The following is a 72,089-nucleotide window of genomic DNA, read 5'->3' on the forward strand; positions in this document are numbered from 1 at the left end:
TGGGTACCTTGTTATAGGTTGTTGTTTGTTTAGGCTACTAAAGATGTTTTATGGTTGTAAATCTGTTGAAATACTGAATTGGGGTCAAGTTTTGGGTCTGAGATATAGGGAGAAGTCGTAACTTGAGGATTAGGTAAGAACACTTGAGTTTCCAGGTAATGTTGGGTTTCTAGCGACCTAGGGCGATCGCACTAGGTTGTGGCGCAACCGCGCTAGGGTCCCAGAACCTTAGGAATTGGGTTTTGATTTTGGGTTTCAAGGTTTGAGGAGCGACCACGCTAGTACCCCAGAAAGCCCAAACGTTTTGGGGGCGCGACTGCGCCAGGTGCCCTGAAAGGTGGTTTTTCTGTTTTTAAGACTAGGGCTTGGGGAGTTTGAAAACCCGTTTGGTGGCCCACTTGGGAGCTCAGGGGTCGTTTCTAACATCCCAGCAACTGGGGAATAGTAATCTTAAGTATTAGTTCTAGGGTGAGGCTCGGGATTTGGAATTAATCCCTAATAAAAGTATGTTTATGTTGTGACTAGATTATCGCAAGGCTCAGGATCAGGATCGTACTTGAGGTCGTGTCGTCTATCGCACAAAACTCAAGGTAAGAAAATTGCACATTTGTTGAAATTAGGGCTTAAGTTCCTGTAACTGAACATGGCTATAACTCTATCTTGGATTGTTTGTTTGTTTGAGTGTGAATAAATGTGCTTTACATAGTTAAGTTATGTATGTAATGTATGTCTGTTTATATCTGGAAGTGTGGTACGCACTGGTACGGCCCTATGGCCGCTTGAAAAGAGACTGGAGCGTGAGTTATGCCTGTTCGGCTCTATATCGCTCTGAACGAGGCAAGTGTGGTGCGCACTTGGGTGGCCCTATGGCCACATAAATGGATTGAATATTGTTGAGCGTTGTTTATAATTATTAAGCAAGCTGATTATAATTGTAAGTTGTTGATTGTTGTATGCTTAATTGAGTTTTCTTGCTGGGTCTTGGCTCACTGGTGCTACGTGGTGCAGGTAAGGGCAAGGGGAAGCTGGACCAGCAATGAGTTGGAGAGCTTCAAGGGCGGCGTGTACATAGGCAACCTGCTCGACCGCCACGGTCGAGACTTCTTTTGGAGATCTAGGGTTTATTGGTTTTGCTGCTTAGGATGACTGTCATGTACTTTGTTTATTTTCCCTTGTATCAATTATAAACTTCTTTTTTTTTTTTTGGATCCCGTGTGTATATCAAATCCTTTAATGAAAAGCAACAATCGTTTGACCAAAAAATTTATACCAAATGACTCGCTTAATGAGTCCAGCACAATTTCAACACATTGTGTAACTGTCCTAATATAGTAGGGCGTTATATGATATATGCTCTATGTTATGTCTATTTGCTGTAAATTGTTTGGGTTTGCTGTATATATAGGATATAATCAATGAAATATAGCATGGAGAAATATGGAGAGAGAAAAAAACATGCTCTTATTCAATCTCCGCTGGCTAGGCTTGTCGCTCCACAGATGGTCGAAAAGTGATCAATCTCAGTGAGTCTATCAAAGCCTGCTGAGATTGTCTACCAGGCAAAAACCACCGAGATAGACCAGCCCAATCAATCTCAACACTAAAATTCTCGACGGGTCTAACCCGTCGAGAAAGGGCAATTTTTAGTAGTGATTATTCATATTTTCCTAAAAGTTTACAAAAAGTTCGATGTGATTATAATAAAACTATTATGTAAAAGAAATTGGGGTATGCATGAGTAAAAATATACGATTCACTATGGTAGTGTACAAAAGCGTGCACCATATTTTTTTTATATAATTTTTAATATTTGACTATATCGTAAAGTAGGATTATTTTTACCCAACTCAATATGATTTTTTTAGGGTAGAACTAAATATGTTTAATGTTTCTAAGTTATTATTATTATTATTATTATTATTATTATTATTATTATTATTATTATCCTACTTGAGAATATACAAAAAAAAAAAAATTATACATTAGATGAGAAAATTAATAAATAATAATGTAGAGGGGTGGAGAAAAATATCTTTTTTTATTATTTATTCTAAGGATAATTTTAAGAGATGTGAGGAAAGAAATTTTTATAATTTTAAATTTTATAAGGAGTTTAATTAGAAATTAGGTAAGAAGAGAGAAACATTGTCTGCCTTTAAGTATTATCTTGTATTAAAAAATGTAACTTTCCCAAAATATCAATAAAGGAATAAAAATTACTCAAAAAAAAAAATAAATGAATAAAAATAAGGGGCTTAGTGCAAAATGGCCTTTAATGGTGTGTGAAAGTAAGTAAATGTCCATACTTTCAATTTTGTAGTAAAATAGTCTAACCACCTTCAATATTACCAAATATGTCATTTATCAAATGACATTGATACTATTACATTCTAATTATTTTAATATTATGGTATATTTGTATTAGTTTTGTTCAATTAGTTTTTATTTTAAAGTTATTTTGATTTTTTTTCATTTTTTATGGGTTGTTGGTATATCATTTTTCAACTAGTGTATATGTTTTTTGTGAGATAGTATATCAAAGTTGGATGGTTAATATTATATAAAGATTACATTTTTTTTTAACTATTGTTAACATGGTATATGCATTATTTATGCTATAATATATCAAATTTCGTTATTGTTATTTTATATCAATTGATTTTGTTTGGCTTTTTTTTTTTTAAATATGGTATATAAGTAAACTAGCATGGTATATTAATTTGATATATCATGCTATTAAACATATATAGCATATGTACCATAGTATTTTATATACCATAAGAAAAAAAATCAATATACTATAATAATAAAACTATACAAACTATAATTTTTTTTACAAAAGTGAAATTGGTATATTATTACTCAAACAAAAGTATATACCATGCTAACAAAACTATATACTACCATTAAAATGAATATATTATACTAATAAAATTATACATCACCATTATATATAACAAGATATAAACTAAATATCATCTAAAAAAAATTATATATCATACCATAAAAAACATATATACTGAGTTGGAAAATGTTGACTGTCTTTTTTGCTATAAACTAATTGAAAGAACTTAAAGAAAATATCGTAAGAAGATAGATTTTACGTGGTTCAGGTTATTAGTTAACCCTAGTCCACAAGTCTATTGTATTAGGATTTGGGGAAGCATGAAGGTTTCAAGCTTTTATGGGGTTCAGACAGCTCTTGGCAATGTTCTGAATAAAAAAGTTTCGGATCTTACAATGGATGCCCTAGCCCTATTTATAGTTGCCAAGGACAATTAATTCCCTTAACGGGGATTTATTGTCGAACATTCTCCATTAATTGGGGTCTAAATGTTAGTTAACACACATTCTCGTAATAAAAGCGATGGTGGGCCAGTGTGTATCACACGGGGCCCATCTTCGAGGTTGCAGCCCACAAACTTTTAGGGAGACACGATCCTCACAGTGTCAGGGGCTCACTGCACGTTTTCCCACATCAAGCAGCGAATTGGGACATGCTGCTTGTCGCCTGTACAGACTCGACACAATGACTTGAAGAAACGGTAGCCTTGTCAGACGGTTCCTTGTGGTCCAAAATCGTTGTGCATGACACCTAGCGCTTCCCTCCAGGCCCTGAGGACAACTCGTCCAGGCCTGGAAGACTAAATGAGCATGAAATCGGGAAGACTATGATAATGGTCCTCGGGACATAACACACTTGAAGATATTCATCTCTAGAAACGGATCACAACATACTCGGAAGGCTTACCTTCTAAGGAGCTCTGGGCTTTATTAACTCACATGGAGCTTAATTACTTCTTTAATGATTGTCAAGTGTCAACTGGTGAAAACACGAACAATAGAAAACAATATACCAACACTTAAAAAATGAAAAAAAAAAAATTACTCAAAAAAGATATATAACATGTTAACAAAATTATATATCACTATTAAAATGTATATATAATGCTAACAAAATTATATACATACAATGCTAACAAAATTATATACCGCCATTATATATAAAAAATTAAATATCATCTACAAAAAATTGATATACCATACCACAAAAAACATATGTACTAAGTTGGAAAATAATATACCAACAACACTTAAAAAACTATACTAAAAAATGTATATATCATAAAAATTATAGACCGCCATTAAAATATATATACCATGCGAACAAAATTATATACCATCATTACATATAACAAGATAGAACATAAATATTATCTAAAAAAACAATGAAATGTCATACAACAAAATACATATAGTGAGTTGAAAAATAATATACCAACAAAACTTACAAAATTATTACTCAAAAATGTATATATTATGCTAACAAAATTATATACTACCATTAAAATATATATACCATCATACAAAATTATATACTACCATTATGTATAACAAGATAAAAACTAAATATCATGGAAAAAAATGATATACAATACCACAAAAAACATACACTAGTTGACAAAAAAAAAAAAAAACCAACCCATAAAAAATGAAAAAAAAGAATCAATATAACTTTAAAATAAAAATTAGTTGAACAAAACTAATATACATATATCACTATATTAAAGTCATACGCTTCTAAATAAATGATAGAAAATAAAAAATTGGAAAAATAAATATATATAATAAAATTCAAATTTTGAAAAAATATTATTTTTCTCTAAACATTTATTAATTATTATCCTAAAAAAAAGAGGTCATTTGTTATGGATATCATTTTAATCATATGTAAATGAGAGAGAGATATAATAATGACAATCAAGGCCGGCCCTGAGCTAAGGAGGGCTAGACCCATGCCTAGGGCCCCCTTAGCCCAATGGCCCATTTTTTTAACATTTCTTTTAAAAATACCATAAATTTTTAGAAAGTTTTTACGAAAAGGGCCCCTAATCCCCAATTTTTCCTAGGGCCCTAAACTCTTCATGCGGCCACAATTTAAGTAAGAGGAAATTACATTTTATATGGGATTTTTAATATGGTGTGCAAAAATATCGCTTTTCTTCAAAAAAAAAAAAAAAAAAGTTAATCTATGGCTTTTTATAAGAATTTTCACTTTTATGGGTTTATTTTCCCATATTTTTGTATAAAAGTTATTTTACGTCATAGTTTTACTCTTAATCAAGTTTTATTAATTTGGAAGGGTATTTTTGTAATTTGATTATTATTTTTTAGCTTATTTGTTTTTTATATTATTTTTATATTACTAATTTTAAATTAAATTTTTCTTTGGTTGTTTTGCAAATAAAAAATAAAAAATTGTAATATGAATTGTGTTTAAAATTATTTTTTATTTATTATAAATATTTTTTTCCTTTTTTTTGGATTGTATGTTTCTTTTTTCAAATCATGGGTAGGTAACCAGTTACTTGATTGATCTTTGACAGTTATGTAAAAAAAATCATAGAGCTAGGTTAAATAACTGTACCAGGAGGGGTAACCAATTATCTTGAGAGGAGTAACTCTCTGCCATAAGAGGGGTAACCAGTTACCATAAGAGAGGTGACGGGTTATTCATATTAAATATGAAAAGAAACATCAAATTTGAAGTAAAAGGATGAAGAACATTAAAAAATGAAGAAGAAGTAACTATGATTTTAGTAACATAGGTAACCAGTTAGCATAAAGAACCCAGAAATATACACACACATTAGAAATATACACACAAAAAACGTGAAGGTAACCAATTACCCCTCGAAATATACACACAAAGAATGAGAAGATAACCAGTTACCACAGATCTGAAGATAAAAAAAAAGATCCACCCCATTTCCCCTCTCTCCCATCTTCTTCATATAATTTTTTTTCTAGATTTGAATGTTCACATCAGGGTAACTGGTTACACATTCACGTTTTCATATTTTTATTAGTTTTTTTTCCAAATTTTGGTGTTCCTATAAGGATTACATTAAAAATAAAATGCTGAAAAAATTGATTTGAGTTTTTTTACATATAGTGGAAAAAACTATAAAAAATTACAATAATAAATAAAAAATAGTTAAATAATTATGTAATGTTAAAATGTGTGGAAAAAAAAAGAAAAAAATGGAATGAGAAAATAATAAGTACAAAAAATGAAGAAAAAAGAAGGAAAAAAAACTTAAGAAAGAAAACTTAAAAAAATATGAAAAAAAAAACAACAGAAATGATTAAGGAAAAAAATAGATGAATGAATAAAAATGAAAAGAAGAAGAAACAAATTAATGAGAAAATGGAAAGAAAATAAACATGAATTAAAAAATTGGTAGAAAAAAAAAAAATTTAAAAAAAGAAGAAGAAAAGCTCATATGTGTGAAAAAGGAAAAAAAAAAGAAAAAAATGGAAGGAGAAAATAATAAATACAAAAATGAAGAAAAAATAAAAATAAAAAAAGAAAGAAAACTGAAAAAATATGGAAAAAAAAACAATACAAATAAAAGAAAAAAAATAGATAAATGAATAAAAATGAGACGAAGAAGAAGAAGAATGGAAAAATGGAAATAAAGAAAAAAAGATTTTTCGAAAAAATTGGTAGAAAAAAAAATAGAAGAAAAAATACATAAGGAAAAAAAGAAAGAAAAAAATACTGAAAAAATAATTAAAAAATAAAGGGAAAAAAAACATTGAAAAAATATAATAAAATTACCTTCAAAATCAAATAAAACATAACTATGATAAAAAAAAATGTGGCATTTTCATATTTTAATTAGCTACTAATTGTGTTTCTCATACTTTAATTTTTTCTTTAATAAATTTTCCCATACAAATTAAGAAAAGTATAATTCTCATATTTTTGCAAAATAATGGTATAAAAGCCATATTTTTTAAAAATTCCATTTAAGTAATCAACATAAAAGTTCTCTACAATTTATAAAAACCGGAGATTAGCTTAGGGAAATTTGAGAAATGATGCATTAAATGGGGTCCTATAACAAAATCATTCTAGCCACTCTATACATGTCATACTGGTCCTATTGTTTCCCTTCGTTCCCAAAATACCTCAGGCATTTGTTTCACACGGTCTCTCTGTATTCTCTCGGTCTCTCTCTCACTTTCTCAGTCCCGAAGGAAAAAAAACCCTCAAACCCAATTTAATTTGTCAGAACCCAAGAAAATTGGAGAAGCATTGTCTTCCACGACCACGACCAAGCATCTATGGCTCAGATATTGTCGAAGTTGACGATCGGAGAAGGCAAAGGAGAAGAACATCGAGCAAACGGACCAAGCTTTGAGGAAACAACCCCAAAGAAAGCGAAGGTGAGGGATTTCCTTTTTAATCTGTAATATGTGTATGTGCCTGGTTTTTTTGTTGATTATTGTTCATAGGATAGATCGGGGATGGGGTATGAAGAAATCTGGGTTTATTTTCAAGATTTTTATTCACCTCGATAGAAATCAATAGGCCTCGATAGTAACTGTTAGATTATGACCTCGATAGGCATTGATAGGCTCGATATGTCTCGATAGAATAAGGCATATTGCTAATTTAACACATACATCGATAGGCCTCGATAAAATAAGACATATTGTTGATTTAGCACATACCTCGATAAAGGTAGATATATTATGATTTTGCATTGCCTCGATAGAACTATGCATTTTCTGATTTTACATGGGTCTCGATAGGCCTCGATAGAGGTAGATATATTATGATTTTGCATTGTCTCAATATGCCTCGATAGGCCTCAATAGAACTATGCATTTTCTTATTTTACATGGGTCTCGATAAGCCTCGATAGAGGTAGATATATTATGATTTTGCATTGTCTCAATATGCCTCGATAGGCCTCGATAGAACTATGCATTTTCTGATTTTACATGGGCCTCGATAGTCCTCGATATGCCTCGAGGTAATTTCAGATTTTGCATATGCCTCGATAGACCTCGACATGCCTCAATAGGCCTCGATAGTAATGGTCAGCATCAATATTGTGTGCTACCTCGATAGGCCTCAACAGACCTCGATAGTGTATATGATGTTTGATTTTTTTAAACCTCGATGGGCCTCGACATGCCTTGATGGTCCTCGATAGTTACCAGATTGTTTAAAATTGTATTTTTAACATTTTTTTTCAGATGTCTGATTTGATTGTGCCATTGGAGAAGCACTTTCCTGGTCGTGTCACCTATAGGGGTAGTACTTACTTGGAAACCCTTATAGAGTAGTTTAAGAGGCACGAGCTAATTGAATGGGCATAGGCATGCCCATTGGGACAGTTCTTCAAGGCTAAGCTGTAACGACCCCAAATTCAGTATTAAGGCTTAAGGGCCTGGAGTAGTGTGCCTGGAGGGCATAATGGGATTCTGTGTGTGTCTTTTATGAGTTTAATGCATGAATATGATTTAATGCACGTTATATGACTATTTGATTAATTGTGATGCATGACTATGTGAATTAGTATGCATGTAGACCTGATTGGGCATATTTGTAATTTGGCCATGTTGGGCCTGACTATGTTGATACCTGTGATCTATGACTCAAGACGATCCTAGAATGAGCGGGTTAGCGAAAAGTCAAAGCGGGAACCTGTACCCGGCTTGGGTTAAGCCTGGGGAGTTTAATTGAGAATCTGGGACTATATTTGATGATTAATCGGGTATTGGGTAGCGAGCGGGAATTATTAGGAACACTTGAGGAATTAGTGGGAATTTGGGTTATATGACTAAAATGCCCCTTTATGGACATAAAGGTTTAGAATTAGTAAGGGAGGGCATTTTGGTCATTAGGCTTGCAAGAGATAAAATAAAGAAGGTCTTTACACTTAGTGGATTTAGTAGAGAAAAGTTATAGGCTGAAAAGAAAGAAAGAAATAAGAGAAAAGAAAAGAGAGGGAAAGCTGAAGGGTTTGGCTTTGAAGATTCGGTTTGTGGCTCTCCCAACCATTTCCCTTGATTTTTCTTGAGGTTAAGCTCAGTGGAAAGCTAGGGTTAGCTGAGCATCAAGGATCCTAAGCTAGGCTTGAGGATTGGCAAGGGATTAGCAAGATCACACCAGAGATTTGAGGTAAGTTCTTGAGGTTTTCGGTTTTAGGGTTTTGCTGGTTTTGAGCTGTGTTTTTGAGCTAAATGGATGGGGTTTTTGGGGAAAACAGGTCAAGGTTGTAAAGGTGCAAGCCAAGGAGGTCTAGGGTTCAGTTCAAGGTCGAAATTCCACCCACGGTATGATTTCTAAAACCCTATCCTTGTTGTTTGAGTGATTTTTCTGGTTTTTGGGTTCATTGAGTTAGATTTTGAATTGTGGGTTGCTTGAGCTTTGGATTGAGTTCATGGGGTGCTTGGGATGAGTGTGAGGTGTGGTTATATGTGTTTTTGTGTTTGGAAAAGGTTTGGGCAAGATGGGAGTTGAAATGGTAGGAGAAAATCGCAAAATGCGATTTTGGGCTAGGTCTGGCTGCAACTAGCGCTACAGCGCTAGTCAGGGGGCGCTGTAGCGCTAGCCCCTGTTCTGGTGAGGGTGGTTCTGCTTGTAGCGCTACAGCGCCCTCTTTTGAGCGCTGTAGCGCTGCACTGTTCACAGAGGGGATTTTTGGGCTTTTGTGAAGGGATTTTGACCTAGAGTTCGAGGCTTGATTCCGCCACTTTGTTTTGGGGATCTAGGAATTCTCGGGGGCTCGGGATTAGTCCCGAGGCTAGGTTTTGGACTTAAGGATTGGTGATGACTTTGACTTGTGGATTTTTCTTAGGTAAGCGCTAGGGCTCGGGTAAGATCGTGCTCAAGGAGTCAGGTTGATCAAGTCTACTGAATCTAAAGGTAAGAAAACCGTAACACCCGAGATTAGGGCATAGGCCCACTGTGTGATTGCAGGGCACGGCCCTAGATTGTATTGTGTGCAAATGTGTAATCTTAGATGAACTATTGTATGTTTGAGTGGTTATTTCTGAATGTACTATATGTGTGATTGTAATGGAATGAACGGCTAAGGCCGAGAGCGGCGTAGGCCGGGTACGGCAGTGGGGCCGGAAGAAACGCTCAGCACATGGGATGCTATAGCCAGGGTGGGACCCAAGGGATACATGAGTTATCCTACGGTGATGACCGAGACCCCAAGCTTTGGTAAGGCCTCTGGGGCGGCATGGCCGTGCTTGTTTAAATTGATGAGTTTCTTATTTATCAGTGAATTATGCCAGTGATATTATTTGCATATGTTATGTTCTATTTGGGTTTTCTTGCTGGGCTTCGGCTCATGGGTGCTCCGTGTGGCAGGTAAAAGCAAGGAGTCAGTCAACCGGCCATGAGTATGGAGAGCATGGGGGCGGCGCGTACATGTTCGGCCTGCCCGACTGCTTTGGTTGGGGGCATTTTGTAAATGGCTGTATTAATCCATTCTTTTGAAAGTTAACCTGGTGTAAATCTATTTTTGAGTTGTAAATATTTTGTAAACCTTATTTTGGGATCTCAGATGTTTTATACTTACGTTTTCAATGAAGTTAAACATTTTAAAAGAGTACAGCCTTAAATTCTGATTTATCCACACTTTTGGTTTTAGAAACCACTTAGAGTCAGTCAAAAGCACGATTTCTATTTTAAACTCACTTAGTAACGGCTCTAAGGTAGTAGGGCGTTACATAAGCCTTTTAGTTTTTCTGGGGTTCTACTGCATCAGCTTATGTTGCAGAAGGTGGAAAGCAAGAAGGCTAAAAAGGGCTTGTTCTACTTGGGCAACATTCTTTGCAGATTTGGGATTGCAGAGTTTTCCCTAGTCACCGGGCTGAATTTTGGGAACACCCCGTCCCCAGACGAGTTGAGAGAGCATCTTTCAAGTGATCGGATCATCCAGGAATACTTTAATGGTGATTCGAAGGTTAGTTTCGGTCAGTTGGAAGATGCTTTGAAGGCCTTGACAAACCCAGAAGATGCATTTAATCTGGGTTTGTGCTATTTGATAGAGGGGGTATTGAATGCCCCAGAGAAGACAACGACGATATGGGGTGATTCCTTGAAGATGGTTGATATAACGCCCTAAACTCCAGGGACCATTACGGTGTGCCTTGTAAACAGTGCTAAACTCGCTAATTGAGTCATTTGGCCAAAATCGTGTAACTAAGTATGATTAGCGGTTCAGGGATTAAAAATTTTGGTTAAGATATAACGTTTCATTATAACGTTTATGATATACATTGGGATCCCAGAATATAATTTAAAGGTCTATTACAAGAAAATATTTACAACAGGCCGATCTAAGCGGCAAAACAGGGTTTAACCCTAGTTCCCCTTCAAACCTCGGCCGTGGTGGTCGAGCAGCTGCATATGTACACATCGTCACCTAAGCTCTCCAACTCAAGGATGGTCCAGCTTTCTTTTGCCTTTACCTGCACCACATAGCACCCGTGAGCCGAAGCCCAGCAAGAAAAATCAATATGCTCATGAACAGTCATAACATGCCATCAAATCATAAGGCACACGCCTAGCAAATATAGCCCTATTCAAGCAGGCAAATGAGTTCATGTAATGTTGAGTATAACACATCAACCGATGATCGTAATAATCATCCAGGGCTTTTAGCCCCAAGTAGAAGAGTGACAGTTGTAATAGTCACTAAGGTGGGATCCGTTCCCAATAGCCATGTGACGATAGGGTCACCGGGGCTTTATAGATAAGTGAACCTTTCACTAGCTTAAACAGGATAGGTGCATGATGACTAGTCACCAACATAACCTTCCTCATGACTATAGAGTCATAACCATGGAACACTGTTCCCTAGCCATGTGACAAGCATTCACCTAGGCCTTAGGCCCTAGCTCTGAGTAACTAGCTTAGACTGGTCAAGCTCTTATAAAATTCATCGACCTTAGGGTCGGTCCAGCATTAATGCCTTAGGGTCATTCAACGCTGATATCGATTAGATCTAATCTTCATTCGGCCCTGCGTTCATGACGCTATGTCATTCTCGGCTCTTAGGTCTGTGATACTCGACCAGTGCCGACCCTGACTAGTCAGTGCCATACACAAGTAAGCAATGCTACCAAACATATATCATATGTCAAATATTTGAATACAGGGCATTTAGCATGCTTACTCAATAATTACTAGCACAATTAGGATCATGCATAAACACAGAGGCTCAAGCTCTGAACAATCTCATATTCAATATACATAGCATGTCCTAATCACATGTTTCTCGTGCATCACATGCATCATATTTAATCACTTGACATGCCTCAACAATAACCATACATGCCACATTTAAACATCCAACATGCATCAAGAATGACCATGCATGTCATATATACACAGGGTGCAGTTTTCTTACCTTTGGTCCAAGCACAGGTTACCAATAAATGAGCCACAAGCACAATCCCAATTCCGAGCCTCTAGTGATAACCTAGTCACAACCACAAATGGTGATCCAATGAGTTCAAGTTCTAAAACTGTAATGCCCTACTCCCTTAGAGCCGTCACCAAGTGTGGTTAAAATTGTGCCTCAACTCGCTAATCGAGGTTTTAAATCAAAAACGTGTAACTAAGCCATAATTAAAAGAAAACATTAGAGAAAGTAGATTTCATTGCTAATCATAAAGGTTTACTCTTGGGATCCCAAAACAAAGTTTAGAAAATATTTACAACACAAAACTGATCAGAGTCGACTAGACGACAAAACCTAAGTTCCCTTACAAACATCTCCCAAAATCCCCTAGCTGTGGCAGCCAGGCTGGCCGGACATGTACACGCCGCCTCACGCCAGCTGTGCTCATGGTTAGTTGTTCTTCTCTTTACCCTTACCTGCACCACAGAGCATCTGTGAGCCGAAGCCCAGCAAGAAAACCCAAAACAGATAACATATGCAAAATACAAGTCAAACATATAAACAGGCCACCAATGGCTAAACGCATACGGCCTAGCCGCCCAGGCGTTTACCAAGCCCTAGGTTCGCGAACCACGCCGTGAGGATATCCCAGGTATCCTTTTAGGGACTCGCCCTGGAAACTCGCACCCCTCGTGCTCAACGCTGCTCCCGGCCCTTTGCCGTTCTCGGCCTTGCACTCAACGTGTCTGACGCCGTTCCCGGCCCCACGCCGTTCCCGGTCTACACTGTTCCCGGCTCTTGCCGATCACACATATAATATCAAACACCATATAGCAACAAGCACAGAATTCAAACATAAACAGATAAAGAGCCATGCTCTGCAATACCAACATATATATATATAGGGCTCGGCCTTGCATATCACTTCCGTTCAATACAATGGGCTCAGCCCTGCACACGAGCTCTATGGAAACAGGGGTTTCCTTACCTGAGTTCCGAGCTTCCTGAGCACCAATGCCCCGAGCACAGTCCGCTAACGCGAGCCTTGCCGAAACCCTAGTCACAACACATAACAATATCCGAACATCAAATTCCAACCCAACAAATAACCTCGAACCGTAACCCTAACCTCCGGGATCTTGAATTCTATCACTCCGAGTGATAAAATCCATCCTGAGCCTTCCCCTTAAAGTTCCCAAGTCAAAAATATCATTAAATTCCTCACTGACACTAAGGGCCGCGGCCCCACCCCCTAGAGCCGCGGCTAGCCTCAAAACAGAGGCTAGCTCTCCACTGACCAACACGCGGGCCGCGGCGCGCCCGAATTCCTTCAGCCTCCCACGGCTGTGCGCGCATGCGGGCCGCGGCACTAACAGCAAACCCAGAATTTCCATCAACTTTTCATCCCTTCTTCAAGCCAATTATCACCAATACCAAACTAAGACTCCTAGATATTCAACACAGTTACTCCAGCACAGAAACAACATCAAAACCTCATCAAAGCATGCTCCAAAACTTAGCTAAAACACCCAAAGATTAAGCAAGCTTAACTACATGCAAACCTCTAAACCAGCAGAAAATTAAAGACTAGACCTTAGTGTTTAAAGCTTACCTTGCTGAGCTTAATCCCAGAATTTTGATCCTCAATCCCAAAGCTTCAAGCCCCTAGAGTCTCCCATCAGAATCCCCTTCAATTTTCCAAGCAATTCCTTTAAGTTTCTTCAAGTTTAGCCTTAGAGAGGGTGAAAGAGAGAGACAAAAAGCTATTTCTCAGTTCCAAGGAAGATATGAGTCGGTTTCCCTCAGTTTCTGTACAGTTCCATTTCATTTATTTGTTTTATATGACTTAAGTCTAAAGGTTACCTCAAGGCTCGGGGTACCAAAACGTCCCCGAGGGAAAAAATGGTAAATTCCCCAAATATTCCCGCCTAGACACTCTATCCTCAAATATATCTCCAAATATTTATTTCTATGTCCCGATAATCCCATAACTCAGCTAATACCAGAATTACCCCTCGACTCACCCCGAGTCCGAATCTCAACCCCGTTGTGACTCCCTGGCTAACTGCTCCCCAGGACTGTCTCGGATCGTGCTGTACAGACATATCACACATATACAACATATATTTTATTTATCGCATTTAACTCAATTAACATGCATCATAATCATATATACACATAGATTCACATATAAGCATATCTAAACCACTTATTGCCCTCCAGGCACACTAATCAAGGCCCTAAGCCTGATTAGCAAATTCGGGTCGTTACAAAAACCAATCCCAGAACCAAAACCTAGCCTCCAAGACATCAAACCCCACCAATCCGAGTAGTAGGAATGATCCCGAGGCCTAAAACCAAGTTCCCGAAGTCAAAACACTCAAACGGGCTCAACACCTTGCCTGAGCCGCGACCCCCAGCCATTTCTGGAGCAAGGGCCGCGGCGCCCCATACCCAGGGCCATGGCGCCCAGCAAGGCCGAAATGCCTCCACCTACTTCTTCGAGCTAGGGCCGCGGCCCCCAACCCAGAACCAGCCATAACCCCGATTTTAACCTTTTAAAACCTCCCAAAAACATACCTAAACACCTCCAAACTCAAAAATCAAAGTTCCCAAACATTTCCATGATCCAAAACCCATAAAACCCAAGCTTCAATTCACTCAAAAACTCATCAAAACACAAAGTCCAATTCAAGCTTAAGAACTTAAAACTTGAATTACCTCCAATTGAGTTGTTTCCAACTAAATCCTTCGACTAATCAGCTTCTAATCTTCCCTAGGATCGCTATGCCTCGATCCTCGCTTGAATTCGAGTCCTAGAACTCAAGTTACCTTCGAAAATACGATCGGGAGACGAAAATGGAACTTAGAGGGAGAGGGAACGTACAGAACGTTCTTTTTATTCTTTTAAAAGGTTACTTCAAGCTTAAGTAGTCTCAACCAAATCCTAATGCTTGGGGTCCCGAAAACACTCCCGGGGACAAAATAGTCAAAATCTCCAGAATTTCCCCTGATCTTACTAACTCCCAATTTATCACCAAATATTAATTCCCATTACCCAATAACCCGGTCATGCTCTAAATACCCCTTGACTCACTCATAGTCAAGAATAATTCCCGTTGTGACTTTCCCATTAGCTCACCTCCTCGGATCATCTTGTGCTGGGTAACCCTGCATAACCAAATAATAATAAAGCACCACACACATATCACATATATGCCAAATATGCATGAAATGGCCAAAATATGAAAATCACCCAATTACTCATAAATGAGTTCACATGCATATTTAATACACCTAAACATGCATATTATTATTTAATAATACAATAAATCAATTATGGCCCTCCCGGCCTCCTAATCAAGGTCTTAATCCTTATTAGGAAATTTTGGGCATTACAGTTGAGGACCTTGACTAATTTTTCAAGTATCCATGGGGGAAGTTGTCCTTCAAGAAGGTTACTAGAGGAGTTCACAAGGACATGCAGAAGAAATTGAAGCATTATGAGGAGAAGAAGAAAGAGGGTTCGAGCAAAAAATAGAAGGAGTCGAAATATAGTTTCTATGGCTATGCCCCCGCACTTCTATACTGGGCTTTTGAGGCCATGCCAGCTATCGGTAGTAAGTTCGATGAGAATAGTGGGAACCAGATTCCCAGGATGCTTAGCTGGGCTACGAAGACCGATATCACTCTTTCGACAAATGAGTTGGTTCCTATATTCACCAAGCGTCGAGTAAGTTCCACTTTATTTGTTATATGTCACAAATTAATTGATTAACGGTTTATTTTATTAAAGTTTTTCTGACATGTTATTCGACCATGTAGTTAGTGGTATTTTCCATGTTGAAGCCACGTCTCGGTGAGGTAGTCTACTACAATAGCCTCCCAAACGTTGATTCCAAGTTATTCCCTGAGTTGGAATCAATTGTAGTGGAGGCTAGGACTGCAACGGAGGAAGTAGTGCCTGAGAAGGAGGCAGAGAAGCTGACAGAGGTTGCAAAGGAAGCTTCCATTTTTTACGAGGATGTCTCGAGGGTTGAGGAGGGCACTTCATAGGCCTGTGCACCTTCCTCTAATCAGGTTTCCCAGCCTGATTATGAGCAGTTGATGCAGAGACTCAAGAGGGTTGAGGAGGGCCATGCAACCTTACTTCAGAATCAGACTACGATCATGACTAAGTTGGCACAACTGATTTCAGTGGTCTCAGGTCGATCCACCCACTTAAAATCAGATACAGAGTCTGATATCTTGCCTGAGGACTACGAGCCCGGTGATCCACCCTCCACTCCACAGGCCCAGACATCTTTAGTTGCCACTGACGCCGATAGTCCCAATGTACGAGTACTACAACATGAGGAGGCAGCTGGCCTTGAAGTTTTCAGGAAGAAACGCAGGCCCAAGTGTTTTGATGACTTCATCGACCCAACGAAGAGGATGAGAGTAGATAAATAGGGGCTAGATACTAAACCTTTGAGGAAGTGTGACCTGCAGCAAGAGAAGAGCTTCCATAAGTGGATCATCGTGAAGATCGACAACAAGAGAGATTCGAACGTCCATACTGGGACGCACAGTGTGGCATGGTTCTTGCAGTTGAACACAATCCAGACTTGGCTTTGGGATTCGGTATGTAAATTACATTTATGTTTTCAATTCAATCTTAAAATATATTGATGGTACTAACGAATTTTAATGTTTTTCAGTATATTGATGCCGCTCTGCACATGCTACGCCGCCGGCGCTACTTTTATCATGCCGTATTTCGACAGGATACTACGATCATGAATACCACCTTCCCCCAAGTGTACCTAGGTCGTTGGAATCATTTTAGAGAGACTGGCACTAAGTATACATGGGACGACGATGTGCTGAAAATGCTTAAGGGCGATGATAATCAATTCCTCGTATCCTGGCAAAATGTGAGTGAAGTATATTTTTCCTTGCACGTCGAGAAAGTCGCACATTGGATCGCCATTGAAGTCTCCATTCCAACATGGTGCATCAACATTTATGATTCCAACCATAGCGTGCTTAGTCCGACTCTATTGGAGGAAGTGATCAAGCCTTGGTGCTTATTGTTGCCTTCGTTGTTGTGGTGTTCTGGCATGTTTAACGACCATGATGACCTCCAGACATATCCTGATCAGAAAGCAAAGCCTTTTTCATATTGTCGTATTTCTCCTGAGGAGTGTCCTCGGACTAAGACAAGGTATTCCCCTATTTAATTAGTGTTTTGTGAAATCTGAATATTAAAGTTATTTTTATCTTGTATTGACACAAAATCGATTATATGCAGTGGGGATTGTAGTCTATTTGCCATCAAATATATCGAGCATTTGGTTTCCAGGCTACTACTCGATACCGTTATTGATGAGAACAGCATTTCAGAACCAAGTGGTGTGTGGACCTAATCTATCCGAATTTGTCACTGTGATGCTCTTTACATTTTCTTGATACACCTCTTGTATAGTATAGTATATAGTTAGTTTTGTATATTTTTTTATCAAACATTATTTTTTGAAAAAGTTATTAAATAAAAAACTACTAAATTCACATAATGTGTCTGCCTCAACAAAACTTGATGGGTCAAACGAACTGCCTCGATAAGCCTCGATAGGTAAAAAATAATACTAACCAAATATGCCTCTATAGACATCGATAGGACTCGATTGGCCTCGATAGGTAAAATAATGCTTAAACAAATCTGCCTCGATAAGGTCATAATAATACATAATGATTTCTGCCTCGATAGGCCTCGATATGGTCATAATAATACATAACGATATTTGCCTCGATAGGACTCGATTTGCCTTGATAGGGTCGTAATAATACATAATGATATATGCCTCGATAGGCCTCAATAGGACTCGATTGACCTCAATAGGGTCATAATAATACATAATGATATATGCCTTGATAGGACTCGATTTGGCTCGATGGGTCCAGATAAAGGCCTATCGAGGCAGACTCACTATTGTGTCGAGGCCAATCAAGGCATGTCGAATCCTATCAAGGCAGACAGGAAAATTTTTGTAAAGAGCTATTTATTTATATCAAAACCAACAAAGTATTAGGAGAGGTACCTGAATATAATAAATGCAGCAAAATCAATTGAATAATTACAAAACACAAATTTTTAAAGCCTAGTCTTACATGACTTCCAATTGTGCCCACTACCACCACATCTGCTACACTTACGTGGCTTGACGATCTTTTCCCTGCGTGAAGCATAACTATTTGTCTTTCGCCTACCCACTTTCTGGTTCCCTGGCCTTCCTACATGGATTTTTTTCAACGGGAACGCCGACAACCATATCTCTGATGTGATCAGAGATTACCCATTCACCCTCGTTCCCAACAGGGTAAATAGTTTCCTCATAAGTGTCCCTCAATGCCTCGATTCTATAGTAAGGGGAACACAATGAGTAAATGCTTATGCTTCTTTTTCTGGCTGTAGCAAAAGCATGTACACAGGGTATCCCAGTGTTTTGGAACATGCAACAAGAGCATGATTTTGTGGCCAAGTTCACCTCACCATCACCATTACCATCGACCACAAGAAATTCATGATGACCAAGGACTTGGACATCCAGGAAAATTGCTTTCTCACCTATTTGCTTCACATCATTTTCCATCTCAAGTGATAACACGGTTGTTGCTTTTGCAACTCTTTCACATCGATCGGCAAACCAAGATTGAAGAGTGAATCTTATGAATTCAAGAAAAGTGGCAACTGGAAAGCTCCTTGCCTCCTTGGTTTTATTTTTAAAGCTTTTTGCATAGTTACTTGTCATGATATTGTATCGGTTACCAGGAAAATAAGTGCTACTCCACCTTTCAAAACCAATTCCCTCAAGATATTGAGCAATGGGTGAATCAATTACCTTAATCTTGTCAAAGAACTTGTGAAATTTCGTTCTTCTAAACGCGTACGCTGCACAACCCTTGATGTCTTGACAGTGGTCAGTTTTGAATTTTTCCACCACATTCATACAAATGTGGTGGTAACATGCACCGTGATAGGCATCTGGGAACACAAGCTCCAAAGCATGATTAATTCTTTTATGCCTGTCCGATACAAAAGCTAGGTTCTCAACATCCCCTATGGCTTCCTTCAGTTTTCTCATGAAATAAGTCCAATAGTTATGGTTCTCACTGTCCACCAATGCAAACGCAATTGGAAACAACTGGTTGTTTGTATCCAATGCAACAGAACAGAGCATGTGGCCACCGTACTTATTCTTCAAGAATATGTCGTCAGCACAAATGACAGGACGACAGTACTGGAATCCACACCTAGAAACACCGAGGGAAAAGAAGCAATACAAGAAACGACCATCTTCTGCTACAAAATCAATAATTTTACCTGGGTTCTTATGCTCCAACTGACACAGGTATCTAGGTAATTTGGAGTATGATTCCTCAAGTGTCCCTCTGACATACATAAGAGCCTTTTCTCTGCATCTCCATGCCTTCTCATAACTCATTTCGACCCCAAAATGGTGCTTCATGTCCTCCCTTATGTTGTTTTCCATGTACCGAGTACCATCAGTAGCAAATTTCCTCTTGATTAGGTGACCAACAACCCACTGTGATGCTTGACGGTGGTCCTTATCTTGAATTTCTTGTGAGAAAGTGGGTACTTTGTTGTATACAGTATTCTCGAACATTTCAGATTGCATTTTTTTTCTTACCCCTCAATCTCCAACCACAATCAGGATCCTTACAGGTAATGTACCACACATCAATCCCAGATTTCTTCACCATAAACTCAAAATTATTCTTTATCGCAAATATGGATGCTTTGGTTTTCAATTCAAACTTGTTCTGAAAGAACTTGCCAAGGTGCAATTCTCCTGAAGCTTTGCTAGTTGAGGAATGATGTTGATGTGAGGCCTCTATATCTTCTTTGGTGAACATGGGAGCACTCCATGTTCTACGATCTTCACCTAAGTCCAATGGAGAACTCCATCTAAAATTATCATTGGTTCTACTTGGACCTGGACGACTACTGCTGGTCCCAGGTGTTTGCCGATCTTCTATTCTACGCTTCTCAACTACCATAACATATGAACTCTATGTTGGCAAATCTGCCCTAATATCTGGCCCACCAAGATCTGTTGCATCAGCAACAAGATCGTCATTGACATAAGGACCGTAGCCATATGGATCGTACTCTGCTGTGTCATGCAAATATGGCGGATCTCTAACAGGGATATCATCATGGACTATAACGTCTGGATTTGTCTCAGGAACAAATGTCCCAACCTCACTTTGAGTTCCTTTGAAACCATGACATGGGGGAGAAATTTTCTCTTCAAATCAAACTTCTTTATTAACGCTGGGAGAGGTCGATGCATTTCTTATACCTCCCTTCTTAACCAATGTCACACATAGAGGAATCATCTTCTCTACAGATTTCGATGCAAACCCAATGAATGCACGCACATGTCTATCATTCTTTATAACGGTAGGTTTGAAGAATTGTGATAGGCATGTGTACGGGACTTCAATTTTCAAGTCATTCACACATTTATCCACTTTAAGCTCATCGTACAGAATGTCAAGCAATTGCTCATACGTCACACCCTTCTCCAAAGGCAGGACTTGATTTCCAGCATCCCTGAAAATCCAATCCCTATTTTCTAGTTCCCAAACACCATTGAATACAAAAAATATGGAAATAGTCGAATCTGTATCAAAAAAACAAAAATTAAAACTATAACATAAAATAGCAAAAAATCGATTTATATCGAGGTCAAACTATCGAGGTCTATCGAGTACAATCGAGGTACATCGAGGCAGACTGCCCAACAAATTTCTTATGAACCCATCGAGGCATATACTACATACATTAAGTTCTATGCCTCTATCGAGGTCCATCGAGGACCATCGAGTCTCAACGAGGTACCCATTTTTCCTAAAAGTGTGAGGGTTTTATCAAGGTCCATCGAGGACCATCGAGTCTCGTCGAGGTAGTCATTTTCCCTAAATGTGTGAGGGTTTTATCAAGGTCCATCGAGACATATCGAGGTAGAAAAATAATATAAACATATGAGGGTTTTATCGAGGACCATCGAGGCAGACAAAAAATCTAGAAAAAAAAAACTAAGAAAGGAGAGAAAATTCATTCCGACATTGAAAAATTACAATAAAACATGAAGGCATACACAGATCTGTTCGAAATAGCAAAAGCAATATTGATAAACAAGTTTCCTCACTACATATAACGAATATACACTTACTCATACGATTTTTATCTGAAATCCAAAATGAAATTCTTACCTTGAAATGATTCACAACTTGTTCTTGAAATCCAAGCTCAAAAATTTGTATAGATTAAGCTGCCTTGTTTTTTTTTTTTTTTTTGTATAAGAGCTTGAAAGATAGAGAGAGAAAACGTGAGAGATAGAGATGAAGAAAGCAATTAGAGAAAAAAATATGGAAATTTATGATAAGGGTATTTTGGGAATCCAATTAATACTATAATAAAAATGTAATATTTTTTTAACTTGGTATATTTTGTTATATGATATCATTTAATGCGTTAAAAGTAAAATTTCCCTTAGCTTCTTTATGTCATTGTTCGGCACAATTTACTATAATTTCTCTACAAATAATGTCGGGTTAAATTTGGGTGGGTGGGTTGCATTCGTATGGGACAGTCGGGTTCTTTTGGCGTTCTGCAAGCCATGAAATTAATTAATGTCGCTGCTAATTTCAGGGCTAAGCCTCCATCCCCATTTGTGGCTTTATGCTCTTTCACTCACTTCTTTCAATCTTTGACTGACTCTCAAACCAAACTTAAAATGGTCTAAGAGAAGTTGAAAAGTTTGGAGTGAAGAGTTGTAGAAACATGATGGTTGGGTATTTTATGCGAAGAATGACAGCGTCATGGCAGAACAAGGCACTAAGACAGAGAAGCTCATTTACAACCATGGCCCATAATAGTATCCTCAAGGACAACCATGGCTGCCAAATTCTTATGTCCCCACCTCTTGTCTCCTTGGACTCCCCTGACGTTTGGGCTCCCAACAATGATACCTATTTCCAATTTCCATCGAATCGAAATTTCTGTAAGTAATGCCTCTCGTCCCTAATGGGATTTCTACATTCAAGTAATTTGATGGCTGTAAACCGTTGAACTTGGGTTGGAAAATTGTTTCAATGTGATGGGTTTATCATATTGCAGTTTTAGTTAGTGGCTTAATCATTCTTGTAATTTTTTGGTGCACTAATACTTCAGCAACTAGAGTTTGAATTTGGGGCTGATATGAATGAGCTCTTGTTATATGTGTGTTTTGTTTAAAATCGATGCAAGGAAAATGAAGTCAAATAATGCATTGCCTATGTTCCCTATGAATTGTTATTCAATAAAAACTTGTAAGTGTAACATTGAAGAGAGAATACTTGGAAGAATTAATTCAGTCATCAAAATTACCAAAATCTTATCATTGATTTAATATGTAATGTGTGTATGTATGGCTCCCTTTAAGTGTTTTCTCTTAAAACTTGGTTTGACTGATTCCATATCTGATCTTCATCACAGCCAATGAGCAGGCTGCTGCAGTAATTAATGGCCAGTTGATGGCAGATGAAATCAGGTCAAAAATTGCTTGTGAGGTAAGGAGGATGGAAGATTCCATTGGAAATGTTCCTGGCTTGGCTGTAATTATGGTGGGAGAAAGAAGGGACTCGCAAACATATGTTCGCAACAAGATTCTTGCTTGTGAGGAAGTAGGAATGGTGTCAACAGTAACTGCGCTCCCAAATGATTGCACAGAAGATGAATTACTAAATGCTGTGGCGAGTTTTAATGTTGATCCATCTTTTCATGGTATCCTTGTGCAGCTTCCTCTGCCTCAGGTAAGTTTCAAATCTGTGAGAATTACCCCTTGCTTTGCAGTATTTGAAATTAAAATATGTAATCTCCTTGATTGGGAGCCTTTATCTTTCTTTGTTGTTCATTTTACTTGAGGCATCTGTCATAATATTAATATTAGATTTGGTTATGATGAACTTGTTCTAACATAGATGTTGAAAAGTTATGAACATATTAGATAAAGGATTATGATGAAATACAATTTGATAAATTTCCTATAGTAAAGCTTTACTGAGATAACATGTAAACCAAGTAATAGCTGAGATTTTGATGCATGAAATATCAGAACTTGCTCGTGTTGTGTGATGACTTACAACAGAATGTCTGGGACAGCATTTGGATGTCAGAAAAATTTCAGATGTGCTGAGCCTGGAAAAAGATGTAGACGGTTTCCATCCAATCAACATAGGAAATATTGCCATGAGAGGGAGGGAGCCATTGTTCATTTCCTGTACTCCAAAGGGTTGCATCGAGCTGTTAATCAGATCTGGCATTGAAATGATGGGGAAGAAAGCTGTTGTGATAGGAAGAAGTAACATCGTTGGATTGCCTGCATCATTGCTGTTGCAGGTAATACTATTTTTTTTTAAAAAGAATATACTGATATAAATATACTCAAATTGCTCATATTCTAATATTTAAGTACATTAGTTAATATTTTTCTACAGAGACACCACGCCACAGTTAGCGTTGTCCATGCATTCACAGAAAACCCAGAACACATCACGCGTGAAGCTGACATTTTAATAACCGCCGTGGGAATGCCTAACTTGGTGCGTGGAAATTGGGTAAAGCCTGGTGCTGTTGTTATAGATGTGGGAACTAATCCAATAGAGGTATGGTAAACTTCTCATTGTTTCTTACTGTTGAAGTTGCATTGTAATTGTACCTTTTACATATGTGTTACATTCTCATCACTGACTACCGAGTTGACAACGTGCTTGGCTCAGAGTCAGCAACCAGACTTGAATTCATATCAATCTTTCAAATGTAGAAACTTTTGAATTCATGTTAATCTTCCAAATTTAGATCAGAGGATCCTTTAATTAAATTTGCAGGATGCCAGCTGCGAGTGTGGTTACCGTCTATTGGGAGATGTTTGTTATGAAGAAGCAGCAAGGGTGGCATCAGCCATTACCCCGGTTCCTGGAGGAATTGGACCTATGACCATTGCCATGCTCCTTTGTAACACCCTTGGCGCTGCAAAACGAGCTTACAACTTCATTTGATTTGGGATATTTACGCAGCAGCACATGATCCAATTTCTCACAGCATTGGCCTCAACTTTATGTTCTTAGATGATATGGCATTGCAGCCAACAATGCTTAGAAGCTGGAAGTTGTTCAAGTGGTCAGTCAGTATTAACTTGTAGGTCGTAGCCATAGAAAACGCTGGCAAGAGTTCTCAGAGTTTAAATGGTTTTAGTATTTGTTTAAAAGATCTGTATTTCGAAGGGTGCTGTAGTCAAAAGGCATTTTATTTATTTATTGGCGAGGGGGTATAAGATTGCTCGGCATAATAAGCCTTGTTAATGGAGATTTTACGTTCTAGTTAATTGAGATATAGACTTAAGAATCGACTTTGCTGATGCCAGGTTTAAATTATATACAAGTAATCCTACAAATATAGTACATTCTGAACCAACCAATTGTTGAATCTCAATGGAGCGTGGAGAACCCATAAAGGGAACCAACCTACGGTGAGAGAATAATAATACTAGTAATATTATGAATCACAAACCCAACGCAAATACATGAACATGCAACTTCACGAGAACGAATGTAATGTTAATGCTACAATTATGCCCCCTCATTCTTTAACTTGGGTTCCGGCTGGTAATGGCTCTACAACTGGAGGTATACAATCCACTTTGTAACGTAGAGCCTATTCAATCAATCAAAAAAGAGAGAGAGCTACGTTTTAAGTGACTCGAATAAACTTATCATAAAAATGTGGCAAAAAATAAAGAAAGAGGTGATAGTTAAGAAATTATTGATTTTGGAGGCTGTAAAACATTCAGAATACCTTCTTAAAAAAATTTGCATATGAGTTGTCCCAAATTAGTCTGTAGTCTCCGGCCATGCACGTGCAAAAGTTACCCTGAAGAAATGAATCCCAATGAAAATTAAGCAATTATGATTCAAAGTGTTAGCAACAACAAAATAGCCACAGGGGTAATAATATAAACTCACTTGATCAGATTCACAACGTCGATAAGGTAAAATTAGCTGTGCCACAAACAATTATCAGTTTAATTAGAGGACGTTAAAAAATAGTGAAAAATGAAAAGAATGATATGTGGAGGGAATAAAATCGAAACATCATTGAAATTAGTATGAAAGCAAGAATAAGAGACCAACTCACAGTTTTTTCACCAGACGGATTTGTGTACTCCACACTAAATCCAATATCCTGACACACATACAGCTCAATAAGTATTGTATGTAGTCTTAAATTTTACAGAAGTTGTTGCACAAGTTTCAAAATTACAAATTTCCTTCAGATGTTTTTATGGTAAGATCCCACTTCAGTTGACTAAATTCATTATGTAGTTACTAATAGAAAGTGCACACACAAACAGAAGCAACTACGAAATTTCAAGTGGAAATTGAATTCATAAATGGAGAAAAAAGGTACACCAGGATTTTGAGAGACCCGGACTCTCCCAAATTCCATACCCTCCCACAAAGCAATAAGCTCACCCCTATACACGCGTAAGTCATTTCTCAAGAAAAGCCACAGCAGCAAAAATGAAGCCTAACTCAAATCCAGAATGTAATAAACCAATAAGAATAAGGCACTTGTACAATACCCAAAAAGCCCCTGGGAGACATGAGCATGCTAATCCCCTTCTTATTACGCCATACATAAAGTACAAAGAATGGTGGGCTTATCAGTTGCCCGGCCAGTATACAATTGGAAAAGAAATAAACTAAGGGAAGGGAACTCACAGTCAGTCGTTTCATAGTTGAAAACACCAAACTAAAATTCAATGATTACTGAATGAAAAGCTTCTCAACACCCCCCAACAACAAAAATATATATATAAATAAATAAATTTAAGTGGAAAAAAAAAACAAACCTAAAACAGAACAGGGAGAAATAATTTGATAATCCTCACTCCAACCCATTCCATTCATACCTTCTATTATAATAAACTGAAAGAAAAGTCACTATCAAGAGAGGGCACCAATAAAGGTTTAGGTACAATACCACAGTTATCTTGCCCTGTACTACAGAGAAATCCCATGCGATGTATGAATTAATTGCATCTACTGACAGCAAAACCTGCAAGCGTATTAAAAAGCAAATGGTTAACACACACACATATATTTATATATGTATATTAAAAATTTGAGCACTAGAGTAGCAAATCCTAACCACTGAAAGGAATTATGATTTTTTTCCAAACCTTAACGATTCTCCATCTCTCTTAAAATCTTGTTTTCTTTTCATTGAACCATCTGAACATAAATGCTTAATAAAGATTTATGATTTCATGATGGCAGATTTCAATTGGACCTAGAAAATTATATAGAGGTTAACTAATTTCATAACACTAAATTTTCATCTTGGGATATTTCTGATTCATACAATTGCGAACATCGATAATCAACAATTGACTTGCATCCAAACAGACCTAAATTCAAGCGAACCAAAGGATGGATCAATAGTATTTAACATATTGATCCAGGAAACTACATTTAACGTAATCTAAATAGTATTTAGCCATTTTAAATGGCTATCCATTTCTAATTATAACTTATTTTGTTACAGAAACCACACTGCATAATTCTTTCAAAACAAGTATGATTATATATGGAACAGACAAGAAAGCACACAAACCAAAAAGAAAAAAATATATTGAATTAACAAAACTAATGCTTTTATTCATCTGACTATTGCTGCTCAGCATCCATCAGTTTACATTAATAGTCAGTAATAACATAATGTGAACTTTTAAAATCAATTGAGCTATGTGCTGTAGAAACAAAATGGAGACAGTTGACGACAATCTATTTCTACACTGCAGATTTTCAATGTGCTGTGGTTAAGTGTTAGAAGAATTCTGTTTATAGTGGTGTATCCCACAACACTACAAATTTATTAACTATGGAAATAGTTGGCGGTAAAGTAAGAGACAACTTCTTTCGAAGGTAGCTGTAATAGCTGTTGGTGAGTTCTATGCTTCGAATAAAAAAAAAAGAGATTATACCACTTTAATAGGGATATTTTGGTATTGAAAATAAATGTTATTAAAATTTATGTTCAAGGGTATGTTTTTGTACTGATTTGTAAAATAAATGGTAGTATTTTGGTATTTATTAAAAGAGGGGTGTAAGCCGTTACTAAAGTGAGGGTAGTGAAGTAGTATAATCCTTCAAAAAAATATAATTTTGTTTTGAAGATATGGAGGACAAAAAGAAAAGTTTATGGGATAAGATTGACACTTGGTAGTTGAATGGCTAATATAATGTGTGGAAAAAGAATTGAAATAATTTTATTTTTCTAACTAATTTGGAATATCAGATTACAAGCTTATTTATAAGCTATTCTACAACATGTACTAGAAGAGAGAATATAGGAGAGCAACCGTAGAATTAAGGAATCTAACTAAACAACTCCTTAGAATAAGGAAATACAAATTCAAACTATACACAACAAGCATATCTTAGGTTATAATAAGATATTTCCATATATTCCAACATAATGTAAAAAAAATTAAAGGAGTTTTCTTTTCTAATTTAATCATAGAATGGAAGTATCTTATGCAAACTTTATGGGCCTGTTTGGCATTGTTTTCTGTTTTTTGTTTTCAAAATTTTGTTCTCAGAAATGATAACAGAAAACTATTTTTGTAGTTTTCAAAAAATAAGAGGTGTTTGGTTAATGTTTTCTAAAAACAATTTTTTAGTTTTATTTTTTTTTAAATCTTAAATAAAAAAATTAACAAATATATTTACAAAGAGAAAAATATTTTAAAAGTTTGTAATAAATAATGAGATAAAATAATTTGAAAGAAAAAATGATGAAAAATAAGAAGTAAAGTTATGAAAAAAAATTTGAGAACAACAGAAAACAACTTTTTGTTGTTCTCAAAATTTTCTGTTTTTTGTAACTTTGTTTTTAAAAATTGTTTTCTGAAAACAATGCCAAACACCCCCACTTGTTTTCAGAAAACAGTTTTTAGCTTTTAAAAACAAAAAACAGTTTTTTAATTAAGGTGCCAAACACCCCCTATATTTCCCTTGTATTGTATTCTTTTGAGTGTTTCCACTCTACACTCTCTTTTATTATTTCTCAATCATTAATAATACAAGGTCTGTCGTTTTTTTCTTTGGTAGTAAGAAAAACGAACATATAAATATATCAATAAATTTTCAGAGTTCCTAATTACTTGGCTTACTAAGCATATTGCTTTCTGCATAAGAATTAGTCATCTTTCGTAGAATCTAGTTTACTACACTTGTTCTTGTTCACAATTTTCTTCTCGTAAAATGAGCACACTTTATTGCACTTACCATATTAAGAGAACAAACTTGTTTATAACAATAAAAAATAGTTTCGAAATATAATAAAACATTTATCTGAAGAAATTATGGCATGGACAATGGACAAGGAAATATCAACATGAGAAATCTGGAAAAATCTTATATTTACATGACAATTTATCTCACTTACATATGAATGTATACAAATACATCTTGTTGTGTTTGAGTGGGTGTGTTATACCTTCAGAGTAAAAAGATGTGACCAGCTTTTGTATTACCTGTTCTATCTTCATACTAACATAATAAAAAAAATTATCTGTCTTATTTTGGCTCAATGATTTATATTTCTCTTAAAAAGGTTTATAATTTTGTTGAGAAACATAAAATTAATAATCAAAAGAGAAAAAGTCATCGTAAAAAAAAGGAATGGGCCCTGTAATTAAAACATGCTATCAACATAAGATCACAAGTGCATTATAGACATTCATATTGGTTTAAAAAACCAATACAATCAGTTGATATGTCACCGATGTATCGGAAAAAACAGAGCTTCGATATTATTTTTAGTGAAAAAAAAATTTCTGTAAGAATATCTCTTGAGATATCGAAGAAATATCGTAAAAATGGATAAAATCATAATTTTGAATTTGTTTAGTTAATTCACTAATATTAGCGATATATAGAAGATATTTTGATTATGAAACGGAATAGATAAATATCTATATCACATATGATACGTGAATTTTGTAAGAAATATTTTATATACTTATAGATAGGCATATGATTTGAATAAGTGTTACTGCATATTTGTATAATTATTATAAATATATTATACTATATAAAGAATGTTTGAAATAATTATTGAATATAATTATTGTTTCTTTTAATTGAATATAATTATATTATCATATGATAATAATATAATTATTGTTAGATTTATAATATTTGTTAGAATAATTATTTTAATTCATATATTATTGAATATATTTATTTTTTAAATTTTTAATAAATTTTTTATATCTTTTAAAAAATATTTATACATCAGTAAATTTTCTTTATATTTCCATTGATATCAAAATTTTCTCCAATATTTCTATAAAATTAGAGTATAGATATTTTCATAAATACCCATATTTTCATCCTTGTTCACAACGCACGAGCAGGCACTATGCTGATTAGAGAAACTTAGAATGCAAAGAAGTCATTAATGATAAAATCTTAAAAATAAATTTCAAAACAAACCTCGTGCCTTTTTCCAGCTGGAACAATTATTTCTTTGTAATCATCATTTTTCCTGTTGAAAGGATGATATGAGAATGCAGAATGAATTATACAGTCATGCATAATGCATAAAACATGGAAATGTACCTTCCCTCCAATGCACCAGCTTCCTCTGCTGAGATAAAGAAGGGTGAATTTGCGAAGACCTCACTATAAGAAAAGTAGAAAAAAGACATTAATCAAAAAAGAAATTGATAGAACACACATAAGTAACAATTACCTACAAATGCTATCTATTTATGACCAGTTACAGGAGCTTCATCATAAAACTTTTCTCATGAATATGGTAGAAGATTCATTTTCTATTCAATTTGGGATTAAGCAAAACAAAACATCTAACCACCAGCAACAGGAATAGACTATCATATAAATGAAAATAATTAATTTGAACAGACATCAATCAAAATAAGAAATTGAGAGAGGAAGAGAAAAAAAATATGAATATGCATTTGCCCTCGCTCCCTTCTAGGTATTCCTGAAAGAAAAAAATAACCAAGAAGAAAACCCCGAGGTGATGGAGAAGGAAGCATCAATTAGGCAACAGAAACATTCAAAGGAATCCCTCAATCATTTTTTTTAATTCTCAAAAACAAGTTTATTCTGGTAAAGGAAGTTGTTTACCTAGTTTTTCGGAAACTACAAATAAATTGAGAAATAAGAGCTAGAAAAAAAGGCAAAGAAATGAATAAGATCACAATTTTTACGTGGATGGGGCGTTAATGAGCCTTAGTCCACGAGTGAATAGTATTGAGTTTTAGAGAGTTTAGTAATAGAGGTTTTCTGCAAATTCAGCAGCGTTTATGTGTGCATGAGAAATCGAATCCATGCTACCATGCACACACAAATGACCCTATTTATAGGTGGTCATGTGGCATAGGTCAGACTAATCCAGACCCAATAAAGATACAAGCATAAATGTGATAAGGAGAACCTGCCAATTAGAGTAATTGAAACAGAGAAATAGTGCAAAAATAGTAGCAATAGCAGCATTTCATTGAACTAACAGGAAATTCGAGAGCCTGTCTCTCCAATATAACTTTCTCAAACATTCCACACTTACATAAATGGCCCTTACTCAGTACTTATTCTAACACTGCTCAGGTACACACATGTACCCCTAGACCTTCCCTTAGGCTAAACTTACTCACATAACCACTTTCTTACACTAATTCCCTGCTGCACTAATCTCTGCTGACTTGGCAGTGGTCCTCTCACTTTTCCCTCCCTTCAAAGCATACACATAGGTCAATGGTGGCCTATCAATACCCCTGCCCAAAGACACCTTGTCCTCAAGGTGGAAGTCAAGAAATTGTTGCTGCAGCACCGGAAAATCTTCCCAAGTTGCCTCAAATTCTAGAAGATTAACCCACTTGATCAAGGCTTGCGGAGGAGTCTTGTGAGTGCCCAGACACACATCCAATACCTTCTCAGGTGTGAGGATCCATTCGAGGTCTGCTGCTAGCTCTGGAGGTAGCTCAGAGGCTTGCTATTGTGATCCCAAGGCAGCCCAAAGCAAGGAAACGTGGAACACTAGATGAGTGGTGGAATCTGGGGGCAATTGGAGACGATAGGTAGTTGTTCCAACCCGTGCCAGTACTGGAAATGGTCCAAAGAAACGGGGGGCCAGCTTCTCATTGCGACGTTTTGCCACTAACCTTTGTCGATAAGGGCGCAACTTCACATACACCAAGTCGCCCAAAGCAAATTAGACATCTCGACGCTTCTGATCAGCGTGTATCTTAATTTTTTGTTGTGCTTGTTGAAGGTTCAACTTGAGTAACTCCAACACTTCATCCTGAGCTCGCAAGTTATCTTCCACTGCTAAAACTTTGGTAGTCCCAAGCTCAAATTTAACAAATGGGGGAGGGTCCCTACCGTATACTGCCAAGAAAGGTGTCATCCCAGCCGTCGTGTGATATGAAGTGTTCCAGAATTCTGCGCAAGGCAGCCACATCACCCACTGTTTGGGTTTGGTACTCACAAAGCATCACAAGTAAGTCTTAAGGCATCTATTAACGACCTCCGTTTGTCCATCGGATTGCGGATGGCAAGTGGTACTATGTTTGAGATGGGTTCCTTGTAAACAAAATAACTCCTTCCAAAATATGCTCATAAAGACCTTGTCTCTGTCGAACACAATGGATCTTGGGATACCATGCAACCTTACTACCTCTCTAACAAACACTGTGGCAATAGGAGTTGCTGAAAATGGAGGGCGAAGTGAGATGAAGTGTAAAGATTGTATCAAATCCATTGGACAGCAGTAATCCCTCAATGAAGTCCATCGAAATGTCTTCCTAGTCTGATCCGGAATGAGTGGCTGAAGCAATCCTGCCGGTGATTGCGGTAAGTACTTATTCTGCTGACAAACGGCACACGCTGAGACATATTGTTGGACATCTCGTCTCATACCAGCCCAATACAAATCCCTTGCCAATCGCTGGAATGTCTTAAACACCCCCGAATGGCCTCCCATACTATTGCTATGATACTCCTGAAGTAGTAGTGGTATGAACAGTGAAGAAGATGGAACAACCAATCGGCCACGAAACTTAAAATACCCTTGAACCAATGAATAACCCCCTTATCCCGGCCCTGTTTAAGTTCGTGGATGATTTTTGCCAATGCTAGATCTGCCAGCACGGGTGCCTGTAAGTCCGAGACAGAAATAAGAGTCGGTGCTGAAATGGTTGTCAAAGATACCTCCTGATACACTCTAGAAAGTGCATTTGCTGCCTTGTTCTCAAGGTCATTGATAGGTAAGACCTGCCAAATTAGGATCACAGAAACAAAGAAATAGAACCAAAATGGAAGCAGAGAAATTTCATTGAACTAACAGGAATTCGAGAGCCTGTGTCTCTCCAAATACAAACTTAAATATACAATCCACACACCCAAACAGCTACTCTCCCTACTCAAATACTCTCATTGTTGTGTGCACACATGCACCCCTATACCCGCCCATAGGCTATACTAACTCACATAACAACTTTCACTACAATTAATTTCCTACAGTACCCTCTGCTGACCTGGCAGCCTCTTCATTTTTCCCTTTCTTCCTAACATAGACGTATGTCAATAGTGGTCTATCAATACCCCTGCCCAAAGATTCACCTTGTCCTCAAGGTGGAACTCAGGAAACTACTGCTGCAATATTGGAAAGTCTTCCCATGTTGCTTCAAACTCAAGAAGATTGACCCATTTGATCAAAGCCTGTGGAGGGGTCTTGTGTGTACCTAGGCACACATCTAGCACCTTCTCAGGTGTAAGTATCCATTCCATGTCTGCTGTCAGCCCCGAAGGTAACTCCAACGCCTGTTGGTGCGATCCCAAAGCGGCACGAAGGAGGGACACATGAAAAACTGGGTGAATGTTTGAATCTGGGGGTAGTTTCAGGCGATAGGCAGCTGTTCCTTCCTACTCTAGCCAACACTGGAAAAGGTCCAAAAAAACGTGGAGCTAGCTTCTCATTCTGACGTTTAGCCACGGATCGCTGTCTGTAGGGTCTCAACTTCACATAGACCAGGTCCCCAACTATAAATTGGACATCTCTTCTCCCCCGATCCGCTTGTATCTTCATCGTTTGCTATGCTCGCTGAAGATTCAGCTTGAGTAACTCCAATACCTCGTCCCTTGCTCTCAAATTGTCCTCAACTGCCGAAACCTTGGTGCTGCCATTTTCAAATCTAATCAATGGTGGTGGTTCTCTGTGATACACGGCTAGAAAGGGAGTCATTCCGGCTGAAGTATGGTACGAAGTGTTGTACCAAAATTCTGCCCAAGGCAGCCACCCTACCCACTGTTTGGGTTTTGTACTCACAAAGCAACGTAAATACATCTCAAGGCACCTATTATCAACCTCTGTTTGCCCATCAGATTGTGGATGATATGAAGTACTATGCTTGAGTTGGGTTCCTTGCAAACGAAATAACTCTTTCCAGAAAATGCTCATAAACACCTTGTCACGATCGGACACAATGGACCTTGGTATCCCATGTAATCTTACCACTTCCCTCACGAAAATTGTGGCCACTGTAGTTGCTGAAAATGAGTGACAAAGGGGTATAAAATGGCTATAGTTGGTGAGTCTATCCACCACCACAAATATGGTATCGAAGCCATTGGATACGGGTAAGCCCTCAATAAAGTCCATTGATATATCCTCCCAAATTTGTTCGGGAATGGATAATGGCTGCAGTAAACCAGCTAGGGATTGGGCCAAATATTTGCTTTGTTGGCAGGTGGCACACTCCGCAACAAACTTTTGCACATCCTTCCTCATACCTGCCCAATATAGATCCCTCGCCAACCGCTGAAATGTCTTGAATACCCCACAATGTCCTCTCCTCCTATGTTGTTGCCATGGTACTCTTGAAGTAACATAAGAATGAATGGCGATGAAGATGGGATAACCAGTCTCCCTCGAAACTTCAAGCAACCCTGTACTAAAGAATAGCCTCCTATATCCCGACCAAGACTGATTTCTTGGACGATTTTTGCCAATGCCGAATCTGTCTAGACATGTGATTGCAAGTCTGGAATGGAAATGAGTGACAGTACGGATATGGCAGTTAAGGACACCTCCTGATGGAGCCTAGAGAGGGCATTAGCTGCTTTATTTTCTACACCCGGCTTATACACAATGTCAAAATCATAACCCAGCAACTTAGTTAGCCATTTTTAATGCTCGGGAGCCACTAATCTTTGTTCCAACAAGTATTTTAGACTTTGTTGGTCTGTGCGAACCAAGAACTTGCGACCCAACAAATAAGGACGCCACTTCTATATTGCTAATACAATTGCCATCAGTTCTCGTTCATAGACTAACTTAGTTCGAGCTCGCGAAGATAAGACTTTACTGTAAAACGCTATGGGTCGCTGATTTTGCATAAGGACTGCTCCTAATCCATTGCCTGAGGCATCTGCTTCTAGTATAAAGGGAATAGAGAAGTCAGGCAAAGCTAATATCGGCACTGTGCACATAGCTTCCTCAAACGAATAAAGGCTGCTTGTGCTTCTTCTGACCAACCAAAAGCATCCTTCTTCAGTTGATCAGTTAATGGTCCCGCAATCTGTCCATAACCTCGTACAAACTTTCAATAATACCCCGTGAGTCCCAAAAATCCCCTCAAATCACGTATTGTCTTGGGAATAGGCCATTCGGCCATAACAGCCAGCTTGCTAGGGTCCGCTGAAACTCCTTTTGAAATGATGTGACCCAAATATTCAAGCCTGTCCCGAGCAAATAGACACTTTTTGCAGTTTGCATAAAGTTGGTGCTGATGTAATCGATCTAGAACCAGCCCCAAATGATGCTCATGATCCTCAAGAGTGGAGCTATATACTAAAATGTCATCAAAGAAAACCAGTACAAATTTTCACAAAAAATCACGGAATACCTCGTTCATCAATGCTTGAAAAGTGGCGGGGGCGTTGGCAAGGCCAAACGGCATAACGAGAAACTCATAATGGCCTTCATGTGTGCGAAATGTCGTCTTCTCCACATCCTTGGCACAAACTCGAATCTGGTGATAACCAGATTTCAAATCCAACTTGGAGAATACTTTGGCACCATGTAACTCATCCAATAGCTCGTCAATGACCGGTATCAGAAACTTATCAGCCACTGTCGCTCTATTCAAAGCTCTGTAGTCTACACAAAATTGTCAACTTCCATCTTTCTTCTTCACTAGTAGTACTGGACTTGAGAAGGGACTCGTGCGAGGCCTAACATTTCCAGCTTGCAACATATCAGCCATCAACCTCTCAATTTCACCTTTTTGAGCTTGGGCATAGCGATAAGGTCGCACACTAATAAGTCCCATTCCTTCCTTCAACGAAATGGCGTGCTCTCTTGCTCGTGGTGGTGGCAGCCCTTGTGGCATGTGAAAAACAGCTTCAAACCTGTCCAAAATTGTGACCACTATTGGCGGTACTGGGCTACGTTTGGGTTCCTCCTCAACTGTGACAGCCCCAAATTCCACCCAAAAACCCTCACCCTCCTGCTGCACAGTATGTATCAATGCTTTGAGAGAAATCTGAGATTTACAAAGGCTGCAGTCTCCTTGCAAAGTGATCCAAGATCCTCCTACTTCGAACTTCATAACCATCGTTTTCTAGTTAACTTGCATGTTCCCGAGAATTTCTAACCACTTGATTCCCAAAATCACATCCGTCCCTCCCAACTCCAATGGTAGGAAGTCACTCACAACCCGAAGAGTTCCCAAATCTAATTCCACAGAGCTACAAATACCATTTGTACGCACCTTTCCTCCCGTTCCTAACAATACTCCATAGCACAATGTTGTGGTCGGAATCTTGGCTGCCTTAACCACTTCCACTGAAATAAAATTGTGTTGCTCCACTATCTATGAGGACAGTCACAGGTTGTTGCCCAATCTTGCCTGCTAACTCATTGTGTTGGCTGAGGTAATTCCCACTAGTGAGTTAAAGGATAAAGTAGCTACTGTCTCCTCACTCACCATTTCTTCAATCGAAACTGGTGTCTGAGGTGGGGATTCCATGTGTGGACTGCCTTCTTCCTCATCCAATATCAACATCATTTGTAAAGCCTTTTGTTCGCATTCATGCCCCCTATGTCATTTTTTTTTCACACTTGAAGCACACCCCTCTAGCTTTCCGATCTTGGTATTCTGCCTCTATGATTCGCCGGACTTGTTGTCCCTTCCCTGCCATGGTCGTGTTGGTTGTCGTCGGAAACGGAGCCTGAGAAGATGATGAGGATGTCGAACTGTAAGTGGACGGCGGCTTGGGTGTCCATGCTGATATGGAAGAACGTGAAGGAAAAATCAGGTTGAGAATAGGCTTGGTAGTGGTTGTCCGATTACTAGGGATTGGGCCGCCCAACATTTGGTGCTCCTCTTCAATCTGTTGGGTCAGATCCATTACTTGGACTAGGCCCATGGGTTTCAAAATGTGGATAGCACTCTTAATTTCTTCATTGAGCCCTTTAACAAAAGTCCCTTCTAAAATATGCTCCGGGGTGTCGGGTACCCGAGAAGCTAACGCCTCCCATTTGAGCCTGTACTCTTTCACCGTCGACTCTTGTTTGACTGATAAAAATTCTTCGGACAGAGACCCCACTGGCTGAGCACGGAACCACGAGAGAAGAAGAGCTTTAAGAGTCGCCCATGATGTAATCCTTCGTCGTTGGTTCTCCCACTGAAACCAAGTTAATGCATCTCCTTCCAATCCGATGATAGTCGTCTCGAGCATTTGTGCTTCAGTCATTTTGGACAGCAAGAAATATCGTTCTACTCTAAAACCCAACCTTCAGGATTCTCCCCAGAAAACAACGGTAACTCCATCCTTGGAGGGCGATAATCCCATCCCAACCACGGACCAGTGAACATCGGGTCGACTGGCATTATTGGCGGTGCAGGTGCCAATGGAACTTCCTGCGATCCTGACGGTGGGTGTCCCGTCGTTGTTTCACCGTCAACAGCTCAGTGAGCTTGGTCGGCGCTGACTGCTGATAACATCTCTTGGAGCCGACTGGTTCAGCTGTGCAACAATTAATTGGAGAGCCTTCTCCATCGCAGGCATACAAGCCATCCCTTCTTTCAGTGAGCCCAGATCTTCTTTCATTGCTGCCATCTCTGCTTGAACCTCTTGCTGAAGATCTGAGAATTTCCCTTCCAAAGCGTCCACAATTGATAGGTAAGACCTACCAAATTAGGATCACAGAAACCAAGAGATAAAACCAAAATGGAAGCAATTGAGAAATTTCATTGAACTAACAGGAATTCGAGAGCCTGTGTCTCTCCACCAAATACAAACTTAGATATACAATCCACACATCCAAACAGCTACTCTCCCTACTCAAATACTCTCACTGTTGTGTGCACACATGCACCCGTATACCCGCCCATAGGCTATACTAACTCACATAACAACTTTCACTACAATTAATTTCCTACAGTACCCTCTGCTGACCAGGCAGCCTCTTCATTCTTCCCTTTCTTCCTAGCATAGACGTATGTCAATAGTAGTCTATCAGTCAGTACTATAAACAATATCGAAGTCGTATCCCAACAACTTAGCCATTTTTGGGGTTCAGAGGCCACCAATCTCTGCACCAGCAAGTATTTGAGACTCCGTTGGTTTGCACGGACTAAAAATTTGCGACCCAAAAATAAAGGTGCCATTTCTGTACTGCTAGCACAATAGCCATCAACTCGCGCTCATAAACTGACTTGGTGAAAGCTCTAGACGATAGGACCTAACTATAGAAGGCAATGGGTCGCTAATTTTGCATCAACAAGTCCCTAACCCGCTGCACGACGCATTTGATCCAAAACAAATGAAATAGAGAAGTTAGGTAATGCTAGAACAGGTACTGAACGCATTGCTTCCTTTAAACGAACAAAAGCGACCTGTGCTTCTTCTGATCATCCAAAAGCATCTTTCTTTAACTAATCAGTTAAGGTTCGAGCAATCTGTCCATAGCCCTTCACAAACTTGCGATAATAGTCAGTGAGACCCAAAAATCCCCACAAGTCTCGCAATGTCTTAGGAATAGGCCACTCAGCCACGGCAGTTATCTTACTTGGGTCGGCAGAAACACTCTCTGCTGAAATGATGTGGCCCAAGTACTCTAACTAGATTTGAGCACCCAAACATTTCTTGCGATTAGCATAGAATTTGTGTTGACATAATAGGTTAAGGACCATCTCTAAATGTTGCTCGTGATCCTCCAAAGTAGCACTATACACCAAAATGTCATCAAAGAAAACTAAGACAAACTTTCGCAAAAAATCACATAATACCTCATTCATTAGTGCTTGAAAGGTGGCAGGGTGTTTGTATGACCAAACAGCATAACTAAGAATTCATAGTGTCCCTCATGTGTTCTTAAAGCTGTCTTCTCCACATCCTTGGCAGCAACCTGAATTTAATGGTATCCCGATTTGAGGTCCAACTTACAGAACACCTAACTCATCTAACAGCTCATCGATGACTGGAATAGGAAATTTATCAGCCACCGTAGCCCGATTCAAAGCTCTATAATCCACACAAAATCGCCAACTCTCGTCTTTTTTCTTCACCAAGAGTATCGGGCTAGAGAAAGGGCTTGTGCGGTTGGACGATACCGACCTTCAACATCTCAGCCATCAATCTCTCTATCTCATCCTTCTGAGCTTGTGCATAACAATACGGGCGAACACTAATTGGTCCCATCCCCTCCTTCAAGCATATGGTATGCTCTCTTGCCCTTAAAGGTGGTAACCCCTGCGGCATAGCAAATTTTGGGTTTCTCTTCCACAAGAAAAGACCCAAATTCCACCCAAGATCCTTCGCCCTCTTGCTGCATTGTATGAATCATGGCTTTGAGAGAGATTTGAGACTTACAAAGGCTGGGGTCCCCTTGCAAAGTGATCTGAGAACCCCCAACTTCAAACTACATCACCATCGTCCGCCAAATAACTTGCATATTGCCCAATGTTTCTAGCCATTTGATTCCCAAAATCACATTCGCGCATCCCAATTCGAACGGAAGGAAATCAGCAACGACCCTAAGAGTCCCCAAGTCAAGCTCCACCGAACTACAAATCCCATCAGTGCAAACTTTGCCTCAGTACCCAACAACACTCCATAGCAAGATGTGGCTGTGATGGGAATGCTAGCTGCCTTTACCACATCCCCTAAAATGAAATTATGTGTCGCCCCACTGTCGATGAGCACTGTCACCGAGTGTTGCCCAATTTATCTTGCCAATTTCATCGTGTTGGCTGAGGTGATTCCTACTAAGGAATCCAGTGATAAAGTTGCCAAGGTTTCATCAGTCGTCATATCTTCCAAAGGTTCCGGGGTTAGAGGTGGTGATTCCATGGATGGACTGCCCTCTTCCTCATCCATCACTAACATCATTTGCAAAGCTTTTTGCTCACATCCGTGATGTGTCGTACTTGTGAGCTCTTCATGGTGGCTGTTGTAACATCCGGTGCCAATGTTGAAGTTGATGCTATAGAAGAGTTCGAACTGAAGGTTGATGGCGGTTTGGGAGTCCAAACTGAGATGGAAGAACGATGTGGTGTAATCGAACTTACAGTGGTGCGGGCTGTAGATGGCCGAGTAGTTGGGTTCGATCCACCTAAGTGGCCCTCCTCAATCCGTTGGGCCAGATCCATTACTTGGGCCAAGCCCGTGGGCTTCAAAATATGAATTGCACTCTTAATTTCTTCCTACAAACCCTTAACAAAGTTGCCTTCCAAGATGCGTTCTGGGGTATCGAGTATCCGAGAAGCCAACGCCTCCCATTTCAGTCGGTATTCCTTCACTATCGATTCTTGCTTCACTGACAAAAATTCCTCCGACATGGAATCGATTGGCTGAGCTCGAAACCGGCCTAGGAGCAGAGTTTTTAAGGTTGCCCAAGATGTAATTGGTCTTTGTTGGTTTTCCCACTGAAACCATGTTAACGCGTCCCCTTCCAAACTGATAATTGTTGTCTCGAGCATGTGAGACTCTGTCATCTTCGAGAGTAGGAAATATCGCTCTGCTATATATATCCACCCCTCTGGATTCTCGCCGAAAAATAGGGGCAGTTCCATTCGTGGTGGACGGTTGTCCCTGCCAAAACAGGGATTCGAGAACAACTGGCCAGACTGCGCTAGAGGGGAACTGTGAGACGTTGGCCCTCCTGAAAGCCCGATGGTCGTCCGCACATCACAATGTCGTCGTCGACCGCCCGCCGAGCCTGATCAGCGCTAATGGCTGAAGAGTCGCCCACGTCCTTGTGGGTCGGTTGATTAACCTGTACCACGATTAGCTGCAAGGCCTTCTCCATAGCAGGTGTTCGTGCCATACCCTCCTTCAAAGACCCTACATATGACTTCATTGTAGCCATTTTCGTCTAGATCTCCTGCTGAAACTCCAAAAACTTGCCTTCCAAAACCTCCACTACCGCCTCAAACTTCTTTGCCATGGAGGATTGTGTCTCTGATACCAATTAATAGGGAGAACCTACCAATTAGAGTAATTGAAACAGAGAAATAGAGCAGAAATAGAAGCAATAGTAGCCTTTTATTGAACAAACAGGAAATTCGAGAGCCTGTGTCTCTCCAATACAACTTACTCAAACATTCCACACTTACATAAATGGCCCTTAGTCAATACTTATTCTAATACTGCTCAGATACACACATGTACCCCTAGACCTTCCCTTAGGCTAAACTTACTCACATAACCACTTTCTTACACTAATTCCCTGTTGACTTGGCAGTGGTCCTCTCACTTTTCCCTCCCTTCTGAGCATACACAGGTCAACGGTGGCATATTAAAATGCTCTTTAATGGAGCTATAATACAAGTGTGTTACATGATTACAGATGGTTTAGTCTAGGCCCACTAGGCCGGCTTAAGGATGGTAGAGCCTTACAGCTGCCCATTGTACATTGATACGGACAGATGAGCGTGAGCCCTCAGGGGGACTCGGGGGACAGGATCTGCTAGAGTTGTGGCAGAATCGATCCCTAGGAACATTGTACGTTCCGTGCGTACCCTCTTTGCGGGTTAGTTGAGGAAACCAACTGCCAGATTTCTCGGGAACACGTCAACTACATGAAGAACTGGTCTTGTTCTACACGGACGTATGGTCCAGGTTCATTTACCAAGTTTCAGGTTCATTTACAAAAGACCCGAGTTCATTTACCAAGGTGGACATCAGTTAGCAGCGACGGATCGAAGGACATATCCTGATAGCAAGTCGAAATGTTGAGGATGGACTACAAAACTTCATCCGGATCCCTCATGATGGGATCTGTCTCCTGGAATGGACCGTCCACCACCACAATCTAAATCCCGGAGGATGGAGATTGGGTGCGCTCGTGAAGTTGGCTCGGGTCTACATCTCATGCCCGGACGCCTTACTATGCTTGTGCTATTAGCTACTTATTGGGCTTAGCATGGTTCGAGCCTATAGGGTTTGGTTGCCCATTGTTTGCTGGGTCCCAGTTGGGCCCAGGCCTCTCTTGAGAGCCCATGAAGCCTGTTTGACCATGTCACGTGTTTAAGGTAGAAAATATGGGCAACTGAAGTAAAATGCATTTGAGGAGGAATAGAATGAATGTCACCAAGTTATTTCAGCCAAAATTATAGATTTTAATGAAATTAATGTCATCACACAGCATCGTCAGACGCAGACAAATTTATAGGTAACTAGGTTTTGTAATTATTTATTTGTTATAAGAAACAAAACAAATTATTTATTTCATCAATTATTAGGATTTATCGTACTATGAATTTCAGAGATAAAGTTTTGAATTCCTATATGAAGTTTCTAAGTTGATATAGGACTTTTATTTATCTATGCTTATGCTCTTGATGTTAATTGTTTTATTTATATAGAACTACAAATTATTCGAATTTCCTACCACTCTAAATCTTCTTTCTTCCGTCTTTTCTACCAATTCTTCTCTCTAATCCTCTTTTATATTCTCTTTCCTCACCATGTCCTACATCACTAAACTGCTAGACGAAACATAAAAACAAGAAATACATAGTTTCCAGAATCAAATATAACTCATGCTAAATATATATATATATGATTTTTTTTAATAAAAAAACAAAAAAGATTAGTTGGTGGTATTTTGCACTGAGTGCAAGACTAACTTTTTTTTAAAAAATAAAAAAAAAAGAATCATGTTAAAACATAACAAAGTTATGAAGATTCTAACTCACCAATAAAGCAATGTACTTAATGAATACATAAAAAGGAACAATACCTAATAAATGTGATGAACCTTGCGAACTCAGTAGTGTAGACATCAACTGCCAGTTCCAAGACAGCAACATTTTCCCTCTTTCTGACCAATTTAAAACAGAGAAGCATAAACCCATCAAAAAAGAAAACAATGAACCAAAATAAAAATAAAAACTCACTGCCTCAGGAGGAAAGAGCAATAAAAATCAATCAGCATTGAAAAGTTCATATCAGCATCCAAGTAAATAATAAAATGAAACAAATCTTACAACTTTCCAGGCTCAAACCGGCCCCAAGCCAATGAAAGAAAGAGCCGAATAAAAAGCACCATTGCTGTAAGCTTATATAGAGGCAGTCCATAACGATGTCTTTGCTCTTCCATCGGACTATAAGAAATAATAAGCTTCCAAATTAACCACTATTGAACAACATCAAACTGATTTCCTGAACTTGTATTTCTTATTTACTAATAGAAAATCCATATCTTATGAAGTACACACATTCACACACACATATATAGATACATAATGTCTTAAATAGAAAAGAACAACAAAATATGATAAAATAGCGGAGAGGATACACAATATCCTTAAAACGCACCCATCATCATCATTTATTTGACGGGTAAAATCTAGTAAAACCTGCATTGAAAAAATGAAATCAACATATTTACTAAAAATATCACTAATTTTAAAACAAGAAATAGAAATAAACAGCAATTTGTACAAAGCATCCAAGGGAGTCGAGTAAGACATTACTAAAACTGAACCCAACAACTATATGAATATGAGAACTCATGCTGAACTATGATAAAGTAGTAAAAAGCTTTTATCGAACACTGTAGAAATGAAAACTAGTAAATGTAATGTCCAAGGAATTGCATGACTGGTAGCATGTAAACCGCGTAAGAGAACGAACATGCAAAAATGGTACATGAACAATACCTGTGGAACCCCAACCAAATACTTCACAAGGGTTTTGTAAACACCTGTAGCTGAACCAAGCTGAGCTAACTGTTTCCTCCTGGGAGAGTAATGAAAGATATTAATTGAAATTTCTGTTCATAGCTGGACAAATATGGTGATCTAGAATGCATAATATGATTTTTAATAGTTTTGAGTCATTAGTATTCTTTATTATTTATGTTATTACTTATTAGGAGTTTAATTTGTTTAGGAACCTTGTGAGACTATGATTTATATAAATAATTAGGTTGTCACCAATTAAATTACATGCAAGTATTTACAGATTTTTTAGTTCTCTAAACTCAGGAGTATAACCTTCTGCATCTTTGTCTTTTGTTACTTTAATTTAATTGGTATCCAAGCAAGGTTGAATATGAATCTAATTTCAATAATCAGAGAAGTAAACCAACCAAGGGGGACATCACACTGCAAGGTATGATTTTGGGCTTCTCCCACTGACTTATCCAACTACCAATTATGAGGTAAGAGGGGTTTATTCCAGACCCTTGCAACAGGAAGCTGGAGATTTATCTCCGAGAGACACCATCATGATAGTAGAAGTGAAGGAAAGGATCGTTCATAATATGACCACAATCATGATAATAGAAGTGGTGGACAATTGGTCACGATTATGATTTCAAATATGAAATTTCAAGTTTCATAGGCGTTTGCTATTGAAATTTTCTTAGATTGGACTTACGAAGTAGATTACTTTCTTGGAGTTGTAGAGATTTATCGAAGACAAGCTAAATTGGTGGTACAAATTTGAAGAACATGCTGCAATGTGGTGGAAGCAACTCAATTTGTCCAAGAAAAGCCAAGGCAGAATAGCAATACGCACTTGGGCAAAGATGAAAAGGTTAGCAAAGGCTCAATTGTTGCCATCATAATAGGATGGTAGACAGCACTATTAAAATTAAAGTTACAGATAAAGTCACCAGCAATTAAAAATACAACCAGAAATTTCACATTATGGTGTTCAAAAAAGAGTATATTAGAAGAGATGAGTTGCAATTGAGCAAGCTTGCCATCTTCAAAGTGTTGTTCAACATAAAAGTGAATGAAGATATAAAAGTGAATGAAGATGTAGAAGGCACTTAAGCTAGTTCAAATAATTAGCTTTACTTCTCTTTCAATGACCACACTGAGTTTTGACTTGATTTCTAAAAGAGATATCTTTATTGAAGTTCATAGTGATGAGAAATTTTTTGACATCAAAGAAATCAAAATGGTGTAATAAAAGCTCAAGGTTACAAAGGCTCCAAGTAAGCTTAATTGCAAATGAAAGGAAATGACATTTACTATTTTCTTCAACAGCCAACTTGAGAACGAACTTCTTAAGGACTCTGAGTAAGACTGTGATTAATCAGTCTATAAATAATCCTCTAGGCTCGTGATTTAAGGTAGGTTTTCATTATTAAATTACGTGCAAGTATTTTCAAATTTATTAGTTCTCTAAACTCCTAGAACAAATATAAACTTCTACTTCTTTTTCTTCTGATGCTCATATGTTATAATGAACACCAAGCATCTCTTACCTCTCCATTTGTTGGTTCCAGAGAAGAGCATATCGATCATGTATACTTCCTCCAGAATTAATTAAAGCATCAACCACGGCTTGTTTATTCCTCTCAGAACGTTCTCTTTGTTGTCTGATAAGCTTTCCTCGAAAATCTTGAGGCATGTATGTCATAACTGCAAAAAAATTCAAGATACAAATATCAAATTATTAATATATAATATTACCACATGCTACTATAAATCCCAAGAATCAAAACAAGCAAATACAGGCAGTTCAACAACTGCATATTTATACTGATTGATTAGAATTAAAAGTAACATTATTTTTGGTCAAGAAAAGCAGCAATGTACAGATCCAACTAATCATCACATTTGAATACTTTCAAAGTCCTTACGCAAATTGTTGTTGGTGTGCTTCATAGTTATTGAAATTACAATTTTTGTTAAAAACTGTGTTTGCATTAAGTAGTCCATTCTGGGTTTAGCCCGACTAATCCCATAGGGCCCTGGCAGTTCAACTGGGAGGGCCCCAAGATTTTGAGTCTAGGGGGATTCGAACCCTGGAACAGTGCGCCTACCCACACATTCCAGCATTCGCCTTTACTGCTAGACCAACCCAAAAAAAATAAATAGTCCATTCCACTCAACATGATTTGTTTGTTGTCAACTAGTTTTTGCACATATGAAAGAACATAAATTTCACTAATTATATCAACAAGAAATAAATTAAATATATTATTTATACAAAAGGAGAAAATTCAGTTTGAAAGAATAGCTTGATATTTATGCTGACATAGAAAATTCTAGTAATAAAGTTTTATGACCTTTCAATTTCAACAAAACATCTGCAAGAATCATCAAAATGTGCTTCTCTTGATGTAAAAGCTTTTATGGTTATTTTGCTGCCCCAAATACAAATCTAATCAATTAGCTAGCCAAAGGAAACCATCAGTAATTGTAAAATTCTACCCAATATTCACAAAATTACAATAGTCATGCCTTAACTATGTTTCTTTACATTTTCATTCCCATCAACATCTAAAGAAAATGCATAAAACACTAAGGCTTTGCTTGACTCTTAATAAAAAAAAATTGTGATAGAAAAGAGTAAATTAAAGATAGAAGAGAATATTTCCTCATTTTGAATATATATTTACATATATAAGTTATAAATTTTATAAAATTACACCAAATTAAATCTCATTTTATGTTTGAATCCAAACTATGAAATCCTTTGGAATTCACTGTTTTTGACATAAAGGAAATATGCATGAGCAGAAGAGCTTGCAAAAAGCTGCATAAAGTGAGAAAACAAGGAATATAGTGTCATTATCCCACGGGTTCATATACAATTTTAGAAAATACCACAGTTAGTACCCAGGATATCTAGAAATTAAAAGTGAGTGAAATATCAAACTACCAAATAATATGTGAAATATTTAATTTCAAAAAAAAATAGAAGATTATAAATTTCAGGTTAATGAAATGCAAACATTAATTAGCATGCCTATAAAATCAACCTGTATTGAACACGCGTTCAGAATTTGTAGCTTGGAATGTTTCTAGAGCTTTTAAAGTGCTCTGAAATTTATCTTTGATCTGCCCCAAAATAACAGCAAGTTCAGCATCATCAGGCGTCGACTGCTGTTGGAGCTGCATTCAGTCATGAAAAAATCCATGGTTAAGATTAATGTAAAACAACCATAAGACCCACACAAGTAGACATCATAACACCACTTCACGTAGTTTTGACAGCAAGATTTTATCTTATTTTTACCGTGGGAGGCCAATGGCATTTATCAAGTAAGAAGAGAATCTCTTCAATATGCTCTCGATTCTTCCACATGTTTTCATCGATTTTATGGGGTGGAGGAGAGTCAGCTTCATGTAACAATAAGCTTTCACCTAAAAAAATGAGAATAATTATACAAAACAAGAAAAGCCCAGATAAACAATAAACGAATTTTTTTTTTTTTTAAAAAAAAGGCCATTTAAGCATGAGTTTGAGATACTTGGTACCTTAAAAGCATCACATTTGGGAACATACAGTACAATGCAATCATTGAATAGATTGCTTCCTAAGTTGCATTAAAAGCTAAAAATCATGATAGTAGTATCACAACAAAGTGTTTCAAGACAATTATCATTAGCAAAGGATTTAAATGTAAAGACTTTCTAATCTGTAATGGGAGAGAGGTTAAGAAAACAGAAAAATAACCGTGCTCTATAGAGAAAGAACCAAAATTGTATTGCCCTAATAACCAACCTTAGACATGGATCATCAAAATACCCTGAAAATCTGTAACACAAATTTTGAAAAATACCTTGAGAGGGGGGAAGGTCAAGGAGTAAATCGTTAGCCATGGAGCGAATTTGAGAGGAGAGTCGAGAGACGTCATCGGATAAAGGGGCAAATGGGTATTTGTCGTAGTAAGAAGAAAGGAAAGTCCTCGTTATAGGTACAAGACCCTCCGTCGACGCCATTTTTGTTCACTTTTTTTGTTTTGGTTGGGGGATCCAATACAAAGTTTGTTGTAGTTGTTGGTGGGTTGGTGTCTGTCAGAAACGAGAATGAGAACTACGAAACCGGAGAAGAAGAAAGTAAAGTCCACGGCAGCGTGCTCTTTCGCGTCTTTGCCTTCAGGTCCACTTTAGGAGGCCCCACACCGCTATTCATTTCACCAACAGAATCAATGAGGATTAAATATTAATTTTTAATATTTATTACATCCTTCTATTTTAACTAACTATTAATTTTTATTTGTTAAAAAATACTACGAGAGTAAGCAAATCAGAGGGGTGATAAAGTGGCGTAATTTCTTAAAAATATTTAAATTATTGAGTGATTAAAATTATCAACTGAGTGAACAAAGAAAAATAATAATCATCGCGGATAGGAATTGTAGCTCTGAGATCGAAAACTTTAATTATTTTGGGAAATTAACATCAATTTTAATTAGATTGTTATTTTTTTTTACATTGGATATGTAGATTCGAATTTTAAACCTACTCTTTGTTAGGAGAACATGTAGTACTGACTAAAAAAAATACTACATGTTTTTAAAATAGAGTTTTAATTTTTTTTTAAGTAATGAATAATTCATTAAAAATAGAGAAGATTATGGCCCTCTTGGTAAAAAAAATTTAAATAGTTTTCTTATTAAATAATAAAAAATTTAATAACAACACAAAAAAACATGTTCGGTGAGTTAAAACTTTTTTAAACTTATTTTTAATTTTAATTAAAATTTACCAAATTTTGAAAATACCATTTGTATACTTTTAAAAAAAAGTTAAGGGAATTTACTCATTTAGTATCATATATTTTTGCAAAGTATCATTTTAGTACCCTCTATTTTCAATAATGCTCATATGGTACCCTGTATTTTAAAATTATACATATTTGATACCCTAGACTCAGATTTGATAAATAAAATTTTGTCAATATGATCAAACTGTCATCAGTTATATGTAATTAAGTAATTAAATTTAAATTTGGAACTTATATAACTGACAGCAGTTTGATTAAATTTGTAAAATTTTATTAATTAAATTTGAGTTTAGGGTACCAAATATGTACGATTTTAAAATACAAGGTACCAAATATGTACGATTTCAAAATATTGGATACCAAATGAACATTATTATAAACGCATGGTATCAAAATGATACTTTACAAAAACACAGGGTACCAAATGGTTACCTACCCTTTTTTTAAACCAATTTTTTTTTTTTGCCCTCTCAAGCTCGTGCACAGTGAGCTTTCTCAAGCCTCATTGGCTTCTCATAGGTCTCTCCAAATTTTCTTCAGGTACATCATCTCTTTCATGTCTCTCCCTCATATGATTTCTTCTTCTTCTTCTTCTTCTTCTCAATCTCTTTTTCTAATTTTGTTTAGGATTAGGGTTTGTGATTTTCCTCCATTTTCTCTCTTGTCCAATATACTTGACACAGGGCTTGATCGTCATACCTTCTCTTTGCTCATTTCTCTCTATGATTTGGGTCTCAACTCTGAGGTTTTGGCTGTTGTCGTCAAGGAACTCCGATCCGAGGTACTATTTCATTGATCCTTAGCTTTTTGAGTAGGCTTAAGTCTTCAAGAATTGATCCTTACCCCACTTCATGCCTTAACTTAATTACATCATAATCACTCGTTTAGTCTATGGAATGATAGTACTAGTATCGCGTAAAGTAGGGGTGTGCACGGTGTGGTTTGGGCGGTTTGAATATTTTTTAATACACCACGCCACAAGTGTGGTGTAGTAGCTAGAACACACTGTGCGGTGTGATTTCGTTGCACCAAACCGACCAAACCAAACCATTTTTTGTAGTGTGGTTTGGGTGGATTTCCACGGTGTAAGTGTGTTAAAAAATATGTGTGAGATAGAGAGGTGATAAGGAGGAGGCGCAAATGAGATGAGAGAGGAATGAGTTGTTATCGTGTATGATGTGTTAGAGAATAAGGTTATACCCTAATTTAAGTGGACTCCTAATTTAAGTGGGCTCCTAGTTTTAGATTGGGTTACTAAAAAATAGTATATATGTAAAGTTTAATTTTTTTTTAACATATTAGCAAGTATACGGTGCGGTATGGTGCAAACCAAAATTTCACACTGTCAAACCGCGCACCGCACCGCGCGGTTTAGCTAAAATACAAACCATACCGAACCATTCATCTTTTGACACCGTGGTTTGCAGTGTAGTGTGGTGCGGTGCGGTCGGTCGCCACGGTTTGCCGGTTTAGATGCTCACCCCTAGGGTAAAGTGGTAATTTGATTTCTCATTATAATCAAAACCCAAATTAGGAAAGGTGATGAACAAAGATTAGGCTTAGGCTTTTACCCAGTTTAGCTAAGCTCAGTGTATTCTTTATTCACAGGTACATATTTCTTCTTTCTTTCTGGATTGAACCTCTTTTGGATTCTTGATTTATGTTTTTTTTTAATATTGTGTGGCATTTTGTGAACTGGGTTTTCAGCTTGGTACATTTTCGTCTTCTTTTGAATTATTGAATCATGCTTTCTTTTCCTTTTTGGGACTTTCTTTTTCAAATTGTAATTCATTTGTGAATTGGGTTTTGAACTTTATGCATTTTTGGGTTTTAAAGATAGGAAAAAAGGAAAGCGATGATCTTTAGGAGCCGTATTTGTCTTTCTTGGTGTTTTCTCTGCTTCCCATTATCTCCCAAGTCCTTTGCATCTCAAGTTTAAGAGATAAACGTTTGAGATGAATTTGGTTTTGTAAATGGTTGGTTATTCTGCATTTTCTTTTTTGAGAGTCTAAGACCATGATTGTATAAGCAAGTTTGTCTTTTAAATATGATTAATTTGACTTTCAAAACAATTATTGTTCTACTTAGCCAGCTTGATCTTTTAGTTCAACTTTCATTCTAGTTTTAGTGTAAAGTCTCTTCTCTTTTCAGTCCAATGTAATATTCATACTATAAAAATTGCTCTGTTCTTACTACTGAAATGAGATCTAACTTTGACACGAAGAGAAGTTAGAGACATGTAATCAATTTTTTATATTACTGTAATAATTTATTTTCTGTGAGAAAAGTTAGAAGAACAAGAGCCAAATTATTGAGTGATAGGTGATGTGTGTTCTTATATTTTTCTTTACTTTGATTGACAGCATGAGTTCCTTGAAATTTTGTATTATATTTAGACAAGGGAAGATCAAATCTGAACCTTTAATAACTAAAGAAAGATATCATGTCTTTAGCCAAAAATGAAAGATACTGTGCTGTTGGAATTTCGACACGGTAATTTTGGAATTAATTAGAATAAGTTTGGAATTTCTGATCTGGATTTATGAATGTGGAGTTGTTCTAAAACTTTTGCTGCATGCACTTTATCTTTTGGTGGATGCATACAAGATAAATTTTATTTATTATTGAATTTGATTTTGTAGATAATTTAGTTTACTATGGTTTTATATGTTATACAGTATGTTATGTAGCTACTTTTGTATTTTTCAATAATGGTTGTATGCAAAATTCAATATCTTATCATTGATGCAGGCTTTTATTTTATGAGAGTTAGATAGTTCTGTTAAGCTTTTGGTTGGTTCCACTGCCATAGTTACGAGCTTCAAAATATTACTAATCCAACTTCAAAATATTTCTCAGTCTATGTCACGGGCATGTATGAATTGCAGCACTTTGAAAGCTTTTGTCAGTCATTTGGGCTATAACTTTTTTTTAGATGGTTTAACTGTTGGTGCCTTCAAGAGCTACATTAATGACATGTTTATTAATTCTTGGGATGGGTCTGTAGCTGCTTTCCTTGTATACTTGGAGTGTTGCAGTTGAGCTAGATGCTATTAATTATGAGACTAAGATCTTTTTGTTACTTTGATTTCCTTGGGAAACCAGTGGTCAATGAATGGCCCATCCTATTGTAAAATTAGAAAAAATGTAGTGAATTTTAGGCTTATCTATAACTGAGATTTTTGTTTGCTTTGCTTTAGTAATATTTTGTTGTGTTGAATATCTGCCTTTTATATTTTTTGGTGTGTGTTTTTATTTCATATGACATTGCATTGTTTTGTTAATTTGATGAATATATGGATACTCTTCATTGCTATTATTGGAATTACATACTTGGTAATTATAACTAAATCATTTTTTCAATTCTTATTGTTGTTTTTGAAATGGTTGTTTCTTTAGGAATAGTCTTGTATTTTCATTTAGAATTCTTATTGAATCCTTAGGTCTTACCTAGATGGCAGGTATTGATAATGAAGTTCTTATTATTGAGAACAATGATGAGGCTTCTATTTGGACTCAAAGGCATGAAGAAATTTTCATCGAACTTATGAAAGAAGAAGTTTTAAAGGGAAATAAGAATACCACAACATTTACAAAGCAATCATTGAAATATATAAAGGAAGAGATTTGTGCACGAGCAAGAAGAAATTATAGTGATATGCAACTAATGAACAAATACAATTAATTAAAGCAAAAGCATAAGGATTTTAAGTCTTTACTGAAAGAGACTGGTATAGGATATAATACAGTGACTAGAGAAGTTAGTGCGATTGATGAAGTTTGGGATAAACTTATTCGGGTAAAAAATATTTAAAATGGATTTTATGCTTGTTTTATTGTAATAGGTATTGGTATATTTTATCAATATAATTTCATTTCATGCAGGTTAACAAGTATGCTAAAAGAATTAGAAAGAAAGGTTGTAAGCTTTATGAGAAATTATGCACTATCTTTGGTGATACTACTGCAACTGGTTCCAATGCTCATCCTTCAACTCGAAGTCCTAATGATGGAGATACTAATTATGATGATGCAACGTCAATAAGTCCTTCTACTAGGAATGAAGAAAGTGGTTTTGATGAGGATGGTAGCAAAAAAAGAGGTAAATCAACAGCCACTTCGAACTCTCGATCAGTAAAAAGAGCAAAGTTCTCATCAGCTTTGGCGGATGCACTGGCAACATATAATGAAACTGCAAAGCGAAAGACAGAATTGATAGAGAGATCAATGGCAACATCTGCATCACATTACTTATTGGATGAGAGTGTTGAAGCTCTTAATCAAATTGATGGAATTAGTGGAGAAGTATACGCAAAAGCTATTGAGAAGTTTGAGAACGAGGTGTCCAGAGCATTGTTTCTAAAGATGCCAGAGCATAGAAGAATAGATTGGTTACTGAATTTGAAGTGAAAAGTTTAGACTTTGTTTAGCTATAAACAAGATGACTTTGTTTAGCTATTAACTTTAATTTTGTTTAGCTATTGACTGAATGAGTTTGTTAAGCTATTGACTGGATGACCTTGTTAGCTATTGACTATATGACTTTGTTTAGCTATTGATTGTATGACTTTGTTTATCTATTGACTGTATGACTTTGTTTAGCTATTGACTAGATGACTTGTTTTGCTTATTTGGTTTTTATGGTTTGACTTTGACTTTTAGTGTTTATATATTTTTATATATTGAATGTAAAATATAAAAGTTTTTTCTACTATCAGGATAAAATGTCTTTAAACATTGCTCGTTTCAACAAGGATAATTTACTGGACGATTCAAATGATGAGTCTGGAGAGATTTTGCTATATTTTGCTTGCGAGGAATATAATCAATTATATCTATCTAAGCAACCTTGTAGAAATTCAGCTCTTTAAGGCCATGAATACGTTATGGAAGTATTGCACGGCCATTGGAGTAGGTGTTACGAATTGTTCAGAATGAACAAAGATGTCTTCAAACTATTTTGTGGTGTTCTAAAAGAAAAAAAATTATTGAAGAACTCACGATATCTGTCTGTTGAAGAACAAGTGGCTATGTTCTTAATTGTGATTGGCCATAATGAACGACATCGTGTGGTTGCTGAACGATTTCAGCACTTCCTCTCAACCACATCTCATTATTTTAGGAAGGTTTTGAAGGCAATATGTCGTCTATCCAAAGAACTAATTACTCCACCTTCATTTGATGTAACTCCTCCACAAATTCGATTCGATCCAAGATACTATCCATTTTTTAAGGTACAAAATTTTGAATTATTTTTTTTCCCTTTATTTCAATATTCAATAAAAAAAATCTAATAATTTATTTTGTATTTTAGAATTGTGTTGGAGCTATAGATGGGACTCATATTTCTGCGCATGTTCCAATTGATGAACAAATACCATATCGAGGTCGAAAAGTGGATACAACTCAGAACGTTATGTGTGTATGTTCATTTGACATGAAGTTCACATACGTTGTCCCTGGATGGGAAGGATCAGCTAATGATGCACGGATTCTTCTAGAATGTGCCACAAACCCAGATTATGGATTTCCAATGCCGCCCCAAGGTAAGTATTTATCAGACTTATTATGTTGATTGATATTATTTTATATTAAATATCTATAAGTAAAAACTAACATGAATTATCGTTAGATCAAGAAAATATTATCTTGTTAATTCTGGCTATACAAACATGTCTGGTTTTCTTTCGCCATACCGAGGGGAAAGGTATCATTTGGGCCAGTACACAGATTTTAATCCCATAGGAAAAAAAGAGCTTTTCAATTATCGACACTCTTCCTTGAGAAATGTCATTGAGCGGTGTTTCAGCGTGTTGAAGGCCCATTTTCCAATCCTAAAGCAAATGCCTTCATATGATCTAATAATACAAAAGTACATTGTCATTGCTTGCTATGAGATTCACAATTTTATAAGGACAAATGCAGAAGCAGATGTGTATTTTGATGGAGGTGAAGGAAATTCTGAAGTACAGGTCACTACTTTACAAAGCACGGATGGAACTTTGACTGATAGTGTAGAGTTCAGTATTTCTAGAACCCATATACGTGAAATGGCTCATGTTCGTGATGAAATTGTTGACCATATATGGAGATCTAGTCGACGATAGTGAGATTGAGTAAATACATTAGTTGATTGTTATGACTTGTTTAATACTTTACTTTAAGTTTGGACAATTATCAGTTCATACGTTTTTATTTTACTACGTAGACTTTATTAATTTTGTATTATCTCATGGATAGATATTAAGTTTTGAAATTTGAGATTACTTGGATATTATTAATTTGATCTTTTTTTTTCTATAATTTTTCTTATTTTTTATTTTAAAATAATATATAGTGGTCATAAAAAATATTTTTATTTTTTAGTTTAGAAAATGAAAATAAAAAATAAAATTTCAAAAAAAATGTTTACCAAACATGTTTTTTATTTTTTATTTTTTAAACAAAAAATAAAAAAAAAGTTACCAAACATATTTTTATTTTTATTTTAAAAAAACAGAAAACAAAAATGGTTACAAATGCATTTTTATTTTATTAAAATAAAAAAACATAAAACAAAAATATATTTTTATTTTTGAGTTTAAAAATTTTACCAAACACAACTTATATTTTTCATGGTAATTTAGAAAAATATCATTTTATTCGATAAATTAAATTAATTATAAAATTATGGTGCTTCCATCAGTATAAGGATGATTTTGTTTTCCTTATCTCATAACCTCTTATATATTAGATGTGTAACTTTGAAGCAACTTTTTTCTTTTGTCAATTCAATCGTTTATATATACTAGATGCAAATAATAGGATGTTTGTTTAGTTTTATTTAGAAAATTTATTAGTTATTTTTATTAATTTTTTTATTGTCATATAAATTTTAAATAAATAAATAATCTATATATTTATATGTTGTCTGTGTTTTCACCCAATGACATGTGCCTCTTTTTCATGAGGCAACGCCCAAAAGATATGTCCTTGGGGGATCAGTCCAACAGTTGGAGGTCGACCTCCTCAGATAATGAGAAGGCGTCGACATCTTTCCTGAGCCATGTCCCGAGAGTTATGAATGTCTTCATAAGGTTACCTCCCAGGGATGCTTGGTATTCCATGTCTTTTCCTTGCCCCTAGCTATATTCCAAGCCAAGGACCTAGTCCTCGGAATCTTAGGGATAGGCCAGGTGTCAGCCAATGCGGATTAGCTGCCTCAGAGGAAGACCTGACAACCTTTTTGGGCGATCTGTCTGCAGTGTTACCGATGGTACGACTCGACAACTCGCACTCTCACTATGCCGCCTGACACGAAAATACGTACAACATGCCCTGACAGTCCCATGGGCATGTTCCCCATAAAGTGGTTACCTTTCTGCAATGGGCCCCGCAAATCTTGTTTAGGCTGTGGTCTCTATTTAATGCAACCCAATGCATTGAAGTGTATTAATCCCTCATTTAGGGGAAGGATGTGTATTAATTACTTATGACTAACATTAATGACCCCAGCCTTCCAGCCTCTATAAATAGGGTTGGGAACCTCATTGTAAGAGATTCAATTTTTTAGAGAAAACTACTTGTACTCAGCAATCTAAAGGATGCCTGAGAAGACACTATAAAAGCTTGTAATCACAAGCTTGCAATCTCCCTAATACTAGAGACTCATGGACTAGGGTTTCTTTTACAACCTGAACCACGTAAAAATCTTTGTGTTCTTACAGTTATTTCTTTAACCTCTCTTATAAAAGTTGACAGCGAAAAAGGTAGTCAATATTTTGGTGCTTTCATTGAGAGCTTGAAGAAAGCATTTGACATTCACGATCAAGGTGACTACACAAAGAAATGTCGCAGATGAAGTGCCCCCTCCTACCGGAGTTAAAGGAGGGGAACCCAGTAGGCAAACACCTCAAGACGTACCTGAGAAGATGGAGGACTACGATGAGTATGCTGAGTATGACGGCGAGGATAATAATGTCAGCCAAGGGTATTATGAGGATGAATATCCTCAGCCCATGGAGGCGGAAGATACGCCGGAGGTCGTGGTTCTCCACAAGCATGTGGCTACCCAGCAACAAGCTCAATAAGGTAACATCGCTGCCCTTCAGGAGATGGTGCTTGCCATGAAGACCACTCTTGCAGCCCAAGGGTTGTGAGTGGACCCCAACGGCAACATGGCAACTGGGCACCCAACAGGTGTGCCACCTGTGCACCCTGTTGGAGTGCCACCTGTCAACACAGCTGATGTGCCTCCTGAACACCCGGCTTCTGAGGCACGGAATCTGCCAGCTGCGGTGCCCACCTGCGGTGTAAACAAGAAGCTATCGAGAGTATGGCTATTAGACGAAATCTTGAGGGGCAAGATTGTTACTCTTGTGAGAGTGTTGTTGAAAAGTAAAGTAAAGGCGGTGGGCCTTGGAAATTATGGTCAGAGTTGCGGGTTTACTGACTGATGTGTTTGGATAAATTTCGAGGACGAAATTTTTATGAGGAGGGGATAGTTGTGCCAGGAGGGCATGTTGGGATTTATGTGTGATTTTATGAGTTAAATGCATGGTTATGATTTAAAGCATGCTATATGACTAATTGAACATTCGAGATGCATGACTACGTGGTTAGTATGCATGTTAGGTGAAATAAATATGCATGTGGACCCCGTTTGCATGATAGGGGTAAATTGGTAATTTTAGCCCGCTGAGGGCATATATGTGATAATTGTATCCTGTGTATTGTACCACGTGAGTGTGGTGTTTTTATTGTGATGCACGTGCCGAGACGGTCCTAGAGAGCAAATTAACTTAAAAATCACAACGGGATTTCTATACCCGGCTCGGGAGGAGCCTAGGGGTACCTTGGGAATTTTATGGTTAAGTTGAGATTTAGCGGGTAATGGTTATTGGAGATTTAGTAACCTGGGTAACCATTAGTTACTGCTGAGAGTAACAAGTTCTAGGTAGAAAATGGTAGAAATGAAATAGAGGTAAAAGGACTTAAGTGCCCTTGAGGTTTAGTTAGCAAAGGGTTTTGATGAAGGGGTAAAATGGTCATTTGGCAAGGGGTTTAGACAAATTTGAGCTGTGTTATAGGGGTACACGGTTTGGGCTTGGCATATATGTTGGGTTTTGATAAAATTAGAAGAGAAGAAAAGAAAAGCTAGAAGAAGAAGAAGAAGAAGAAGAAGAAGAGGAGAAGGAGCTGAAATTTGGAGACTTGGAGATGGATCTAGGAAGCAAAGAGTGAATTCTCCACTTGAGGTAAGAAGTTTTATGCAAATTTAGGGCTTGTTTCTGTTTTGATTTGAGAAATCTAAAGCTTGAGTTGAGTTTCTAGGTTTTGTATGAGTTGCTGAATTTATGAATCTAAGGGGTGGACTTTGAGAGTGATTGTGTTATTGAGTTGGATTATGATGTTTATGGGTTGATGTATGGTCTATTTGAAGTTTGAAATTGGTTTTGAGGCTTAGGTATGAGTTGGGGATGTTTTGGGAGTGTTTTGGATGATGAAATGCAGAGGAAAAACCCAGTTTTTCTGGATTCATGAAGGAGCGCCGCGGCCCTGTTCTTGGGCGCCGCGGCGCGAGGCTGTTTTCAGTCAGGGGAACTTTCTGACTTCGCTGGGCGCCGCGGCGCTACGCCTTTTTCAAGATGGGAAATTTTGCATTTTTGGGCATTTGTTCCAGGGGCTCGGGGGATGTTTCCTATGGATTGTTTTAGGAATTTGGGAGTCCCGAGAGTGTGGGATTGGTCCCGGGAAGTGGTTATGAATTGATTAGTATTAAAGGATGTTTTATGTGTGTTGTGACTAGGCTATTGGAGAGGCTCGTGCTAGAGGACCGTGCTCGCGGCTTGAGTGCATCAGGAGGCTCGGAATACAGGTAAGAAAACCGTAACACCCGAGAATAGGGCATGGCCCCACTGTGTGATTGCAGGGCATGGCCCCAGATTGTATTATGTGCAAATGTTTAACCTTAAATGAATCATGATGTGTGTGAATGATTATTTCAAATGTACTATATGTGTGATTATACTGAAATGAACGGCAAGGGCCGAGAGCGGCGTAGGCCGGCTGCGGCAGCGGGGCCGAAAGTAACACTCAGCACATGGGATGCTTATATTCAGGGTGGGACCCAAGGGATACATGAGTTATCCTCGTGGTGAGAACCGAAACCCCAGGCTTTGGTAAGGCCTCTGGGGCGGCATGGCCGTGCTTGTTTATTATGATGGTTTTCCTATTTATCAGTGAATTATGCCAGCTTTATGAATTGCATATGCTATGTATTATTTGGGTTTTCTTGCTGGGCTTCGGCTCACGGGTGCTCTGTGTTGCAGGTAAGGGCAATGACTGAGTCAACCAACCATGAGTACGGAGAGCGTGAAGCGACGCGTACATGTTTGGCCTGCCCGACTGCTTTGGTTGGGGGTTTATTCGAAAATGGCTGTAATAATCTATGATTTTTATAACTGATCAATTGTAAACTTATTTTGAGATGTAAATAGTTTTCAAACTTTATTTTGGGATCCCAAATGTTTAATACTAGAAGTTTTATTGAAACGACGCATTTTTCTAAGATTACAGCCTTAACTTTTAATTAGTCACACTTTTGTTTAAAAACCTCGGTTAGCGAGTTCATTGCACACTGTTTTGTCTTAAAACTCACTTAGTAACGGCTCTAAGGAAGTAGGGCGTTACAGCTCATCAAGAGCCCAAGGGCCACCCGGCTCCGCAACTAACTGGTAAGGGTAATGAAGCAAGGGCCCGAGGACATCGCCAGGCAGACAACGCCCGTGGAGCTTGGGGCCCTCTGCCCCGACGCGCCCATATAGACCGTGCGAGGCCTGGAGCTGGTATCCCTTTGGGACCTAACCAGTCCCACAGGAATAATCGCCCGAGGAATGCCCCACATAATCGGAAACAGGGCATCATCATCTCGGTAAACAAAAACGAGTCTGATGGAGAAACTGAGGTGGCCCGCCCAGAAGATAACAGTGCGTTCCGAGGATAAGCGGACCTACGAGACAACCTCAATGCTCGAAGGTGTAATAAGGTCGAAGTACGTGAGCCTGCTGCTAGAGGCCTGTCAGATCTCCAAGACAATCTCAATGCTTAGAGAAGGGATTGTTAGGGTTTTATGTCCTAATTAAAACTCAATTTCTTTGTAATCTCATTTATTATCAATAAAAGAATATAAATAATTTTTTGACTTGGTCAATCACTTTGCTCACATGTTTTATTTTCATGATTATTTGTTTAATATTGTTATCCAAAAAACAGGTACGGATGACGTGGCAAGCGATTTCTGAACACGTGGCTGACACCTGGCAGAGTTCTGTTAGAGTATTGACCAGTAAGACATTACAGGCGCAGCAGCTGAGTTTTTCTTACGACCAGCATGGTCGTACACTCCGCATATTTCAAAATGATCTTGGTTGAATCAAAGTCAATCCTGAGATTATCTCCTATGATTCCTGATTATCCGATTAATTAGGAGAGAATACCTGTAACAAATTCATGTAATTCTCCTTGAGCCTATAAATAGAAAAAGATAGCTCAAGGAAGGGACTTTTGGGCTATTAGAGTAAGGATTGTACTGTTTATCTCTCTCAGGTCTGTGAAACTCAGAGAACCGTAGTTCTTTGATCACTCCTTTGAGATCTCATATCAATAAAAGCTCAAGTGGACGTAGGTTATTACCAGTTTCTGGGGCCGAACCACTATAAATTCTTGTGTGCTTTACTGTTTTTGTCATTATATTCATTCCAACATATCTATCCACATCAAGCATTTTGACTCCGTGTCAGTTGACCAAAACAAGGGTCAACATTCTGGTGCTTTCATTGAGAGCTTGATACGATATTGTTGAAGCATAAATGGTAAAAACAACAAAGAAGACTGGGCAGGCGATTGGCGCTGCACCATCTCAACCACCTCCTCCTCCAAACGTGACCAAAGATGAGCCACATTTGGAATTTGATGAGGAAGAGCTGGATTCCGAGACGCTGAGGAATACCCTGGGGGTATTGCAGGATGAACTGGCCAATCTGAGGGCCAGCCAAGAAAGTGTTGCTGAGATTATGGCGCGGCAGCAACAAGAGATTGAGCGATAGCGCCAGGAATTAAGTGAAAGACAGGCAGAGATGGACCGTCGTCAGAGGGAAGCCATGACAGCCCTCGAAGCAGCCCTACAGTTGGCTAGGAATCAGGCTGCACCTGCCTCACAGCCTGATCAACCTTCAAATGGGCCACTCCAAAGGGGTCCCAAACCTAGCCCGCCGATCCAGCCCTCGAGCCCCCAGAGGCTCGAGCAGCCACCAATGCCTTAGGAGGATATCCCACCAAGGGTTCCTGAAGCGCAGCCTCCATCCCAGGCTGGTCGAGACATTCCCCCGTAGCCAAGACAGAATAGGGCCGGGCAGCAGCCCTGCAGTCCTAGACGCCATAGGGGCGAAGAGCCAAACCCCCCGAGCAGAGGGCAGCGTCCTTCTGGCAACAGAAGGAACTCAGAGATAAGCTCTGCGGTCCGGGGCCCCCCACGGCATGATAATGCACGGGGACCTACCGACCAACGCAGGCCACCCTCTAACGCTCGGGAAGTTCCAGCCCGAGGAGGCAACCGAGGGGACAATCGATCCCACCATAGCTAGTCGAGGTTCAGAGATGGGCATGGCTACAATGAGGCCGACTCAGGCAGAGGAAATGTCGATCGGAGAAATGGAGAGAGATGTGGGGGCAGAAGCCCACCACCTAGGGAAGACCAACCCGAGAGACGTGACGCTGGGGGGCAACCCAGGCAAAATAACGTCTTTAACCGGCTCGGAGAAAGTGAGCAGAGGCGAAGAGACGAGGATTTAAGAGATGTACTCAACGATCGCCAGGAACGGCATGACGAGTACGTTCCCTTAGCACCAGAGGCCCCGGCGATTCCCGACGCCGTGCAAGCCCAAATAGATGCCCTGAACCAGGCAGTACAACAGCTGGTCGAGGGAAGAACATCTCATATCGAGTACGACAGGAGAAGGGGCACTCCTTTCGTTTAGAGGATAGCTGTGGTAGAAACTCCCAGCAATTTTAAGATGCCCATGCTTCCGAACTTTGACGGGTATGGTGACCCGGTATCTCACGTCAACAAGTTTGAGATACAGACATTTAGAAAGTGTCTGAAGATGCTCGGTGCAGGATCTTTCCTGCAACACTTTCTGATGCTGCATAGGAGTGGTTTTTCAAATTCCCTCCTGCAAGTATTGTTTCTTGGGAGATGTTCGTAAAAGAATTTTACGGGAAATTCTATGCGGGTCGTGTGCACCCAACTGAGGCGAATCAGCTAGTGGAGATACGCCAACAAGAAGGAGAGCCACTGAAGGATTACGTCCAACGCTTCATGCGAGCAGCGGCTGGAGCCAAAACAGTGGGTGATGAGGGCAAGATGATGGCCCTAACTGCGGGAGTTAGGCACCGCACGCCTTTGTGGAGTAGCCTCAGAAAGCATGGAGTTAAAACTACTCAAGAATTTTTGGATAGAGTTGATCGGTACATCAAGCTCGAAGATGCCATCGCCAGTGAAGGAAAACCCCCAGGCAAGGATAAGGGGACTGCCGATCCCACCAAAGCCGCCAATGGGTCAAAACCCACGGCAACGGCAAAGGCAATGGGAACGGCAATGGAAATGGCAAGAATGGGGGAAAACGGCCGCATAATGAGCTTTCCACCTCTGAGAATAAACGTGCTAAGGGCAATTGTTATGAACCGCGGTTTACTAACTACACTGCCCTTATTGAGTCTCGGGGAGAGGTGTATCAGGCCACGAGTTCTAGTGTACCTTATAAAAAACCCGCTCCCATTCGAAAAGATATTTCGAAGAGAGATACTACCAAGTTCTGTCGTTATCATAACGATTACGGACATGATACAAATGAATGCAACCAACTGAAGGATGAAATTGAGTTCCTTATCAGACAAGGACACTTGAGAAGATACGTACGGGCCTCGGGAAATTCCCAACGAGAGGCTCAAGGTGGCAATGAGCAGGCGCCCGCACGCCAACGCTCGCCACCTTTGCAGCTTGACCTCGTAGCTGGCACTTTACTCACCATCTGTGGAGGCCCGCACCTTGCGGGAAGCAGTGGAAAGGCGAGGGAATGATATGCTCAGACCCTACGTCACGACCAGGACATCGAGATGATGTCTGTGGAGGACAGGGCATCAAAGAAGGCTCGATCGGAGGATGGTGAAATAACCTTCTCTGATAGCGACGCCCAGCATGTCCGGTTCCCACATTCCGATCCGTTGGTCGTGGACGTTCAAATCGCCAACATGATGGTGAAGAGAGTACTAGTTGATACAGGGATTTCGGTAAACATCTTGTACAAGTCTTCGCTGGAACGCATGAAGTTGTTCGTCAAGGACTTGGAGCCCTGCAACCAAACGATTTACGGCTTCTCTGGTGAGGGACTCGCCCCAACGGGGTCAATCAGACTTCCGGTAACAGCAGGTACATCGCCTGCTACCAGGACATTACTCGCTACTTTCATAGTAGTCGATTGTCCTTCGACGTACAATGCTATAATCAGAAGGCCCATACTGGTTGACCTCCGAACCGTCACCTCAGTATGGCACCTGGCCATGAAATTCCCAACAGACACAGGGGTAGGATGCGTGTTGGGGAATCAGAGAGAAGCAAGGGAGTGCTACAATGCCTCAATCATGAAGGCAAAGAAGGGAACGATGAAGAGCACTCCCCCAGAGAGATTGCAGATGGCCATGGATACACAAGCCCAATCCGGTGATGGAGTCACCAAATAGGGTGTTGCCCAAAGTGAGGATAGAGATTTAGATCCTCGCTTTGGGGATTTTGAGGAAGATGTTGGACCCTTCGAGGACCTTGAAGAGGTCCAACTTGATGAAAAAGACCCGACCAGAGTTGTAAAGGTCGGGAAAAATTTAGAAGCAACAACGAAGCATGCACTGGTGGAATTTTTGAGAAAGAACCAGGAAGTTTTTGCATGGTCACACAAAGACATGGCTGGGATAGATCCTACAGTTTTCAGCCATGTCACCCGTGCAATAGAAAAGAAGGCTGCTCGATAAGGATAGATCGAAAGCCTTAAAAGAGGAAGTTGAAATACTGAAGGAGAATGGGTTCATCAGGGTGGCTTTTTATCCATCGTGGGTCTCTAATCCAGTACTGGTTCCCAAGCCTAACGGCAAATGGAGAACCTGTGTGGATTTCACAGACCTTAATAAAGCCTGTCCAAAAGATTAATTCCCACTCCCAAGGATCGACCAGCTGGTTGATGCAACTGCAGGACATGAGATCCTCTCTTTCATGGATGCATACTCAGGATACAATCAGATCAGTATGCATCCCCCTGACGAGGATCACACTAGCTGTCGGACCGATACAGGGTTATACTGTTATAAAGTAATGTCCTTCGAACTAAAAAACGCTGGTGCGACTTATCAGCGATTAGTTAACCACATGTTTAAGCAGTTGATCGGAGTAAACATGGAGGTGTACGTGGACGACATGCTGGTAAAATCAAAAAAGGCAGAAGGACATGTAAAGGATTTACAAGAGTGTTTCAATGTTCTGAACAAATATCAGATGAAGTTAAATCCTCTCAAATGTTCCTTCGGAGTAGGATCAGGGAAATTTTTGGGGTTCATTGTTAATTCAAGAGGAATCGAGGCCAACCTCGAAAAGATCAAAGCCCTGATCGACATGAAATTGCCAGTGAAAATCAAGGATGTGCAAAGTTTAACTGGAAGGATTGTCGCACTAAGTAGATGCATTTCCAAGTTGACGGATAAATGCGTCCCTTTCTTTAATCTACTTAGAGGCAACAAGAAGTTCGAATGGACCGGAGACTGCGAACAGGCTTTCCAAGCCTTAAAAACCCACATGGCACAGCCTCCTGTTTTATCAAAACCTATAGATGGAGAAACTTTGTTTATTTACCTGGCGGTCACTGAATTTGCTGCTAGTGCGATACTAGTACGAGAAGAAGAAGACGTACAAAAGGCAGTTTACTATGTAAGCAAGAGGTTAATCGGGGCCAATTGAGGTATCCTCCCATCGAAAGATTAGCCTATTGCTTAATCTTGGCCTCAAGGAAGTTACGTCCTTACTTCCAAGCCCATCCCATCACAGTCTTAACTGACCAGCCCCTTCGGCAAATTTTGCAAAAGCCAGAGGCGGCTGGGCGCTTATTGAAATGGGAAGTTGAATTCGGGCAGTTCGATATCACATATTCACCGCGAGCAGTAGTAAAAGGACAAGTCTTGGCTGATCTTATCGCTGAATTCACTGAGCTCCCAGATGACGAACAGTGCGAAAAACCTAGTACGCTTAAGCCCAAAATTGAAGCTCCGTCGTGGAAGTTGTTCACGGACGGATCGTCCAACGAATCTCACGTTGGAGCAGGAGTGATATTGATAACGCCAGAAGGGCATCGATTCCACTGCGCTATTAGGTTCGATTTCACCGCATCAAACAATGAGGTCGAATATGAAGCATTACTCGCTGGACTAAGGTTGGACAAAGACTTGAGTATAAAAGTGCTTGATATTTACAGTGATTCACAGCTGGTAGTGAATCAGGTCTTAGGGGAGTATCAAGCACGGGGCCTGAAGAAGATGGCCTATCTTAATAAAACCAAAGATATGTTGGCGCAATTCGAGAAGTACACCCTCCAGCAAATACCTCGAGATCAAAATTCAAACGCAGATGCCTTAGCCAAACTCAGAAGTGCAAAAGACGCTGACACTTTAAATATAGTGCTAGTGGAGAGATTGTGCGAGCTGAGCATACGAGCGGATGAAACCAATATGGAAATTCGGATGGAAGATACATGGATGGCACCGTACTTGGAGTATCTCACGAATGGTGTACTACCAGCAAATAGAAACAAAGCCAGGACTCTTCAGAGACAGGCTGCTAGGTATATACTGGTCGATGGTGTTCTTTACCGAAGAGGATACTCCATGCCACTGCTCAGATGTATTACACCAGAAAAGGCTAAAGAGCTGATGAGGGAAGTACATGAAGGTTTCTGTGGGGATCACGCTGGGGGGCAGAGCTTGTTGAAAAAGATTCTGAGGCAGGGTTATTTCTGGGCGACTATGAACGAAGACTCAATGGAGTTTGTGCGAAAATGTGATAAGTGTCAGAAATTTTCCAAGATCCCATGCGCAGCTCCCAATGAGTTAAAGCAGATGCAAAGTCTGTGGCCCTTCGCAGTGTGGGGTATCGATTTAATTGGATCCTTGCCAACGGGAAAGGGTGGAGTAAAATATGCAGTTGTAGCAGTTGACTACTTCACCAAATGGGTCGAAGCTGAGCCGCTTGCTACCATAACGACAAAGAAAATTCTTGACTTTGTCATCAAGAACATTGTTTGCCGATATGGTTTGCCTCAAAAAATTGTCTCAGACAACGGCACCCAATTTGACAGTGACTTATTCATAGACTTCTGCGAGAGGCATGGAATCGTCAAAAGCTTTTCTTCAGTTGTGCATCCACAAGAAAATGGGCAAGTCGAAGCAGTGAATAAAACACTTAAAGATACCCTGAAGAAAAGGCTCGAAGATGCTAAAGGAGCATGGCCAGAATAGCTGCCTGAAGTACTCTGGTCGTATAGAACTTCTCATCGAACAGCGACGGGTCATACCCCGTTTTCCTTAGCATACGGGTTTGAAGCTATGTTGCCAGTCGAGTTAGATCCGCCCTCACATCGAAGAATCACATACGACCAAGACCAGAATAGCCAACTGTTGATGGAGTCCCTAGACTCGCTTGAGGAGAAACGAGAAAAAGCCCAACTCCGAGTAACTGCGTACCAGCAAAAAGCCGCCCGATATTTTAACTCAAAAGTGAAAGAAAGAAAGTTCAACGTCGGAGACCTAGTACTTCGACGAGTTTTCTTAAACACCCGCGACCCAATTGCTGGAGTACTCAGACCAAATTGGGAAGGACCTTACCAGATTGAAGAAGTCCTTCATCCAGGCACCTACAAACTTGCACGCTTAAATGGAGATCTCGTTCCACACTATTGGAACAGAGAACACCTGTGCAAGTATTATCAATAAACAATCATTTTTAAAGGACTGGCTTGTATTCATTTTTACTTTTTACAAGTTTTGAAAAATGGTTAGCATGTTATATGGCTAATCTCTTATAAGTGTAAGATCTTTTTAAGATCACTCGTAAAGACATGTTTAGTCCATTTTAATACGAGAATTATAAGGGACTGTGCGCAGCCAGTCATTCTTGCCAACCTTTGTAAATTTCTTTTTTACAAGTATTTGTTCATTACGTGTGTTATTTTGCAGTATTATAAGTGTTGCATTTCCTACCGAGCAGTAATGTTCGTACAGGTCGTGGTCAAGGCAAGTGACCAAGGACCTAAAGCTCCACAGTCACTTGGGGGGCATATAAGGTACATCGATAGCAAAGCATACCAAGAGGTATGTAAACACATGAACAAAATAAGTGAAAGCATGCTACGGTACTTAGAGTATTTTTCAAAATTTATATTTTGTTAAATCAAGCCAAAGTACTATGCTAAGTTTGGTCATGCGAACAGATGTTATAATAGGCAGAAATATTATAATATCAAAAGGAATTCTCTTACACCGCAAGCAGTACTGCTTGGATGTAATTGGTCAAAGTAAAAGGAAAATATGCTGCCCATGCAGCAAAATTAAAAATAAAATTTAGTCTTTACATCACGATCCGTGGGTCGTGTAATTAAAGAAAAGTAAATGAATAAAAACTTCAAGGAGCATTAGGAGCAGGAGGATCTTGTTCAGCACTCTGGTCGACTACGTCCCCGGCAACTTCTCCTCCCTCCGCTCCGGCAGCTGGCTGAATGCTTGGGGAAGCAGGAACTCTAGCTCTCTCTTTGGCAGCCAACCGAGCAGTACAACGGGCTAGCTTGGCATTCCTGGCGTCTTCTGGGAGGTAACTGAAATCGGCACTTTGGTTGTGTTTCCAAAAATCGTAGAAACACCGAAGTGTCGCGTTCTTATACCTCTCCAGGTCTTTGGAATTAGTGAGCTTAAGCTGTTCCACCTGGCTTTTGAGAACAGAAATGGTCGCGTCCTTAGCAAGATGCTCCTCCCTAAGTTTCTTAACTTCACGCCATTGGATTCGGCTAAACTCCAGGTAGTCATCCCTCTGCTTCCTCAAAGTTTCCTGAGAAGCTTGCTTCTCAACCAGTTCTGCCACCAAAGCATCCTTCTGCTGGGTGACCACCTCCAACTCCCCAGCATGCCTAGCCTCTGCGGCCCGAAGCTCCTCGATGACCTTCGCCCGAGACTGCTCGATGCTAGCGCTAGCACGAGTACGAGCAGCGGTCATTGTCAGCATGGTCTGCAGTCAAAGAATAAAAGTTAGGCTATACTACAAGAAGGAAAGATGAAAACCAAGAGAAAGAGTACTTACACTAGCCACTTCGTTAAGAGTCCTGTTAAGAATCTGATCGACTCCCATGCTCTCAGCCTCAGCCATTGCTTCCCTGCAACGATCATGCTTCAGGATGTGAGCAAGGCGATCTTTAGCTGATCGTAGGGAACGGCTCAAGAGTTTGGTCCCAGGAAGTTCGACTTGTTGAGCCGTAGGCAAGGGGTTGGTGGCGGCAGGTGGGGCCTCCTTCTCAGCAGAGGCAGGTGTTTGAGCAGAAGGTTGGCCAGAGGGCCCATCCTTGGAAGGATCAGTTGCTCGACCCTTCTTGGCCGAGGGTGCTTGGCTAGATTCGCCATTGTGTCTCCTAGCCGATTTCTTCCATCGGACCAGGGGGACCTCCTCTTCCTCTTGAGTATGGTATAATTCGAAAACATTGGGGGAAGCCATCTCTGCAGAAAAAGATAAGCATGCAGATAGTAAGACAAAAATAGATAAAAAATCATGGCATATCGGAAAAGAGGTAAAGGAAATCACAAAGTTCAATACCCGAGCTACAACTAATTGTCGCTACACTACTGACTCTATTAGTTATACACTCACTCTCTAGCACGAAGAAGTCTGGCCCTAGATTTGGAGTATACATAAAATTGTCGTCCCCGTCAAACAAGTGACAGGGAATTGGCAAGCTATTTAAAAGCAAAATAACAGTACCGTTTTCGTCTGAAGACTCATCCAAGTCTATGACAGACTCTGTTGCCTTTTGTTTCCCCTTCCCTTGGGGCGTAGAAGGCCTCTCTGCTGAAGAGACGCTAGTGGGTTCCCTGATCGTAACCCCCATTGGCCTCCTTCGGGGAGGGGACACTGGGGGTTGCTACTCGGGATGCCCCTCGGCAGTGGCGTCTTCCACCACGGGTTCCCTCGTTTCCTAACGAGGAGCTAGGAGGCCAGACAGCCTCAGGTTTTCATCAGTGACCAGGGACTTAACGCTTTTTTCAGCATCAGCCATCCTGGCCAATGCGTTGGACCTCAACACCATGTCTGGTGTTGGGTTTGGGCGTAACCATGGTCCTGAAAGGCACAAGATACTTTAGAAAAGTGCAAAAGAATTTGCTAAGGAAAAGTAGCAACCAGTGAAAAGGACATTTACCTCCTCGAGCGAAGGCCAAGTTGTTTGCAGTCATGTCTGGCATGAGGAAATACTCCTGCTTGTATTTCCCCACGTTGGATATATGGGTAGTGTCACTCAAGAATGTGCGGTTTGTTTCCTGGTGACAAAGATGAAAAAATCCCGTCCCGTATTGTTGAGGATTGGACTTAAGGTAAAAAAGGAAGTTGACCTCATGAGGGGTGGGCTCTGGCCATTTTTTGAGTTTATAAAGGATATAGAATGCAGCCAACATTCTATATCCGTTTGGGGTAATTTGAAAGGGGGCAACACCGAAGTAGTTTGCCACCCCCTGATAAAATGGATGTAGAGGGAGGGTAGCCCCCGCCTCTATGTGGTACCTTGACCAAGTGCTGTAGATGCCCTCAGGCAGATTAGCTCTCTGGTCAGCAGCCGGGATCTTGAGATTGACCCCGGTAAGAGAATACTTCCTAAGGTAATTGGCAAGCATCCAGGGAGTCACCTGGCTGGTGGGAGAAAGATACCACTCGACATCAGGAAGGTTTGAATGCCGAGGGCGAGCCCTGACTTGAATTCGAGGGTCAAGGACAATGTTTTCTCGACCACTGGTCGAAGGAACCCTAGCCTGTGAATCAGGCTGGGCAGGTGGATTTGGATTGTTTTCAGGGTTTGGTTTTTTCTTGCCTGGAGATTTAGAGCGGGCCATTTGAGGTGGTGATGGTTGAGGTCTAGAAGAAGAAACTTTGGAAAATGGAATCTCGTGAACGCGATGGGCTGGCTGTTCTTCGCCTTCAAGCAGTTGTGTAAGAAGATCGTCGTCGATTGGCCGCTCACCTCCCCACAAATCTGGCATTAAAATCTGCGAACAGAAGAATGGGGAGGTGAGGAAGAAGAATCTAGAAAGTTTTTTAGAATAACGCTGGTCGTGTATAAAAGTCAAACTTTTATACAACAGCATTCTAACAAAAAACTAATTTTTCGCACAAATAGTTTGAAAAACAGATCAAAAAGTGAAAGTAAAAAGTTTTTGAAAAACGCTTTTTCAACTCTTTTAAGGGCGGGAAAAACTCAGTTTTTCAACTAGCATAAAAATCGAATCTTTATTTCGGTTTTACGTCCTAAATCTGTGATCTCAACTATCAAACTAACTCGTAACTTCTAAATGGTAGAGAAAGATCATCCTATCTACTATCACCCCATAAATCCCCTACCTTCATGCATCTCAACCCAGAAACACAGAGGCATGCACGGCAATGATAAAAGAGCATAAAGGTTCTGAAACTTACCAAAGAAAAGGTCGTGGAGATTTGGAAGAGCTTCAAGCAAAGACGAACGGACGGCTGGTTCTTGAAACGCTGAAAGATGGCCTTCGGAGAGATTGAAGGTTCTGGTTTTAGGGTTTCTTGAAGGACAAATAACTTGCGTGAAAAGAAAAAAAAAGACTATGACAAGGCTATATATATTTTTTGTCCATGGCATGAAAGAGGAAGTAATCATCAGTTTCCTCTTTTTGAAGCGTGGGGAAGGGTGATAGTCATCAATAGGTTGCTTGGGAACTGAAAAGCCGTGATTGGACAGGGGTAGGTTACTTTTCCCAAGGATACACGAACTCCTATGACAGATCTGGTGGGGTAATTGAAGGGTCGTTTCCTTAAAAGTTTATTTATTGTTGGTCGTAATAAATAAACTTAGGGGGCAAATGTTATCCAAAAAACAGGTACGTATGACATGGCAAGTGATTTCTAAACACGTGGTTGACACCTGGCAGAGTTCTGTTAGAGTATCGACCAGTAAGACATTACATGCGCGGCGGTTGAGTTTTTCTTACGACCAGCATGGTCGTACACTCCGCATATTTCAAAAATGATCTTAGGTGAATCAAAGTCAATCCCAAGATTATCTCCTATGATTCCTGATTATCCGATCAATTAGGAGAGAATATTTGTAACAAATTCATGTAATCCTCCTTGAGCCTATAAATAGAAAAAGATAGCTCAAGGAAGGGACTTTTGGGCTATTAGAGTAACGATTGTACTGTTTATCTCTCTCAGGTCTGTGAAACTCGGAGAACCCTAGTTCTTTGATCACTCCTTTGAGATCTCATATCAATAATAGCTCAAGTGGACGTAGGTTATTACCAGTTTCTGGGGCCGAACCACTATAAATTCTTGTGTGCTTTACTGTTTTTGTCATTATATTCATTCCAACATATCTATCCACATCAAGCATTTTGACTCCGTGTCAGTTGACCAAAACAAGGGTCAACAAATATAAACTCTTATTAAATCTCGAGCATATAGCTAATCGTATTTATAGTGATGTAATCACAGTGGAATATAAATATGATTATATGTTCAAAATAAGTTAGTCCTAAGATTAGTTAGTGCACAGGATTTACACTGACTTGCCACTGACTTGCCAATCTACGATATGATCTACTTACACATTGTAGTGTTATGTTCTTTCCAAAACATTAGCAAAGTAGATAAGATCAGATGTATTTGTTACATCGGACTGGACCGATATTGGCAATTGATAGGATAAGTAAACATACCATTATTATCTATTCTAGTCATATCATATAGTTGATCATAGGTCAATTCAATCTCAATTCTGAGTGGTCAGTATTCTAGCTGATTATATTATTTGAGTTCTTTGACTTGTTCGTTACCAACACACCCTACAGACTAGCCCATACTTACATCTTGGGAACTCGGTAGTATAATTGAGTGGGAGTGTTAATCATAGATATGAACATCTATAGCTTCTCATGAAGAAGTGAAATAATTGTTTCCTTTTATTTTGGTTCAAGGTGTTAAATGATAGAGATCTCATTTCAGTAATTAATATTAGTTTACTGAAATATCATTTACAAGGAACTATGTGTTTTAAGGATAAAATACAATGATGGGTAAAACAGTATTTTAGTCCCATCCCATTGTAGACCGTCTATAGATGATAGAGTGACAATTATGGTTGTAACAATAGATAATTAATTACGTATTGTTTACCGAGATTTTTGGAAACTAAACTAATGAATATTAGCTAAGATTAATGATATGGAATTTAGGAGATTAACACAGGATTTTTACGTGGTTGGGGCGTTAATGAGCCTTAGTCCACGAGTCAGTTGTATTAGAGCTTGGAAAGTCTTTTACAATGGAAGTTCTCTCTATGTTTTGACAGAGTAACTGTGTACAAGTCAAAGAGAGATCCCTTTTCCAGT

The 72,089-nt window shown here is 38.8% G+C and overlaps 3 protein-coding genes across 3 annotated transcripts; 2 read left to right on the plus strand and 1 right to left on the minus strand.

Moving 5' to 3' along the window:
- Positions 1–21,864: 21,864 nt before the first annotated feature.
- Positions 21,865–24,691, plus strand: LOC133777421 (bifunctional protein FolD 1, mitochondrial). Its single transcript, XM_062216990.1, has 5 exons — positions 21,865–22,297; positions 22,771–23,087; positions 23,437–23,673; positions 23,772–23,939; positions 24,162–24,691. Exons 1-5 carry the CDS (start codon positions 22,078–22,080, stop codon positions 24,330–24,332), a joined length of 1,113 nt encoding a protein of 370 aa, XP_062072974.1. The 5' UTR covers positions 21,865–22,077; the 3' UTR covers positions 24,333–24,691.
- Positions 24,672–47,752, minus strand: LOC133777420 (uncharacterized). Its single transcript, XM_062216989.1, has 15 exons — positions 47,410–47,752; positions 46,863–46,990; positions 46,606–46,738; positions 45,103–45,259; positions 43,544–43,622; positions 43,200–43,240; positions 42,869–42,985; positions 42,622–42,702; positions 29,964–30,026; positions 29,838–29,889; positions 26,317–26,391; positions 25,468–25,515; positions 25,296–25,331; positions 25,129–25,203; positions 24,672–24,987 (listed from the first exon to the last, which is right to left on the minus strand). Exons 1-15 carry the CDS (start codon positions 47,567–47,569, stop codon positions 24,913–24,915), a joined length of 1,320 nt encoding a protein of 439 aa, XP_062072973.1. The 5' UTR covers positions 47,570–47,752; the 3' UTR covers positions 24,672–24,912.
- A 4,058-nt stretch (positions 47,753–51,810) lies between these two features.
- LOC133779205 (uncharacterized) lies at positions 51,811–52,766 on the plus strand. Its single transcript, XM_062219193.1, has 3 exons — positions 51,811–51,915; positions 52,048–52,155; positions 52,242–52,766. Exons 1-3 carry the CDS (start codon positions 51,811–51,813, stop codon positions 52,764–52,766), a joined length of 738 nt encoding a protein of 245 aa, XP_062075177.1.
- The last annotated feature ends 19,323 nt before the right edge of the window (positions 52,767–72,089 follow it).

This window comes from Humulus lupulus, chromosome 5 (assembly GCF_963169125.1).
Source record: "Humulus lupulus chromosome 5, drHumLupu1.1, whole genome shotgun sequence".
Taxonomy (NCBI): domain Eukaryota; kingdom Viridiplantae; phylum Streptophyta; class Magnoliopsida; order Rosales; family Cannabaceae; genus Humulus; species Humulus lupulus.

Coding starts and splice junctions, on each gene's coding strand:
- LOC133779205 (XM_062219193.1), top strand. CDS start 51,811: ATGGCAGGTATTGATAATGAAGTTCTTATTATTGAGAACAATGATGAG. Junction 51,916..52,047: donor TCGAACTTATGAAAGAAGAA/GTTTTAAAGGGA, acceptor AATTAATTAAAG/CAAAAGCATAAGGATTTTAA. Junction 52,156..52,241: donor TTTGGGATAAACTTATTCGG/GTAAAAAATATT, acceptor CATTTCATGCAG/GTTAACAAGTATGCTAAAAG.
- LOC133777420 (XM_062216989.1), bottom strand. CDS start 47,569: ATGGCGTCGACGGAGGGTCTTGTACCTATAACGAGGACTTTCCTTTCT. Junction 43,241..43,543: donor ATTTGGTTGGGGTTCCACAG/GTATTGTTCATG, acceptor TTTTCAATGCAG/GTTTTACTAGATTTTACCCG. Junction 29,890..29,963: donor GCTGGTGCATTGGAGGGAAG/GTACATTTCCAT, acceptor TCCTTTCAACAG/GAAAAATGATGATTACAAAG.
- LOC133777421 (XM_062216990.1), top strand. CDS start 22,078: ATGATGGTTGGGTATTTTATGCGAAGAATGACAGCGTCATGGCAGAAC. Junction 23,088..23,436: donor TGCAGCTTCCTCTGCCTCAG/GTAAGTTTCAAA, acceptor TGTCTGGGACAG/CATTTGGATGTCAGAAAAAT. Junction 23,674..23,771: donor CTGCATCATTGCTGTTGCAG/GTAATACTATTT, acceptor ATTTTTCTACAG/AGACACCACGCCACAGTTAG.